Here is a 72,089-nt window from a genome sequence, read left to right as displayed (position 1 = left end):
AGGAGTAAACTTAGTCTTGAATGCGCTGGGTGTGTGTCGAAGTGCAGGGCAAAGCGTTGATGAGGAGCGCCTGGTCGTGATGTGCACGGGGAGATGAGGTGAGGCTCAGACGCACAGTGTGCGTGTCGTGGTGCAGCCCGGGTGTTGGTGGAGAACGCCTGGGCCTTGTGTGCACCAAATGAAGAAACGAGACTCGGACGCACTGGGTGCGTGTCGTGGTGCAGCCAGGGTGTTGGTGAGGAGCGCCTGGACATCGTGTCCACCGGGAGAAGAGGTGAGACTCTGAAGCGCAGAGTTCATGTCGTGGTGCAGCCAGGGCGTTGGTGAAGAGCGCCTGAACATTGTGTGCACCGGGAGGAAAGGAGAGACTCAAACACACAGGGTGCGTGTGGAGGTGCAAGCGGAGCGTTGGTGAAGAGCGCCGGATCGTCGTGAGCACCAGAGAAGAGGCAAGTCTCGGACGCGCAGTGTGCATATCGAAGTGCAACCTGAGGAGCTGGTGAGGAGTGTCTGAGTAAGGGGGTGCACCGATTTGGTGGTAAAGTCTCCACAGTGCTGAGGGTGGATCTCGGTGTGGACTGAGACTGCCGGAAGAAGGGCTAAGTCATTGGGCCCTCAAAGTCACCCGCAGTGGCCCGGACCAGTAGCCACTGAAGAGCTGAGCCACCGGCCCGAGTCCGCAGCACCCTGTGATGGAGTTTTGGATCAAGGCCCAAGTCACTGACGTTGGGCAGGAGAATGGGGTCACACCCCCCAGGTAACGTGGATCAACACCTGGGGTGGGGTGCGGGTCCGGATGGACACTCTTGCGGCCTCTCAGTTCAGTCAGCTGCGCAAGCCGTTGCTTCAGCTTGGATCCCGGCCCTTGTTGACCCAAGGAGGGGCAGTGCTGGGGCCGAAGTGGGAAGCAGTACTTTTGTGTCATCATTTGATCCATAACGGGGGCACTGTTAACGGAGCACCTAAAACTGTCATATTACACTTTGCATTATTGCTGCTAACGAACCGTCGTATAACACCTGAACTCATTTGTGCCTGACGAACTACATGCTTGGTGCACTACGTACTGCGTTATTTTTCCCTTGCATACTCCCTGATTGTAATGTGGCGCATTGCATTATTTCTTCAGTGCACAGTGTCTGATTATAACGTGGCGCACTGTATTATTTCTTCATTGCACCGTACAGGTTTGTAGCGTGACGCATTGCTTTGTTTCTTCCTTATACAGGGCCTGCTGGTTGGGATACTCATTGCATTATTCCTTCAATTACAAAGTACATGACTGTGGTGCTACGCATGGCATTATTTCTCTGTTGCACAGTATAAGAGAATATAGTTACGCATTGCAGTATTTGTTTCCTTTTGCAAAGTGTGTGATTCTAGCAATACGACTTGCCTACCCTTTTGGAAACAGTTAGAAGTGAGCTTAACTGTTGGTTAGAAGCGGTGGTTGGGATTAGAACCTACCAACCCACTGGAAAGAATACTACCCATTCTTGTATGTTGATTTTGGATCGTGTGGTAGTATCTTATAATTGCTTAAATAAAGATTATACTCATTTTATTAAAACTCGTGTGGAGTCTATTTGTGGTGACATCATGGGGTTACTGTGAACGTGGTTGCACATACAGAACACTTGTGCCTTGGCGATAAGCCTGGCTGCTCGTGCCAAGCTACTAAAGGGGTGTGCAGGGCTATCTCAGACGGTGTCCTTACTTACCCTAACATTGAAGCGAGGGGTCGGGGATGCCCGCCTCCAGCATTTGGTGGCAGCTGTAAGCGATAAGGACCCCACTTCTAACAACCGTCCTCTTTCCACCACAGAAGTGAGGTAGGTGGTCTCGCTGGTTCTGGGGAAGCATGAGAAGCTCACTTCACAGGTGTTTTTAACCCACAGCACAGGATAATGGAGGAGAACCCAAGGGATATGCCCATTGACTTAACTACAGCCACCCAACTCAGCCTGTCCATCACAGTTGCTGAGGTGGAGGAGGCATTAGTACAGGGGACTTGCTTGAAAGCCCTGGGCCCAGACAGGGTGCCCCTTGACCTATTTAAAAGAAACCCTAACCTATGGGCACCACCGTTGATGAATATTTTTAAAGCAGCTAATTGGCCCTTCACCTGCAACCTGAAAGGAGACAATTGTGGTCCTAGTTTTCGAAAAGGGCAGTGGGAATGACCCAACATGTTATAGGCCAATCTCACTGATTGATGCAACAGCCAAGGTACTGGGCAGGGTCCTCCTTGCTCATCTAGAGGACTGGGTATCCACCACAGGGACCATGTCCAACACACAATATGGCTTTAGGAGGGGTATGGGCACGTCCAAGCAATATCTCAATTTGTCCTTAATTGTTAATAAGTACACGAGGGCCAAGAAGTGTTCTATCCACCTGGCCTTCATGAATTTATCTAGTGCCTTTGACACCGTTAACTGGGATAAATTGTGGGCCATGATGGGAAGGATGGGTGTCAAAGAAGCACTATTAACCCTGTTCTGTAGGCTACCCTCCAATGCCACAGTCGCCAACTCGGGAAGCTTTTTCCTACCCCTTGCCGCAACATTATCTCTTTAGAGGAAGGACGATCCTGCTGCTCGGTCTGCCCATACAGGCTGACACTTCGAATCCTTCCGAAAACACGATGGATTAAGATGGCTCTACTCAATTGCAGGTCCCTCCCGAAACACCGAGCAGAAATCAATATGCTTCTGCTGGAATCCGAACTTGAGGTTCTCTTCCTCACTGAAACATGGATCAACCCCACTTCAGACCCTGACATAGTTCAAACACTTTCCCCCGGTTACCTAATCAAACATCAGGATAGACTCTCCAGGACAGGGGGCGGAATTGTAATTATCTACAGAAGCAACTTGTCCTGTCACTTCAAGGACAGCCCAATTCAGGACTGTGAAAACGTGCGGTTCTCCATCCATTTATCACCATCAAAAACCCTCTCGGGAATCCTCGTCTATCGCCCTCCAGGACAGCATAGCCTTTTTTGCAAATCCCTGATGGAAACCTTCTCCTCTCTCGCCTGTCTGTCACCCAATTTTACGGTCTTAGGAGATTTAAATCTCCACTTTGACGACTCTTCAAACAAAATAACGGAAGACCTTAAGGAAGACCTAGCTGCCATTAATATTAATTTAAAAGGCAGTCAGCCCACCCACTCTAAGGGCCACTTGCTGGACCCCATATTCACTACTCTCCCCAGCCTAGTAGTGAATGAACCCCTCCCTATTCCTTGGTCAGACCATCACTTGATCTCTTTTAAACTTCAATTTTCTAGCGAAGAGCCGGATAGATCCCCCCCAAGCACCAGCCCGCCCTTGGCAAAAACTGGACACGGCAGTAGGATCCACGAATTAGCCTCCACTACACCTGAGCTCGACCCAGATCCCTCCCTAGCAGATGTCCAACTCTGCTCCTGGATTGAACAATCCCTCGAAGTAGTCCTCCCCGTCAAACCTCTCCCCAGTAAAAAGGGAACCTTCAAATCTCCCTGGTTCACCCCGGAACTACATGAACTCAGAAAAAGGTGTAAAAAGCTCGAGCGCCTCTGGAGAAAGGACTGGGCCAACGAAAGCAAAATTGAATACAGGTCTGCCGTGAAGGATTACAAAACTTGCATAAAAAACACCCAGGCAACTTTTTTCGAGGGGAAAATATTAGCTGCAGCTAACTCCGCCAAAGAAACCTATCGCATCGTCCGTCTTCTGACAAAAACTCCGGAACAGCTGCCCATACCAGACCCATCTGGCACTAGATGCAACCAGCTCGCTGAGTTTTTTTCAACAAAAATCAACAACATTTTAAAAACCCTCCCCACCCACAACATCCCCATACACCCCCCGACTCCTCTCACCTGCCTGGAGGCCCCATGTTTCGAAGCATTCTCCCAGGTGTCCACAGAATCGTTCTTGACCATCCTTCATACAGTGAAGAGTGGAGCTCCCACAGACCCGGCCCCCATGAGCAAATTGAAATTGGATGCTTCCACGATTTCCTCCCCCTTCACCAATCTCATTAATGCATCTTTTGCACAAGGCACCGTCCCAACCAACTGGAAAAACGCCACAGTCCGCGCGCTTCTCAAAAAGCCCCACCTCGATCCCGCTGACCTGTCTAACTTTAGACCTATCTCACTCCTCCCGGCCATCAGCAAAGTGGCCGAGAAAATTGCCAATCAGCAATTATCCCTCTTCTTAGAATCCAACAACCTTCTTCGCCAATCCCAGACAGGGTTCAGACCAGGACAGGGTACTGACACCGCACTCCTAGCCGTGGTCGAAGAGGCAAGATCCATCCTAGATGCGGGAGGATCAGTGGCAGTGATCCTCCTGGACTTGAGTGCCGCCTTCGACACGGTGGATCATGCCATCCTTATCCACCGTCTTAGCATGGCAGGAATCTCCGGTACCGCCCTGTCTTGGATCAAATCCTTCCTAGAAGGCAGAACCTTCCAGGTGACCGACGGCTCAGTTAACTCCAGAGCTCTCCCCCTCCAGTGTGGGGTCCCCCAGGGCTCCTCCCTGAGCCGCACACTCTTTAACGTATACATGTCTCCCCTCGAAGACATCGTAACCTCATTCGGCATAAAAACTGTTATGTACGCTGACGATACCCAGCTGGTCGCCTCTCTAAACCAGTCGACCAAATGTCTGGACAAATTGTCATCTTGCCTCCAGAATATATCCCAATGGATGTGCGACTCTCGTTTGAAACTAAACAGAGAGAAATCTGAGATCCTTCTGCTGGGGGACCCACGCAGACTCCCCCCATCCCTCTCTTGGCCACCCTGCATGGGAGCACCCCCCTCCCCTAAGACCGAAGTCAAGAGCCTGGTTATCTGGTTGGACCAGGACCTCAACTTTAAAGTCCAGGCCAGAAAAACAGCCGGCACGTGCTTTGGCCTCATTCAGATAGCTCGAAAAATCCTCCACCTAATCCCCTTTCAGTCCAGGAAACTGTTAATACAGGGGCTAGTTAACTCTAGACTGGACTACGGAAATGCCCTATATTTAGGTGCTCCCTCATCAGTCATCATCAGACTGCAATGTGCCCATAACGCCGCGGCCAGACTCCTGACCGGGACCAAATCTAGATGCTCTGCCAAACTGGCCCTCAGATCACTACACTGGCTCCCGATCAAGGAAAGGATCACCTTTAAGACCCTCTGCATCTCACACAAAATACTTCAAGGCAGAGGCCCTCCCATTCTGAGATCTCTCGTCAAACCACATCACTCCAACAGACAGCTCAGATCAGACTCCCTTTCCTTGGCCAGTGTCCCCAGAATAAGAAAGGCTCGCTCAGGGGGGTGACTGTTCTCATATAATGCTCCAAAGCTGTGGAATTCCCTCCCACTTCCCATTTGAAGAGAACACAACCTACTGGCCTTCCGTAGGCAATTAAAGACCTGGCTCTTCGCATAAAACCCTCCATACAGCTCCCCCTCTCTGAATGCTACAGGTTGACCAACAGCGCTGGGACGCCCCAGGGTAGCTACGCGCTTTACAAATCTGAAATCAAATCAAATCATATGGTACTCAAGGGGAAAAAAACAACCGGATCATCTCAACAGAGGGAGTCCGGCAATGGTGTACCTAGCCCTAATCCTGTTTTAATTTAGACAAACAGACTGGAGGTGTTTTTACTATGTAAGGAGCTCAATTTTTTCAAAATCGGCAATAGATTTGACCCTTTACTATCATATGGAGATGTCACAGTATTAATGGCAAGGACAGCTAATAGCCTGCAGAAATCTCTCAATGCTTTTACCATTTTCATGTTTTCTCTTGAGTTAAAAGTCAATTTTATTAAATCTTATATAATGGTATGCAGCCCGAAGACCACAAAACCCAAAATCTTTGTTGTACAGGGCAAAAGAATAGAAAAGGTAGTTAATTTTTCATATTTGGACAATTTATTTAATGAGCAGTTGAATTGGGAACCACTTTTAACTGTAAGAGCCCAACAGACAAGTAGGGCTGTGGATGCACTATTTTGTTTTGCATGCAAATTAGGGCACAAGCCTGTGACGGAATTAATTACTCTCTATTGGAGACAAATGTCTCCCCATTGCAACCTATGGGGAGGTGTTTGGGGACATCAGAAATGCCAACAGCTTCAAGTATCAGAAAATAAATTCACCAAAAGATTATTGATGACCCCAAATGGTGCCCCTACCCTTTTCTGTCACAAGGAACTGGGATCAGATTTTATAGAGGACCGCATAGGTGATGCCCCGCTGGTTTTATGGGCAAAGATCTGGCTATCAGAAGACCTAATGTTTTCAAGAGAAGTAATCAAAGACTGTCACAATTTGGACAAAGCTTTAATGATTCCATGGCTTCACTATCTGAAGGAAAAATACCACGAGATAGGATTGGGACATTTTAACGAAAACCCTGAAAGTATCCAGCCAAACTCCAAGGTCATCATTAAAGAGGCATACCATACTAGAGGCAATACGCGCAATCTACAACATGCGGAGTTGGGCTTATTACAGAGGTTCCCTGTCCCACTGCAGTACTATTAACTTTCTCTACTAACCTGCAGATTATATTTTATCTAACTTGATTTTGTTTATGCTCTGTGCACTTTTTGTTGGCATTTCTACGCCAAAGAGGGTGGGCCGATAATCTCATGGCTTCCCTGTGTGATAACTTTTCAAGTCGAAGCACTATGCACTTTGTTCTAGTCTGCACTTTATATAAAACGGTGAGAAGCATATTTTTAATTCCATTATTAAGGAAGATTCGCCCCTGTACATATATTGAGGGTTTTAGTTTTCTGCACACATTGGCTACAGTGGATATTTGTACCGCGGTGACCAATTTTATAAAAGTATCTATGGCTATTAGAAAGCACTGCAAGTAAAAGATGCTCATAATGACAGGTGTAATATCATGCTGTTCAAACTGATTATTGTATGCAAAGAACTCTATATTGCTGAAATCTTATGAATTGTTCTTTTTTAAATCTTTCATTGTGATAGTTTTATAAATTGTAAAAACATTTATTGCTAAAGTTTTATGGTTCTTTTAAACCAAAATAAAGTTACACTTGACTTGACTTGACATAGATATTGCCCCTGGAGAAAAGGATACACTCACATAATGTGGACTTAATCTGGAAACACTGAAATCTGTTGCTCAGAAAAAAGGACAACAATTGCAGGATTATGTGGTGTGAGACCAGTCTTGACAAGAAATGGTTGAGCAGGGCCTGAAGGTCAACAAATTCTAAAATTTCCCTCGGTGCGTAACTGTAGATTGTCATCAGCCCCTTGAACCTTTTCTGTTTCTCTGCTGCATAGAGTTCTAAAACTAGATTAGTAATTCAAAGGTGGAAATGGTGTTGATGTTCTCATATAAATGGTTGTTAATGAGATTTTCAGGGATCTTTCTCAAGAATGTAAGAGGAATACCAGCATAAATGTTGACCTTTTTCAGCAAGGAGAGTATATTTCAGTTTTGAGCAAGTCAGGAAGATGCCGTAAGTGAGGGGATGATTAATAATGTTGCACAGAGGTTTGAGTGTTTTACCATAATGTTTTTTACTATAGATAATGGAACAAAATAATCATCACACAATATGGTCTATATTGGCAAGAATCGGTGTAAGATTGATGCCATTTCTGAAGACCTTAAAAGTAGGGAAGGGCATAACTGGTGTAATTCTCTCTTGCGTAATTACTCATAATTATGCATAATTGTGTGAGAAGCATAATCTAGCATTTAGCACTATTTTCTTCTAAAATAGGACAGAGATTTTATTTTGAGCTATTAAATTAGCACTAAATACTACAGGACCTGAACAGCAGTAGCCAACAGCCACTCACTCTCTCATAGTTTATGGTTCCTGTGCTCATGAGTAGGATTTCTGCCTCAAATTACTCTTAATTACTCATGCTGGTGTAATTGCATAATTTCAGTAATTTCGCAACACAAGAGTAATGTGTAATTACTGAAATTACTATGATTGCTCTAATGTATTTACATTTTTTCACCATACCTACTTGAAAGGAGCTCTATATTTATAGGAGGCTGCATTGATCATGACAGTACAATAAGTTGTCTTAATTTCTGTGATGTTTCCTTCTTGTATGGCAGAAATCCTGAGGGTCTTGAGGCCTACCAATAGCCAAGAAGTTATCATCACTTCCCTTTCCATGGGATTGTAAGCTTGGAACAAATTGATTGAGGGCAACAAATGGTATGGACTTGACATAGTTTACATTATTTTCAGATGTTCCCAGTGCATGCCATCGGGGAAATCTTTTTAGGACCAAAGTAGTTGTTTCACAGTCTTTGCTTGCCTCTGCTTGCAGGAGGTTATGAGAGATGGCAGCATGAAGGAGCAGTCCAAGATTAATGTAGGAAACTGAATTATTAATTGAGGTGGATGGTAGTCGACTTCAGGTAAGAATGTCACTAACCTGTTAGCTCTAGATAAAAGTTTCTATAATTTAATCCTGATCTCATCTCCTAGTAGCCAGGGCACAGAGCAACACAATCATTAGGTGGTCAGGCTTCGCACTGGCAGAGGATACCTGCATGACCAGGTCCAGGCAAAGGTCTTGAGCTCATCCACTCGTAGCTACAGTACAGAGCAGACAGGTTTAACTTGAAGAAAAAAATTGAAAAGCATTTAGAAGTGCCACAACAGTTACAAAGTGAACAACACAGCACAATTATTAGGGGCTCAGGTTTTACTTCAGCAGAGGCTACCAGTATGTCCTGTCCCATCCAGTTGCAATCGGTCAGTTGGGCATTTCATAAAAATGGCCTCTTGCAGCTTGTTATGTCCCTACAGCCACACAGGAGTGCAGCCTATTCCTGGAAGCAAGTTGGAGCAGGTCCAGCCCTCAGGTCTCCTCACACGTCTCTAGAAGCAGGTGCAGTCCTTCTTCTGTTTTTCCAAATATCCAGAAAAGTTTCTAACGAGCTAGTGGTGAGGTGCATTTTTTACAGTTCAGTAGTCAATGGTTGGTGGTGACTCCTGTGCACTCCCTAACCAATGTGGAAAACGTTCCTCGGGGTAATCCTACCCATGTTTTCAACAGTTCCTGCTTGTCCTTCTGCAAACAATCTCACAGTGCACCTTCCGCTTAAACTCCAAGATGGAAAACCTTTATTTCTTCTACAGAACCCTGGTGTCCACCCAGAGGTGTGACCAGCGAAATTAGCTGTCCCCTCACCTGTTCCCTCTCCAAACTGTTTTTAGTGGTGGCATCCCTCCCACTGGGCTTGGAGCTAGCCTGACAAGTGTGGGTCTGGGGAAAAAAGCTTTTCCATCCTCATGTCTCCCCCTACACTAAACCATGCATGGGCAGGCTTCCTCTGCCCCATTAAAGTTAGTGAAGATCCTGGAACCTCCATAGCTGCCCTTCCTGAGCTGGCATGTATCATACTCTACACACACAGTCCATCCTGTTACCTGGTCTAAGGTATTGTCTTTGAGTAGGAGCAGACCTCATTGAACAGATGTTGTCAAGGTAAGGCAAATTAGCCTCCAGGAGGCAGGGAAGAGGTAACTTTATAAAAGTTACTTTTCATAAATATTTATGAAAAAAATAACCACCAATGAAATCGATTTTTGTCCCAAACTCAATAGCAGAAATATTATTTCAGTCTAGTTTTAATCATAGGATAGACAGGGCCTTCCACGGTGAAAATAGGTTTTAGGGACTTGTTACTCTAGGGAATTGGTAAAGATACTTTCTTCTTGCCCCACTATTAATTACAATGAATACTGCCTATAGCGCTATACGTCGTAGAAAATAGTAATTTATTAATATTTAAAAGCGGGATTCCCATGTCATAAGAGGGTATTTTAACACAGCTGATTGAACATATAAACATCAGCAGCCAGACTAAAATGATATGCCTAAAGCCACGTTTTTCTTTCTGACACTTGTGTGTGTCGCACAATAAGTGTGGCAATTCACAGGTGATATTTAACTTTCCATGCAAAGAGTGTATATCTGGACTATGTACTGTAACCGTACAGGAAGGTTAAATATGGAATTAGCTAGTTTTATCAGATTTGATGGGTTAAGTCACATATGCTAGGCTGTTTAGTTTAGCAGCACCCCAAAAAACATCAACAAAAGTCTAAAAATTAAAATGAGGGTGACCACTCCAAAAAGTGCACTTTCTCACAGGTAGTTTACGGCAGAGAGTTTGCATTACTTAGATGATGAGTTATAGGATGTTGCCTTAGATGTGTGTTGAAAGATTAAGTGATTGACTGGCATTAACCATTTCAATTCTAGAAGATCCTAAACTTGGTGGCAGATTCTCCTGGGTGGTTGAAATCACCTGGGAAGTTACTGTTGAAGTAGCGGGTGGATGCTGTGGAATGAGATTGGAGAACTGGAGGTTGAAGGTGCATATTAGTTCACAGACTGATGCCGTTGAGAGAAAAGAAAACAATTGTGGTTACAGTATGTGATAAATGGCACAAATAGCAAGCCTTACATACAATTTTGCACTCCTCACAGTTCAAAGCAAATCCCAACTCAGCTATTAATTTTATTTCAGGACTAAGAACATTCAACCACTTCACCTACCTGTATGAACGTCCTCTGACTCTGCTATATTTAGAGATTCATTATCCACTAACAACAAAAGTGCTTCCACACCTTTATATCACACACTATAGTAAATTTAAAACATTTCAGCAAAGTTTTTCTTCGAACATTGTCAGAATATGAAACTAACTACCTACGGACCAGGGCCGGACTGGCCGTAGCGGACAGGCATTTCCTCTGTGGGCCGCCAGGGTGGGGTCGGTTTTGGGCCCCTGGGTGTCCGTTTTTGCTACCGGGGACCGGCAATATCAGCCCCCTGTAACAAAATTGGCAGAAACCGGCACTAACTAACAGCTAGGCAGCACCTCCCCCTTCCCCCTCCTGGGGGCCAGCCGAGCAGTTTGCCTAGGCCGGTTTTGCTTCCCAGTCCATCCCTGCTACGGACATCCACCTTACTCCTGTTCTTTTTTACTCTTTATTGCCAACTTGTTTGCTCTCCTCTGTCAGTCTTGATAAAGCTATCATGTGTGTCTGCTTCATTGTACTTGCCTCTCCACTACTCACCTTTCTTATCCCTCCCTTCATTCACTTCCCTTGCACTCTCCTCCTCTACTCAATAACATATCTGCTGCCATCACTCTCTTACATGGCCAGGACACTATATCTCAGACAAACCTGTTATGATCACTCATTTTCATTTAAATGTAAAACTCTCTGAAAAGCGCTATTGCTATTCATTTAGGGTATGTTCTCTTGAAGTGTAATATATAACCCAGATGTTTAATTAAAGACATTGCAACCCTGAATACATGAAATGCCTTGTTGAACAAAAAAGAGCAAAAAGAGAGCTGTCATAAGTGCATAGAATATTAAATAATAAAACAGCAGCAAGACCATGATTTCATAGGAAAATCAGTGGACAATTAAATAATGTGATGTGCTGTAAGCTGCAATATAGGTTTCAGGAAAGGCAATCTATTTAAAATAATTATTCACACTTAGAAATTAGACATATAATGAAGGGGACCCAAGCACCATAAGCAGTGTGGGCCTTATTTACAAGATTTTGCCATAGGCCTTCCTGCTGCGCAGCCCTATGGCAAAAGAAAAGAGCAGGAATGCGCCATATCTATCAGTTATGGTGCATTCGTCCTTTTCTCCTGCGCTGGTGTACAATGGGCTGCCATGCGCCAAAGCAGGCACCTTTGCGCCAGGGTGCCTGCATTGCAGGGATGAATGTTTTTGTGCAGTAAGGGAAACCTTCCTGCACAAAAACAATCACAAGAGGCTTTTTTTGGGAGCGGAATGCGTTTTTGGCGCTGCCTCAGAGTTAAGATTCATTGTAAATCTGGGGCAGTGTCAAAAAGCCCTGGGTGTTGCTGGGAATGCCGACAGCAACTCCGGTTGCATGCCACTTTAACACAGAAAACTGCATTAAAGGGACCGCTAGTGATAAGGCCGCATTAAGCCACTCAAAGTGGCTTAGTGCTGCCTGGTAAATATAGAGCAGACACCTGTGCCACCGGAGCATCCCAAAAAGGACGCTCTGGCGGTGCAGCCTCATTGTAAATTAGGCCCTATATATGCAGATCCAGAGGGTAATATGCTGTTATTACAATTCTTGAATGTGAGGGAGGCCATGACTCACAAGAGGCGAAGCCTCGAGGGAGTAATCATAATGCCCCTCAACAATTTTAAGGAATAAAAAATTAAACTTTGCTCATCCGAATATATGATTTTTGCGTGGAAAGCAAACCCAGAAAGGGGCTACATTTGTGCAGCAAGGCAAAATCCGAATGATCTAGAAGTGTTTCCCTTTGTAAAATAATTGTTATATGCAATACTTGGGGCAGTAGTGTTTTTCTGCACTTACTTTTTCTGTACTGTGTAAATAAAATCGAATATGAACTTTTACACTGTTACAATAAATGAGTAAATGTGTATTTATTAGTTCGGTTGCTCTAAATAACTGTGATATTTTGCCATATTGATTTTCACTGCCATGCCATAAGCATCTTTTCTATTGTACTTTAATACCCACCAAATGAGGTGTTTCCTTCATGCTCGCACGGGCTCCAGAGCAGTTGTTGAATGCAAATGGACTGTTGCCACACAAGCAGGCTATTCTAGGAAAATGGGAATATTGCACGCAATCTGCTTCTCATCTTGGGAACCGGAAGAGCTTGTCAGCGAGAAAAAACCCTGGTCTGTGTCAAAGAACGCTGCAACTCCGCGAAAAATGCTTAACACTTCAATACACAGGAGCAAAATGCCATCTGTTGCCTGAAACATCTCATACAACAGTGGTATTGGCAGGTAGGAGTTATATCGCATTATTAGTTCCTCGAAAGTATTGGTTTTCGTATTACGCGCAGAGAGTGTCACTCCCAAAGGCATTCTTCTCACTACATCTCACAGAGCATTTGACAAATCTTCACGCGTGGTTATGATTTTACGAGAAGAGAGAGAATTAGTTGTTTGATTTTTGTAGTCTTGATAACTTCTTAGTGTGAAACAATAAACGATATGGTCCTGCTGGCGCCTCTTTCTGCACCGTGTGAAATGCAGCAGGTGCAGTATTGTCGCTTTTGTCGTCAGCGCTTGCAGGAAATGAACCTGTCTTGTGCACTTTTACTTTCAAATTGATTCAGGCTGGTGTCCTTGTTAACATTATTAACCAACGATCAGGGTCAGAGCTTTTGAAAGGGCTAGCAAATCTGCCTGTTATATTAATGTTAATCCTCGGTGCAACAAGTCTGGGATGTGACCCACATGCATCCCAATTTAGTGGTTATAAACCACCGTTAACAAACTAGAAACTGAGCATGCACCAGAGAAATTTAATTCTATTATGTAACTGGCATAGTACAACTTATTACAATAGAAACGCAACAAAGTAACAAAGTAACCCATTCATTCGGTTTCCCACAGCACATGTATCTAACAATGACGCAAGTCTTGATTGTAGTTGTTTAGTTCGTCCTTTATTGTGAATCAATTAGCATCTTTTTATTAAAACCACCATACAATTGCTTTGCCAACACGTTTCATCCCTCTTGGGACTTCTTCAGGGCCTCTTAATGTGCTGTCTCTGTTGTTGATGATAAGTATGGCTCCAGGCCAATCTTAGCAGCAACGCGGGTAAAACACTGTATATCTTTTCATTCCATTGGCATCGTCCAACCAAAATGTCCAAGATAATCTTACATGCTCAAAATATTGGCGAAATAATGAAATGGAACGTGGTTCATTTTTAACTGTCTCCATGCAGCCGATGAGTGCTCTAAGTGTGGGCTTCGCTCTATGTCCAAAAGGATTCAGTTTTCTCTCGAATATCAATAATGCAATGTTGCCTTCTCCGTGCCGCACCATGATGCAAGATTGTGTGCATTCTGCTAAGCATAGATTATTTACTGGAAGGCATGGTTCCAGTTTAAAAACTATGCTTTAATACTTTCCCACTTTGCATGTGTGTTGTACAGTGAAGCACACATGCAACATTGATAAATGTGGAGACTTTTAAAAGGTCCTCCACTGTTATGCCTTCATAACAGTGGCATATATTTTTGGCACAGATCAGTGTCTACCAATGTTACTTGATGGGGTTTTTCATAAAAATCCATGGGTGGTTGAAAAGGAATCTGCCTCAACTGGTTCTGGCACCCATATACTTGGCAGGACAAACTATCAATTTAATTTTTTTACTACTGTCTGTTATTGATCTGTTCTCCCAAGCCTGCCCTGTGGTCTGACCATTATCTAATGTTCTTTAATTGAACCTCAGCTAAACCCTTTCAGCAAGGAAAGATGGCAGACCTTAATGCTTTCAGAGCGTGGAAGAAGGTTAAAACCTCAGACTGAGTAGACTTTCTTGTTACTACCTGTCCCCATCTGACTAATGATGTCAACCAAAATGTAGAGGCTGCTAACACCTGGCTTCGAAGGGCAGAGGATGTGCTATCTCCTTTGCAGGAGCAGAAGAAGAGAAATGGCACGTCTTCTGCTCAGTGGTTCTCTCCGCACCTTGTAAAGGAATGTGAAGCTTGCAAAAATCATGAACGCATCTGGTGCAAAGAATATTCTTTGGATAGTAAAGCCAGTAGTGTCTCCTCGGAGCGCTGCGCCACTGCTCTCCGAGCAGTTCAAAAAGGAAAAATAAAATGTTATTATACATTTTTTTTTTCGTACTGCAGTGGCTCAATTGGGTTGTTTCATGTGGGGCAGGATGCGGCTGGACTGGCCAGAGGGAGAAGGAGGAGTGTTGGCCACTCTCTAAGTGTGCAACATGGTTTGGCTGGCCGTCTTGAGCCAGCCAAACAGTCATGCGCACTTAGCATGCTCTCCACCAGGCTGGTTTGAAGGATCCCTCCTCTGGCCAAGGATGATCATACTAGTGGCCCTTCCTCTTGGTCCAGCATGCCAGTAGATGACAAAAAGGCAGTGTGAAGGCCTCACCCTCTTCTCTGGATATTATCTCTCTAGGGATCTTCCTCCCCGCCAGGAGGCTTGCTGCCCCGGGGTGGGGGTCCAGCAGCCTCTTCGACTAATGGATTGGCGTAACCGGGTGCAGCAACAACTGGGATGGCCAGCATTAGTGAGAGCAAATCCCTGCCGGTGTATGGTGGGGGAGGTGCAGATGCCTTACTCATGGGTTCAGGGATAATCTTGCAGGCTGGGACCACCTCAAAAAGGGCCCACAGTTCAAATACTGCTTCCTGCTTAGCTTTCTTATGTCCTGTATGCCTGGTCTGTATGCAAGTCTTTGTGTCTTCTATGGTGTTGGTGTTTATCGTGGCCTGCCAGGCCAAGGAAACGATTGGGCTTTAGTATGGGCATGCCACTTGTGGCAGTGTTTCTCTAGCTTCCAAGCCTGGGTGGGTAACCTTGCTTACATGTGGTCGAGTGGAGTCTCTATGATGGATTGGGAAGCTTGTTTGTCTTAAGGTCTTTGCAAAATTTTGATTGTCTCCAGATTTTTAAATAATCACAAATTCAACTCTAATGTTGGGGATCTTTATATACAGGAAGGTACCAAAAACAAACTACTTGGTCATAAGCTTGAAAAATATTGATGCATCAAAAGAATCAATTAACATTAAATTGAGACAAAAAAAGCAATTAAATAATAACAACCTATAACGAAAGTGCAGCTGTTTGTTTGGAGCAGTACGAGTTGATTTGTAGGAGTAAACTAGCAATTATGGAACTCTGATTTGAAAAAGGGTTATCATTATCTAATGCATAGACTTACTAACATGATATAACATTTAAATGTGATTTGCAAAATTTCAAAAGCACCACAACAACAATAAATGTATAAAACAGAACAAATATTCTAATAGAGACTAAAAAGGTTGCCAGAAAAAATTTGCTATTTTGTCCAAAAAACTGGGCCCTCTCCTAGTGCCTATATAATGGGGAGAAGGGATGCTCTGCATAGTACACAGAGCTAGGAGAGCCCAATAGTCTGTCATTATCTGCTCGGTAGACAAAAATTTAGCAACGATTTAATTAGAGAAAAATGGAATAACCTGAAAACTATTGCCCCCTTTGTGCTGACACAAGCTGCACCTGATTCATCAAGGTACAAATTTTCCCTAATTTCTAAATTACACCCTATATCACATCGAGGGGTTGTGCATATCATTGCCTAACGTTCAGTGATTCAAGCAGAGAGAAAAAGGGGAACACCTCTCACTTCTTTTAGATGCAATTAGTGTAGAATTGATAGCACTAAGAGAACTTTTGTGTCTTAAAAAATAAGGTTGAGACTTTAGCTCTATATCACATCTGGATCCTATGCATACCGACCTGCCTCCACACCCAGCATTCCAAGCTATGCCTTACTGTCACCTAGAGACGAGGTGTATCCTCTGTTCCATGCCCAGTGGTATAAGCAATCCCTTACTGACACCCAGGGACAAGGTGTAGGCTGTATCAGGCCCAATAGTGCAAGCAATTCCTTACTAACCCTCTGGGACGAGGTGTACCCTGCACCCCACGCCCCAGGTCAGGTATAAACAATGTAGGTACCTTCACATTCTTCTAGCGTGTTGACTAGGGGAAAAACAAACATTATCTACGCGCTTGTTCTAGTTTGGCAAATGCCACATGCTGGGACTAAGAATCAGATGTCGTCTCTTACCCTATGAGGGCTGTCACCGATCTTTTTTGCAGATGTTAATCCGTTCAGGCCAGGGGCCTTTACTTCCACAGCAGTCGGGCTGCGGCTGGGAGAGCCTCGACAGAGTGCATCTGCCCGGTCTCTCAGTGTACAAAGTTTTGGCCATTGTTATATACATGTAAAGAGGTACAATAAAACAATCTCTGTGTGTATGTGTCCAGATGTCCGGCATAAGGAGCGTGTGATCACTACATGTGGTGTGCTTGTTGTTTCTTGTTACTTAAGTGTTTCTATCTCCATGTAGTATTTAGCTTAGTGGTATTTTGGGTGAATGCGAGCCCCTGGCCAAATGCATTTTATTAGGGATAATTTCTGACCTGTTTGTGGTGCAACCATCTATCTGTGAAATTGATCAGGGTTTTCCCTGGAAATGCACTTGTCTTTAGGTTAAGAGAGACCCCACCTGTGACCTGGTACTTGAAAGGCATGGGTGTGGGCCGTGGGACTTATTTAATCACATATCTCTGACTCAGGGTTAATGGGGAGGTCACCTTCAGTGAATCTGACAGCAATGATGTGAGTTCATTAGAACTCCTGAAAATAATATCGCCATCACTGGTATCATTTTATCGACATCCTTAACATTGTGCATACAGTTGTCATAACATACATTGATATTGCTCTTACTGGTATTGACACAGTTATATTTTCTTAGGTCATAACATACATTGACATTGTTCTTACTAGCAACAGTATTGTAATTTGTGCATGGATTATGACATACATTAATATCGTTATTACCGATGTTGTAGGTGCTGTGCGAGAACAGGCTATGACATACATTGGCATTGGATTGACAGGTATTGGCATGGTCATGAGGGCAGAGGTTACGGCATACATTGATGTTGCCTTTATTGGTATTGCCATTGTGGGGCCTGCATGTTTCATGGTATTCAATGACAGTGCATTTGTGTATTCCAACAAGTGCATGTGTTTAGTGCATCGCACGCGCTATGCTGGGAGGGAGATAGTAGGTGAACTATGCTGCCCGTGGCAGGTGAGATCATGATTGGTGGGACAGTTTGGGTTCATGTAAGGCCCTCTTTTACATGAAAGTAACAGCAGCATCACTGGACCCTCCAAGGGCTGATGACAGCAAGTCGAAGCAAGGTTGCAGTGACATTGGGGGTTTGGGGCCATCATTGACACACAGCCCTAACCTCGCACCCACCTGTGCATGCACAGTCGTCGCAAGTAGCACAGGCCCTTGAGAGGGAAGGAAGATGGGTGCAGGGGGTGCCTGAGGGAGGTATCCTAGTGGGCAGTTGGGCCCCATGCACAGGCTCTCCCTGTATGGACGATCAGTGCGTGGGGTCCTACCAAAAAGAGGGTACCATCCATTTAATTTGGTATTGGACAAGGGGTTCAAAAAGGAAGGGTCTTGGAACCAGTCATGATCTCAATCGGGGAATATGTTTGTGATGGATGCACAGGAACAATATTAGTTATGCTTAGGTAACTTCCATGTTTTAGCATCTCTGTTAAGTCCAGGATGTAACTCGGTAGGAACATTTTCAAATTATGGGTTACTGTGCATAAACATGACGAGATGGATTTTCCTGGTTACATGTTTTAATAAACAAAGCTGGGGGTTTAAAACAACTAACCCTAAGAACTCGATTTTGTATCCATAGTCTCTGATATGTGGTGTGAAGGCGGGTGGGGCTTTGGAAAGGGGGGTTTCCCCAAGGGACAATGGCAACTATTTGACCATTTTGTGAAAAATGGTAGTCTTGCAGTAAGTACCATGGCAATTGCACACAACGAAGATGCCAGACCTGAAATTGCAACCACACCTCCGATCAGAAACGTCACTCTGAAACAGGGATAGTCCAGCTGAAAAGCTGCCAAACTATATGAAAGCTGATGGCACAATAGTGAGACGAAGGACCAAAAGTGATTTGAAGTAGCTGAAAGGCAACATGTTAAGGTTTAAAAAAAAATTGTAAAATAAATAGATTAAGAATGTAACAGGTTTGAAAACGGTGAGGATTAATCTAATCAAGTAAAATCTGACGTTTTTTACTTAGATTAGATTAGTTTGCTTTTGCAATATTTTAAGCTTGTATAAAATATTCTAGTCGGATGGGACTGCTGCAGTTGTATTCAGGACAAAATCTAATAAGCTGAAAAGTCATTCTATGATGAAAGTGTTGGCTTCTCCTAATGGTAGCAAAGATAATTGGTTAGGGGCATAATGAGAAAGGAGTTGTATATTAGCAGACATATTGATTAATGCAAAGTAAATGTGTATTATACATTTGTTTAAGCCCACACATTTTGTAATCATGAAATTATAATAGATCATTAAGACAATTTTATTAAAGTTAAGAACCAATATATCATCCATGGAGGGTACTGCACCCAAATCACTGACTATTATACAAAGAGGAAACCAGAGGACAATTAGTTTCTGGATGAAACTTAAAAAGACCATTTTTTTTAGGTGGAAGGTAATAATACTCATGAGAATTTGTAAGACAGGGAGCAAGATGGCGTCTGCTTGATTGCCGCTGCAGGATCTCCTCCAGTTCCAGCTTGTTTAGCAGAAACGACCTGGGCAAAGGGGTGAAGGAAAGATGCTGGAATTCAATTGGGGATGAAATCCATTCCAGGGCTGGCTCAGGAGTAGTTCTTTGACTCATGGATCATGAGTGATGGTGGCAGCGGGATTGCAGCTGGCCAGCAGCATTTTTGGAGTTTTATTGTCAGAAGCGCAGGCAGCGCTCCACAGTAAGAATGCCACCAAACATGATCAAACATGTAAAGGCTGGGGTGGAAACTGCAGGTCTGGCGCCGGTATCGCGCTCTTCAATCCAGTCTATGCCTCCTCAGGGAACTGCCTCAAGGAAGACAGAGGATGCAGCTGCCCTGGCAGTGGAAAAACTAGATCAAGAGGTCGACTTCCGGAAGCCCGCAGAAGGTTAGTCCTGGTCTGGCGGTGCATAAGCAGCAGTCAATTTCAGAGATCTTCTCCACGGCTGTACAGATTGGCATCATGGCGGCTTTCGCTGAAGAAGGCAATGGAATAGGGCCCTCATGCTTAGAATCAGTGGTAGCCTTGGGCTTACAGGGAGAAGGGGAAGCCCCGGAGATCTTGAAAGAGGGAAACGTAAATTATGAAACTCCTCTACCAGTTGTTGAGGTCAATATCGAGGGAGTAAAGACATCTCACCTCAGGTTTAGAACTGGGGTCCCCGGAGTATGTTGAAAAGTCCTTCTTCCTCATGGATGACTCTGAGCTCTCTTGGTTAATTGCCGGGCCATCGGACGTAGAGTCGGGATTGGGAGTCTCAGGGGACAGTTACAATAGTAGTCTGGGTAAACCAGCTACACAGAAATGAAGGCAGCCCAAAGGGGGAGGGAAAAAATGGAGATAGAAATCCAGGGCTAGCAGGGCTGGGCATAAATCAGACACAAACACTACTCTAACATCAATATGAGACTACTTCGCTACTCAACAGGTGTAAAATAAGGAGGACAACGAGGTTAACAGAGTATTTCGCGGCAGAGCAGGTGGCAGTTCAGGCCCTACAGAAACTCCTGCTATAGAGTTAATTTATTCCACCCTAAGGCAAATGCAAGGGGAAGCCTGCACTGAGAACCGAAGGACCCACCTGGCCACAAAGAAGATACACAGGGCAATCCGAAAAGTGAACAAGGTCTGCTCAGAGATGGCTGGGAGAATTGCTTAGGTGGAAGATCATACCACAGCAGTGGAGGCGGATGTTGGGATGCTGCGAGAGCACAAGGATATTGAGGAGTCTCGAATGAGCAACGTGATTTGGAATTAGGAAGAATTTGAGAATCGCCAATACAAGAATAACCTAGGGGCTCATTCTGATGGCGGGCGGACATCAGTCCGCCCGCCATCATAACAGTGATGGGACCGCCCACCGGACATGCGGTGACCCCTCCGGCCCAGTATGGCGGGCGCATCCTGGCCTTTTACCATTGCAGAGGGTGCTGCTGGCTGCAGCACCATCCGCCATGGTAAAAGAACATGCAGAGCATTTCCCTGCACCACGTGGCAGGCACCACAGGGTCCCTGCCACTTGGTGCAGGGAACTGCAGGGGGGTACCATGGGTACCCCCCCAGTGCACCCTCCCACTCCCCCCCCATAGAGGGGGCCTGCAACTGGCCCCTAAAGCCAATCCACACAAGCCTTTCCATGGCGGCATCGCCACTATGGAAAGGCCGGTCCAATGCCCTGATCCTAATATGGCGGACGGTGCCTGCTAGGCACCACCACCATATTAGTGGCCCAGCTCTGCCTGGCAGACAATCGTAATGATTGCCACTGGCGGAAAAGTGCCGTCCGGACTTTGCGTCCGCCGCTTTACCCACTGCCATCCTAATATGGCGGTGGGTAATTTTCACTACGATGGCGTACCGATCACCACCGCCGGCCTGGCGGTGGCAATCGTTACGCCATCATAATGAGCCCCTTAAGGTTTTTGGGTCTTGTAGAAAATATTGAAGGAAGTGAAATTAGATCATTCATGGTGAGTCTCCTCAAGGGAGTCTTCCCTGAACTCTCCCAATGGGAATGGGACTCTGAGGAGCAGCGGGCTCATTGGTTCCCACTGATGCTCAAGAAAAATTGAAATGCGGAGAAACCCGAGAGGCCTAGAGTGATCCTGGTTTTCTTTGGTAATTTCCTTCTTCACCAAGTAGTTTTTGATACTGCCAGGCCTGAGGCTAAGCGGTCATTCGATGGTCACACTTTCTTTGTTGAAAGATGGTGTTTGCGGCAATTGTTCATACCCCTTCAGAGTTTGGGGTGTTAGGTATTCTTGCTGAATCCAGCAAGGTTTCAAGATCATCTTCTAAGTGAAAGTTCAGACATTTATCTCAGAGATTAAAGTGCAAGAACAATTGAGGGAGTTCACTGAGGGAATCTGGCCAGGTATTGGGACAAAAAGTGGATTGGGCTTGAAAACCGTGTGGCTTTGTTGAACGTATCCTTTGGCTGGAGTAAATGATGTATGTGGCAGGTTACTAGTTCAGGCAAGGGTCACTGATTTCTTCACTATGTATTTTTTTGTTGTTTTAAGGTTGGGGGAGCAGGGGGGCAAGGGGTGGTGCACTCATGAATGGCATCTTCAGGGTCATAATTCACCTGTTTTCTTAATGGTTTGATGAGGGGTCTTGGAGGGTTGGGGTCCAATGGGGGGACGGGGGAGATATGGGGAGTGTTTGAGGTGGGAATTGGATGAGGGATGGTTAGGGACTCCCAGTCTGATAGAAGGCAGAATGGGGCTTGGTAGATGTGGTTTTGATACAGGAGACATGGGTAGAAGCATTTTTTCATCTGTAAATAATGAGCAATATGTGAATTGCGACAATCAATATCTGTGGTTTAAATAACCAGATGAAGAGAATAAGGGTTACAATGGATATGAAATATTTAAAAGCAGATATAATTTGTTTGTAGGAGACACGGATTGAAGGGTCAAGACATCATATTTTAGACTCGCTGGGGAATCACCTAGTGTGTATCACTTGGTCATGCACGGTGAGGAAATTCCTCATTTAGACGTTTAAAACATTGAGCAGTGTTCCGTTTCGCTTTTAAGGGGGGAATAATATCAAGGTGAATTTTAAGTCTGCGATTTTGCACATCTTGGGAGCAATTTTGCACATTTTGAGAATTGGATTGTTGCCTCTATTTTAAACAAAAATATATCCTTCTTTTAATGTTTTAGCACATTTGAAATGACGAATCTGTAATCTTACTGTCTTTGTTTCTACACGGTCTCTGCTTCCCCGGTACAACGCCGGCTTTGCTGCCGTTCGATTGGAGGGAAGCGGACACACCTTCCACATTTTAGCCAATCAGTATCCTTGTTGGTCAGCCCTCCAGGAAGGGCAGGGAACGGGGCTTTACGCGCCGGCCAGCTATTTAAATCCATGCTGGGCCGGACGCGCAGCGTCATGCACGGTGAGGAAATTCCTCATTTAGACTTTTAAAACATTGTGCAGTGTTCCGTTTCGCTTTTAAGGGGGGAATAATATCAAGGCGAATTTTAAGTCTGCGATTTTGCACATCTTGGGAGCGATTTTGCACATTTTGAGAATTGGATTGTTGCCTCTATTTTAAACAAAAGTATATCCTTCTTTTAATGTTTTAGCACATTTGAAATGACGAATCTGTAATCTTACTGTCTTTGTTTGTACCCGGTCTCCGCTTCCTCGGTCCAACGGCGGTTTTGATGCCGTTCGAATGGAGGGAAGCGGACACACCTTCCACATTTTAGCCAATCAGTATCCTTGTTGGTCGGCCCTCCAGGAAGGGCGGGGAACGGGGCTTTACGTGCCGGCCAGCTATTTAAATCCATGCTGGGCCGGACGCGCAGCGGATGCGTGCAGCGGGCGCGCCGGATGCGTGCCGGCGGCGCGCCAAAGGCAAGCCCGTCTGCGCCCATCCGCGCCAAGGACGGGACAAGGAAATGCTCTGCTGTTCATCCTACTAGAAAAAGGTATCATGCTGAGGTCCTTAAAAATTTAAATATAAAAGTTACCTGCCAACATTATATTTCCCCACATCTTATCTTCGGAGCATGCTCCTGCTATAAATGCAGGCTTGATCTTCCCTTCGAGCCATCGACTGGGATTCTTAACCAGAAACTCAACTCTAGGCTTTTCAAAGCCAGGAGTGGGGGCCTGCTTATAGGAGGTCTTATTAATGTGCATTCTATGGGTAAACATAGCCAAGACATTAGAGATCTGATACTAGAATCTCAATTGGACCTATTATTTGTTACAGAGACCTGGCTCAAGGACTGGAGTGGTCCTGCTGTTGTGGACTCCGTCTCACCTGGCTATCTGATATATAGGAAGGATCGATTGGTAGGCAGGGGTGGAGGGTTGGCTATCATCTTGCGTGACTCTTTTGCCTGTACTTTTTTCGAACTTGACACAATTGCAGAAGCTGAATGTTTAGGTTTTTGCCTTTCCCTGAATGCTAATTTTTGCTTCTCAGGTGCCCTCATCTATCGGCCTCCTGGTCAAATCACTAAGTTTATTGACTCACTTAGTGATTCTCTGAGCAATCTTATGCTTAAATATGCAAACTTCACGCTATTGGGTGATTTCAATCTTCACCTAGAGAGTAACTCTGAGCCTGGGACAGGTAATTTCCTTCAAGTCTTAGACTTATTCTCATTACAACAAATATTGAAGGAACCTACCCACCAGGCAGGTCATACTCTTGATGGGGTTTGCTCTAACCTGCCTTGGCTCACTGTAGATACCCCCTCTCCTTTAATCTGGTCCGATCACTCCTTTATTCCCCTTAGAATCGTGATTCCCCTGAAGGCCCAGGTGGTGACATTTTTTAATAAACCTCAGCAGGGGCCATCATGGGCACAGATTGAAAAAAGCCCTAATTTATCGACCGTAGCTAAAGCTCTTACACCAACTTTGACAGGCAATACAGAGATAGATTCTCGTCTATTTCAGTCCTGGTTATCCAATGTTTGCAAGATTCTTGCGCCTTTGGAGAAGGGGAGCAAGCCAAAAAAAAAACTAAGAACTTAAACACGCCCCAACTGGCCCAAGTACATCTGCACTGCAAGCAATTGGAGCGACAGTGGACGAAGGGATACAGGGAGGAACAGAAAACAATGTTTAGGGAAGGTAGGAAAGCTTACTTTCTCCAGATTAAACTGGCTAAAAAGGAATTTTTTACCAAGAAAATAAATACAGCAAAGGACAATCAGAAAGCGATTTTTCGGATTGTGAAGTCATTCACAAAACCTATGGCGGAACAAAGGGAGCTTCCAGCCTCACAGTTACTATCCATAAAATTCAAAGAGATTTTCCAGGGTGTATTCTTATCCCCGATCCTTTCCTGGTGGAACGCTCGGCCTCTATTTCCACTTTTGAGCCTGTTCCATTAGATATGACTCTTATGGCTATTGAAAGGTGCAAATCAGGATCACCGCTGGATGCCTGCCCTCCGTCAGTTCTTCATAAAATGCTGGAGGTAGTGAATCCCATCATTAATCAGATTGTCAATTCTTCGCTCAGGACGGGCTCTGTTCCAGCGGAGTGGAATTGGCGTTGGTTAAACCACTGAAAAAAAAACAAAATATTGATTCGGCCATTCTCTCAAACCTTCGCCCAATTTCACTTCTTCCACTTTTTGGACAAATAACAGAAACTTTTGTCCTAAAGGAGCTAACAAAATTTCTAGAAGATCAACAAATCCTTCACCCGTCTCAATCCGGATTTCGGCCTAAACATTCTATGGAGTCGGCCCTCCTTGAAGTTTCTGACTCCCTGAAAATGATTGCCGATAGGGGCAAGAAGGCGGTTTTGATTCTTTTAGATCTGTCGGCTGCATTCGATACAATTTCCCATGACATCCTTGTAAGGCGTCTAGAGTGCAGCAGCATTTCTGGTATGGTGCTGAAGTGAATCAAATCTTTTCTTGCCTCTCTGAGACAGGCAGTCACTTTAGGTGCGTTCTTGTCCCCAGAACGCTCCATTACGGCAGGAGTTCCCCAGGGGTCCTCTTTAAGTCTGTTATTGTTTAATGTGTATATGGCCCCTCTTATCACTCTGATGAGTTCATTTGGGATAGAGGTTATGTCCTATGCAGATGACACTCAAATGATTCTCTCTATAGAGAACGACTCCATGAATGCTGAAATTAACTTCAAACATTGTCTGACTGCGGTTCTTCAATGGATGCTGAATAACCAGTTGAAATGCAACACAGACAAAACTGAGATTCTCCGGATAGGGGCTGATGTCCTTTTTCAGCCATCTAAATGGTAGCCTGAGGGAGCTATTCCACCGCCGGAGGTTGTGAAGATTGCTAGGAATCTGGGAGTACAATTTGACAATTCCCTCTCCTTCCTACCACACACTAAAGCGGTCGGAGGCATGTGTTTTAGTTTAATTAAAACCTTTAAAAAAATGTTCAAGTTTCTCCCTTTGTCTGCGAGAAAATATGTAGCGGTGGCTTTAATACTCTCTCGTACTGATTATTGCAATGGCCTCCTGGCTGGAGTCAATAGGACAGTTCTAAAGAAGCTTCAGGTGGTACAACATGCAGAGCACGTTTGGTGCTCAAACTCCCCAGAAGATCTTCAGCCTCTGCGGCTTTGAACAGCCTTCATTCGCTTCCGGTTCATAAAAGAATTCTTTTTAAGATTCTACTGATCACTTTTAGAGCGAAAATGAATATCGGCCCTAAATTCTTGTCGGCACGCTTTGTCCCATACGCAACTACTAGACTGCTTAGGTCCTCTTCAGCAAATCTCCGTAAACTGCCCAACTTTAGATATAAACTAAAAGGTGCCAAAACTCTGGCCTTTCTGGGTGCCAGAGCCTGGAATAAGCTTCCTGCCCAGATTAAATCATGTAACACTGAACTCCTACTCAGTAAATCCCTAAAAACTTGGATTTACGGCATTACAGATGATTGCTGTCTGATCTAATGTCTCGATCAGGTTAATTTTTCCTTTTTTCCTCACCTCATGACGGTAGCGCCAAGATACTTCTCGCGGAGTGATAGTTGTGCTTTATAATTAAAGTTTCAAATTCAAATTCACTTGACAGGGGACACGTACACGAGGGTGTGGCAATTCTGGCCCAGAAAGGAGGCAGCATTTTTTGGTGCTGCAGGGCTGATAAGTACAGCCGCTGGGCTATTACTGAATGTTGCGTTCCAAGTGAGGTCTTCACACTTTGTTCAATTTAGGAATCTCTGATGGATGATCCAGACATATTTGATTGGTTGAACAGTGAGCTGGCCTTATGGCCAAAGCTGCTTATCATCTTTGGAGATTTTGATATTAATATAAAGAGAGATTACTTGGGTGGAGGCATCAACCAGTATCAAGGCCATAAGAAAAGGTTTTCAGATCACTGGTAGATTTAAAATTGGCCCACAGAGTAGTGGATGTTTGGGTGGAAAATGTGTCTCTGATCCAGGTTCTACATATTATTCAGCAGCACATCAGGTACACACAAGCATAGATTATTTCTTCATATTGCAAAGCCTTTTACAGATTGAGAAGTAACCACGGGCTATGTCAGATACCAACCTACTGATTCTGTAGGTGTCACTGACTGATACACCATGCCAATATCAGAGTTGGTCCTTCGATTGGGCTTTATTACTGAATAATAAATATATCAGTTATATGCTGGAATTGATTCCTGTACAGGGTGGAAAATTTGGGGAGTGCCCCAGCAGGGAGTTTATGGAATACCTTTAAGGCAAGTTTGGGAGAATTGTATAAAGGAATGATGCTAGCAGAGAGTATCCTGGTAAAAGCAGTAATTTGGGGATCCATGGTCCAGATGGCACAACAAAGAGCCACGGTCACTAAAGAGGCAATAATATAAGTCTCAATGAAAAAAGTGGCAGATAAATATACGGCACAGAAGCATACATGTTATGAATATAGCAAAAGGGTGGGGCACCTTTTAGCTAAACGTACTAGGCAACAGCCCAAGGCCAAGTGAAAGAAATTCAGGTCCCAGATATAGGACTGGTGTCTGAGGTGGAAGTTATGAAGGCTGCCTTTCAAAGATTTTAGCAGCAGCTGTATACTGAGGATGTAGAAGTATGAGCTGGGGAAGTCAGGGTATTTGGAGTTGCCTTTACATGTGCAATTAGATGTAGAAGATGTAGAGCTTCTAGACCAGCCTTTCTCGGTAGAAGAAACTACAGCCGCTATTTCTGGCCTCCCATCTGGAAAAGCAGTAGGAATGGATTTTATCCCCAGGGAATTTTGCAAGATATTATGTCCTAGCCTTAATATTATATGGTAGACATCTTTCAGTAAATACAAGGAGGGTCTCTGCAAACATAGTAGTCTTCCCCAAGAAAGGGAAACCCCTGCAAAATTTAGGCTTGTATCGATCAATCACGCTAATGAATAGTGACTCAAAGATTATCTAAAAAATACTTGTGATGAGGCTGTCAGGCATAATCAGCAAGATTGTGTCACCTAAGCAGCATGGGTTTATTCCTGCCCCAGGGACAACGGATCATATCAGAAGAGTCATTACCCTGTTTGATGTGTCGGCAGTATCCTGGGACTCTATGACTTTAATACTTCTGGATGCGGAAAAGGCATTCAATAGGGTCTCCTGGTTGTATCTTTGGACAATTATGGGTAAAATGGACATAGGGTTAGGGTACATACAGGCTGTTAAAACATTATACCGAGAGTTAGGATCTAGTTGATGGGAGGGTATTCTAATTCGGTAAAAATACAATGGGGCACAAGATTGGTATACCCGTGCTCCACATTACTGTTTGCACTATATAGTGAGCCACTGATAATGAGGATAGTGAATAATACACACATTTTACCATTAAAGTTCCATGGATGGGAAACTAAAATCTTGGCATATGCCGTTGACTTAGCAGTTGTTACTCCAGACCCTGGGAGGGCACAGATAGAAATTGAGAAAGAGGCCTATAGGTTTGGTAGGTTCTCTGGATATCTACTAAATCAAGATAAAACTCAAATTATTATCAATAGCAATGTGCAAAATGAGGATAGACGAGTGGTCGAGGGTGGGACCTATCTGGGAGTCAACATTGTAGCAAATGTAGAGAGAATAGTGGAGACCAATCTAGTCCCTCTAATTAGGAAAACAAGAAGGGATCTTGGAAGAATGAACAATTTCCATCTGTCTCTGAGGAGGAGTAACGTAGTCAAAATGTTTTTTTTACCCAAAATCCCTTACTTTTTTATAGCTATCCTTCTTGAGGGGGGGAATCAATGGTTTAAAGCAAAAGAGGGGATGATTGAAAGATTTTTATGGGACTATGCTTAGCCCAGAAGAGCGCTGAAATAGCTGACCCTCCCTAGAGAAAGAGGGGAGTGGGCATTTCCCAATTTCAGACTTTATTAATGGGCCACAGCCCTGCAACAGATGGCTATCTTTTTCTGGATCAAAGAAGAAGTGGTGGTTAACAAAATGACTCCCCTAAACCTTATGAGTTGTCGAATGGGGTAGAGTCATGGGGGGGTATCCTACGGCAGCTAAAATTTGGCTATTTTAAAAGAGCAAGATTCAAGACTCTCCGATGAGTATATAAAATCTGGTCTGTGGTTTGCAAGAAAGTGGGCATTGTTTGGATTAATTTTTATACCCCTATACAAAATAATCCTATTTTCTAGATATCTTTTGGGACTCTCAAGTGAGTCTTTGGAAAAACACAAGGTCCTTTTAGGTTGAGGGAGTTTTATTCACGAGAATGAATTGATTACATTCGAGACTCTCAGGCTGAATTTTAACTTGGAACATGGCGGGCCCGATTCACAGAATAAACTTAAGACAAAATCCTAAACTTAGTACCATTTTGGTATTCACAGAATGCACTTACTACTTCTGGTATTCACAGAATGAACTTACTACTTTTGTGATTCACAGAATAAACTTACTACTTTTGCTATTCACAGAATGGATTTACGACTACTAACTTTACGTCCGCACTCGGGCCGGAAATTCCGGCCCGGAGGCAGAGCTTCTGGCCCGGAGGCGGAGCTTCCGGCCCGGAGGCGGAGCTTCCAGCCCGGAGGCGGAGCTTCCGGCCCGGATGCTGGGCTTCCGGGCCGGAGGCGGAGCTTCCGGCCCAGAGGTGGAGATTTTGGCCATGGTTATATCTCCGCCACTGGCCGGAATCCCCACCTCCGGGCCGGAAGCTCCGCCTCTGGCCCGGAAGCCCCGCCTCCGGGCCGGAAGCTCCGCCTCCGGGCCGGAATTTCCAGCCCGAGTGCCGACGTAAAGTTAGTAGTCGTAAATCCATTCTGTGAATAGCAAAAGTAGTACGTTTATTCTGTGAATCGCAAAAGTAGTAAGTTCATTCTGTGAATACCAGAAGTAGTAAGTGCATTCTGTGAATACCAAAATGGTACTAAGTTTAGGATTTTGTCTTAAGTTAATTTTGTGAATCGAGCCCAACAATTTTTTCAGTATCTGCAGATTTGTGATTTCCTTAGGAAGAAAGGGGGAGGAGCTCGGGGTTCTCTAGGGCAGAGCTTGTGGAGATGATAATAGGATTGTAGATCTCTATAGGGTCACTCTATGGGGCTCTCAACAGTTTAATACCAGACAACATGGACAAACATTATAGATGATGGCAAGAGAAGGTGCAGGCAGGAAAGGGAGTATTCTATAAATCTCTGGATCTTGCTCAGTCCATACTAGTCTCAGCAAATATGCAAGCACAGCATTTAAAACAATCTTTAAACTGTATTATACCTCAGAAAGAGTTGCAAAAAGGGGCGGGTCTTCTGGGTAACACTGCCCACGATACAATCATCCATGATGACGATCTGGTACATATGTCTGCAGAATTTCTGGCTTGGGGGGGGGGCTTAAAGGGGAAATGACTGACTTTCTGGAGAAAAAGCTGGGCCTAAATATTTTATGACTCCCAACTTATATTATTGGGGGTTCATAAGAAAATACTTCCAAGCCATGCACAGGCATTTTTGTTTATTGCAATGGAAGTTTATAGATTGTGACTAGCGACGGCTTGGTTGGATCAATTACCCCCCTAGGTTCCAGCAATTGCTGGCCCAGCTCTTAGCCATGTATCACATTGACATAGCATTGTTTGCATGGAAAGGTAAAGCAGCCAAAAAATGGGCTAAGGGTGTGGCCACCTATTGATGATTGGATCTCAGCAATGCTAGAGTCAACTGAAATGGTGAATTGTCTACTGTGTATTTTCTCTTTGGTGTGATCTATTGTATTTTTGTAACCATAAGAATTTTCACTCCTGCTATGCCCAATTGGATTTAAATTTATTATAATATGAAATGTCCATTTGGGACGGGGGGGGTTATTTTTATCAAAATGTAATAAAGAAATTAAAAATAAAAAAGGAAAATTTGTAATTGCAGGTGAAAATATTTTATATTTCGATAATTCATTCCAAATGGATGATACGTTTTATAGCAAGAATCTGCTGGATTCTTTTGAACCTTCCAGAATCAACCCTGTTGTGTTCTCTTTTTTTATACTTCAGTCATAATCCAGTTTGATGGTCAATGTAGAAAGAAATAGGTAATAGTTAGAGATGTAATACTATCTGTATTAAGGATGACTTATTTAGTGCAAGATTTGATTCATTATCCTATGAGATGAGTAATCCCGTTCTGGTCTAAGACTAGAATAATTCTGTGGATGGTTATCAGAGCTACCTCTACGGCATTTATGTTGCTAATGCTTCATAATGAAAAAATGGAAAGCTGCAATATTTTCTATAAATATAAAGGTAAAAATAAGGAATTTTTTTTTTTTTTTTCCAGGCATCCAAACAGCCATTTTTCTCCCATCTAATACAATCTTGTGAAATTCAAACGTAGCCCTAATAACCCTGTAATTTATTCTGTGATATCATCCTCAAAATGATACCAAAAAATCACAAATAACTGGTTACAACTTATGATTTCCCGACACATTCTCATTTGAAAACATCTACTTGGGAAATTTTAATATTTGGGGGCAGGGTACTCTCTCAGATAACATTAGGAAGATTACAGCCAAATGGAAACTTGAGCTCCGGCGCTCCAGGCAAAGTCACACACCTGCTCAATCAACTGATGAATTGCATAAACACTACCAGCCTTTAATCCCCACAGTACCACCCCTATAGTCTCCTGGCTCAAATAACCTGGAGGAGCTTAATGCCAGGTTGTGAATGCTGTCTCCAGCCCCCACTGATACCAAAGATGGAAGTATAGTGGTTAGGGTCATAGTTGACAGGGGCCACGTATTCTCTGAATCGATTGTCAGTGGATTCTGGATAGATCCAGAACTGATAATTAGGCATCTTTGTGCATTGTGACAGACTTTCTCTTTTGGCGGCATGTAGCAGACAACAGCACCTCGGCTGGTGGCGGACTGGAACGGTTACAGAGGCATGGCAAGTGAATTATCAAATTGCCACAAGAAGAGCAGTGATAGGTTTAGCCTGTCGAAAGAGAGGTATGCAGAACCAGTGGCACGTAGCCTTTGATCCTGTGATGACAGATGGCCCTGCAAAGGGAGACCAAGCCTCCACCCAGGCCAGCCTTGGGCATGAGCTAGCTGGTCCCAAGCCAGGGAGTCAATATTATGAGGGGCCAAACAGGCAGCTCCGAGGGGCACAGCATGAAGCTGTCTGACTTAATGTCATGCAAACAGCAGCTTACCCCTCCCACTTGAACTCAATCCGGGGGGGCATGACTGAACCGCCCACAAGATTGCCCGGGGCTCTTGAATCTCTGCTTTGCCTGGAGACGTCTCGCTCTCTGCCAGTGGCTGGCTGTTGCCAGGAGCATAGATGAACGGCATCAAGAGGCGAATGTGAGGGGTACAGGTATTTTTGTTTTTTCACTCTTTCTGAGAATTTTCTCCCATGTTTTACCCCGCTTCATTCTCCTCATGTTAAGTTGTTATGGCCGCCATTTTGAGTTTCTCAGAGTGGCAGCGCTTTGTTGTGCTCCACGTTTTTTGCTACTCACTGGCTGTTGATTCGTATGAGGTTTCCCATATGCTGGACAGCATTATGCCCTGGGAAAACCTGCTTTAGGAGTCTGTTGGTGCCTGAATGCGGTGAAATGTTCAATACCTGACCATTGCTCTATATTCAGGCATGCTTTGGTCACCTTTGGCCTGATCTATTGCGGCCCATTTAGAAACGATTGCTTAGGAGTTTCTTTCCTCCCCTTTGCAGACCCTTAAGTGTTTGCTATCTACCTTCTCTTCTGATTGGTCTCCTTTCACATGGAACATACTGCCTCAGCTTGTCAGAAGGTCTCAGTGTCTCCTGGGACGATGTCTTCCTCTCACAAGAAGTCTGGAGTGCCTATTAAATGGCAGAAGAAAGATCCTGGCTCTCCCACTATGTCTCCTTTACCTCTTACCCTCGAAGATCTCATGGAGACTAATGCTACCCTCCAACGGATTGAACAAAAAGGGGTTAATTTGGACTCTAGGGTGACTTAGGTGGAGCAAAGATTGAGCGATGTTCAGAATGCTATCCTTAAGATAGAGTCTATGTCTAAAGCAATCTCTCTTTTGAAACAACAAACTGAAGATTCGGAAAATAGGAATAGACGCAACAACCTTAGAATTTATGGAATTCCTGAAAAGGCGGAAGGGTCAGATATGATTGCTTTTCTTAAGATGCATATTTCAAAAATAGTTGGACTGAAGAAGATATGAGCCTTAATTTGCAAAGTGCCCACCGCATTGGGCCTCAGTCATCTGGGTCTTCATCACAGGGTCGTCCCAGAGGAATTATTGTTCTCTTTCTGGAATATACTTAGTTACTAATGGTTCTGTCTACAGCAGCTAAACAAAGGACACAAATGTAATGGATTGGTCAGAAAATCTTTTTCTCTCAGGATGTGTCTCATGTTACTGAGCTCTTCATAAGGAATTTCTGTCTTTCCGTCCTGCCCTGCAGTCCATGAACGCTCGATATGGCCTTGTGCACCCATGTTTCTTAAAAGTGATCTACAAGGAGAGGATAAACAGGTCTCGGAGCGGGGGAGGACTGTTTTCATACAACAAGTCGAAACGTTGGAGCCAGCTACCTAATCCTATCCGCCTTGAGGATGATTATTTGTCCTTAAAAGGCTGTTTAAACCCTTTTTGTTTCCTTGATGTTTAGTGGCTGTTTTGTGATGGCTCTGTTTCTAGCGCTGGGAGGCCTTCTGGTAGCCATGTGCTTTACAAATGCAAATTCATTCATTCATTCATTCTTTGACTCCCTGGAAGATCTATGGAAATGTATTCTTCAGCGTCAATGAGATGCTATGAAGCTGCTGAAATCCTGAGCTTTTCTCCTGCATGCAAACAAGTTCTTTCAGTTCTTATTGTATTTAATGTTACTGTCTGCACTTATTTGCATTATTGTGTAGCTGCAATATTATACTGTCACTAATAGGTGTCATTTCCATCCCTGGATCCTTCTCCCAGATGTGTTGCTCTTAGGTGTTCCTCACCCCTGACCTCTTCTATAGAGTCTGTTGTCATATGTTGGTAAGTGCCTGCCTGGCATTTTCTGATGACATAGTTTATTTTTTCTCTTCTGTAGTTTTCATTGTTATACTTGTTAGCCTTCTCCAGCTGCTTTCTTCCCTTAATTAATTTTATTTTATGACGGTCTCTGTGGTTTTGTCTTTTGCCTTTGGTCATCTTTTGTCTGCCGTTCATCTTTCTCTTCTATGCGTTTTCTGCAGCCCAATTTGCTATTGCTGAACCCCTCGGGGTTTATAAGTATATCAATGGCTGAAGCTTCTTATCATCCTCTCTTTATCTATTCATTATTTTCTGTTTCTTCTTTTCCCTATGTTACTCCCTATTTCTTTCCATCTTGTTTGTTTCTGTTTTGCTGGTTCTTGCTTCCTACTTTCTTTCTTTTCTCCTTCCCTCTTACCTTCGACGTTCATTTCTAAAAAAAAATATCTCTACCTTGCACTTATTTTTTTTGCAAATTTCTCTTTATGGTGGTTCTTTATTCCCCGCATAATGTATACAGACTGTTATCAATTTTAGAATGTTCATGGATGTTCCTAATGCATGTTCGTATTGTGTCCTGGAATGTGAAGGGTCTATGTAACCCTATAAAGAAAAATAGAGTGTTTATGCATTTATCTAGATTACAATGTACGATTGCAATGCTACAAGAGACTCATCTTACTGACAAGGATATAAACTCTCTGAAGAAACATTGGGTGGGTCATGTTTATTGTTCTCCAGCTAAAGAGTCTCTTTCCCTAACTATTGAAAGGGAGGAGAAGGATGCTGATGTCAGATGGCTTCTTCTTCACCTCATAATCAATGGCACTCCAGTTGCCCACCTAAACATTTATGGTCTCACAGGTTAAGATGCACAGTTTTGGCAATACATGTCACATATCCTACACTCCTGTTCAAACCTCAATCTTCTCATAGGTGGAGACTGTAATCAAATTATAGATCCTTTTATTTATAGGAAGTCTCTCTCTAGATATGTCCCTAACAAAATGCCAAAAATGTTTACAAACACTATTCAATCTAGAGGTTTGGTAAATGCTTGCAAGATATAGAACCCGGATAATTTGGAATTCACTTTTTAATCCCCACACATAATTTAAAATTTAGAATTGATTACTAACTTAATTCATGCTGAAATTGAATCCATATTAACATCCGATCACGCACTGGTTTTTATTGATATAGATCTCCCATCCGAAACCTCTAAACCTTGTAGGTGAAGTTCTAACAATTATCTACTCAAAGATCCTGTTTTTTTGAAGCACTTTGAAAGTTTTCTAGTGGATTATTTTCAAGCAACTCGAACATGCTTATTACACTTCTAACAATGATGATACTCTTAAGCAACTTTTTCAGGATAATTGAATTTTAATAGGAAGTTGACTGAGGAGGCATCTAGTGTGCTATTAACGATCAACTCTAAATTTGATGGTGGGTGATCCAGAGCAGGTAAATTGCTAGTGAATTATTTGAGGGTTAAATCCCAAAAATATTTAATACCATTGATAATAAAGGTATTAATCATCTTGAAGATGAAGAAATATTACAGTGTTTTACAGATTTTTATAATTATTTTTATATACCTTAGTCCTCTCCTTCAGACACTGCCTTGAATTAGTTTTTTGATTCTCTTTCTTTTCTTGATCAGGACTTATCTTTACCTGAGATTGAGGCCACTTTAGCTCAACTACCTAAGGACAAAGCACCCGGTCTGGACGGTTTTACAGCTGAATTTTATTCTTGCTTTTACCAGATTCTTCTCTCACATCTCCTCTCTCTATATCAGTACTTCATTTCCCATAATGAGGCTCTCAGCACTTTCTTGGAAGCAATGATCTGTTTGATTCCAAAGCAGGAGAAAGGTCCTTCACTTTGTGCTAATTATCATCAAATTTCTCCTATAAATTTAGATTGCAAAATGTTTGCTAAAGTATTTGCTTTCCGCCTTAATCAGGTGATTCCTGACCTGACTGGTATTGAACAAATTGGGTTTGTAAGGGGTAGAACTTTGGCTGACAATTCTAGATCTTTTTTTAACATTACACATCTTGAATCTAAGAGTTCCTCCCCTTTAGCTGCTCTTTTCCTAGATGCCGAAAAAGTCTTTGATCGCCTACATTGGCTTTTTATGATGGGGGCCCTTAAATGGCATGGTTTTGGCCCTGTTATTCTGTCCCTCCCCAACTACTCCAGTTTTTGTTAACGGATCTCAATTCCCCTATTTTACCCTTCAGAGGGGCACAAGTCAAGGCTGTCCTCTCTCTCCTTTACTTTTTATAATATCTCTTGAACCTTTTCTTCCTTCTTTATGACACTCACCCTTATTTTGAGGTTTGCTTCACAATAACGCTGAAATCAAATTCACAGCATATGCTGATAACATTTTGTTATATGTTTTGGATCCCCTAGTTTCCATACCTACTTTTACTGATCTTTTATCCTCGTACGCTACCTTATTTGGCTATAGATTAAATTTCACAAAAGCTGAGGTTCTTCCATTAAATAAATATTGCTTAAAAGAAATGTTTGCGGATAAGGTTTTAAATGGAACTCTAACCATATTACTTTTCCCGGGGTTTAATATTCCTCCTCAATTGCAAAAATGGTTCATTTCAATTTGGATGATGTCCTACAAAAGGTGCTTCATATGTCAGAGAAATGGTTGTCCTTATACTTATCCTGGTGGGGTAGATTGGACACAATTAAAATGATGATGCTCTCTGTTATTATTTTTTATGGAATAAATAGAAAGCACATATCTCTTTGTCTTCTTTATCTGCACTTAAGGATAGGAGGGAGTAGAGTCAATTTTACGAACTTCTGACAGTATCATTCTTCTTTTTTAAGACAACAAATTTTACCTCATCTCTCTTTTTTTGCGGATACCCCTTTAACTGCCTGGCGTAAATTGGAGCAGTCTTTGCAATATAACTTGAAGTGAAAATGAAGATGAACAGAAGTATCTTTGCTTGCGCCAATGTCATGCACATGCCAGGAGAACATATTCACTATTTGCAGCTCCCCCTACAAACAGCGGAGGCGGAAAAGGGCGGCAGTTGAAATGGTCCTTTGTCGGTAAGGCTGCTGTGGCTCAAGTGATCCTCAGTCAAGGCAATACCCCAGTGACCTACAAAGCTCACTCATAGGATTAGTTGATACCAGAGCCGGCCTTAGCTAAGAAAACGCCCTGGGCATTGATTGGAGAAAAAACTGTCTCCCTTGCTGTTATTAGTGAATTAAATGAGGCAGCAGGGGGTCCTTTTGTGTTCACTGGTCAGTACCTGGATGAGTAGGGATTGGCCCCTGAACACAAACATCCCAGACCTCCCCCAGCTCACCTAAATCACTGATAGCTTAGCTGCATCATGCAGATGATGGTTTTGTTGATGTGTGTCAGCAGGGGTCAGAGGGTGAAGAAAGGGCAAGGAAGGGGTATTAACTAGGCCTAGGCTAAAATTCCGTTCCGCTCGCGGAAATTGCGATAATTTGACATTTTCGCGTTCCGCGGAGAGCGCGAAAATGTAAAAATTTCCGCAATCCTTATTTTACCAGAAGTTTTTTGCTTGCTCGCGCTGTAAAATAATACACTCTCGCGTGTGCGCAATCGCCTTACCTGAATCCCCGCGTTCGCCGACAAGTTTTCCCGATCCGGTCGCGTTCTCCACGAGATGTTGGATTGTTGGTAGCCATTTGCGCTGTCTCGCGACAGTTCGCGCCCACAGTAACGTCATTCGTCACACGATCACGTCTTTCTTCTCGCAATCATGCACCGCGAGACAAGTGAAAACAAGATGGCCGCGCCCGTGAGCAACCGCATGGGTAAGTTGGCAAGCCGCCACCACGCAGAAAATACCGCAAACGGGCGGGAAAAAAACTTCCGCATCTTCGCGATATTTCCGCGTGTTTGTGGAGATTTTTAACATTTTTGCGAACGTGAATTTCGCAAATTCCGCCCACCCCTAGTATTAACAACAATGACCACCAAATAACACCACTTCAAACTGGCACATCAGACAGAAACAAACAGACAGGGACAAGGAGAAGGCTGGAACAAGATGAAAAGGGCGCTGTTGTTGTCATAACCTTAATGCACACAATTCCATGTGCCCCTCAGAATATTGGCACCCTTGGCCTGGGCCAGGGCCCAGGTCGCCCATGGTAAAAGCTGGTCCTGATTGATGAACCACAGTAGTGGTTCAAATTGGGTACTGAAAACTTCATGGAGTTAAATAAGATAACACACCAATATTTAACAACAGGTTTATAGTCTGCCTGCAAGTCATACACCAGCTATAAAAAACAGCACACAAAGTAAGATATTGAGAAAAAAAAATGTGAACAAAAAAAGATCCAACAAAGATGCCCAGAATTGTTTTTAAAAGACCATTTTGAAGAGAACATACGTATTGCACACAAAACCACCCGGGCAACTTAGGCACCACACAACCCTACTCATTCTTAAAAAAGATAGCTAGTTCTGGCTGAACAAATAAGAAAGCTATTCACAGTCCCAGGATAACTAGTAAGCTCAAGGGCAAATACTTACAGGCCAAAGTAAAAGTACTGTGAAAAGGAGCTTCACCAATAACAGCTGGATATAATAACGACTATGGCAGCATAAAGGACACCAATGAGCTTCCATCACCTAAAGATTTGCTGACAAGGCAGGACTCAAACTCACTCTCTCTAGGTGAATTGAGCAGCAGCAAACATGCTCCCAGGTTGAAAGACATGCAAGAGCTTTAATACCTTAATAATTTTAATGGTCATAACTGATGAGAAATCTCTGAGGCCAGAAGAGGTGAAAGAGCTAACTCTTACTTGAGATGCCTGGCAAGATGCAGTTTCTTGTCTGTGCAAAAGAGGTAAAATCATCTAACGAACTGTTGACCTTCAATGAAACGAGACAAGAAACTATAAAACAAAATTAAGAAGCAAAGATGTCAACCAGAATGTTAGGTTCCAAGAGCAAGCATATGATCATGCAAACTGTATTAATAAGTACCCCATTTGCGTACGCTGAAAGATGGTATGAAGAAGGTGCCTTTATAGGAAAATTACTAGCTTGGTAGGCAAACGGTGAAATAGCAAAAATGTGATAATATACTGAAAAGAGCAGGACCCAGATTAGAATGAATTAAATACATTTCTTTCTCAGATTTTTATTCCCAGCTGTCGCTAGAGACTAAGCGGTAGATTTGAAAACATTTTGCGCTGGTTTAGCGTGAAAAAATGTGATGCTAACCAGCACACATTTTTTTTCCCTAATTGACTTTCCAATGCAAAGTTTGTTTTGTGCTGGAAAGTACCCTAAAAGTAACGCAAAGCAGCGCAAACCACTGCTTTACATTTCTTAGCACCAAGGGGTGTTACATGAGTCAGATATGGGCATTCCCATGCAACCACCCATGCCTTTTGACACTAAACCCTATAAACAATAGTAGACCGGGTTTAGCGCCAAGAGATAACGCCATTTGAAAGGAGGTATTAAAAGAAGAACTGTTTTTATTTCTCCTTTCTTTTCAGAGTTTGCAGGGGTGCTGCACTGTGCAGTACACATGCATAGTAGGAAAAGTTTTAAAACATGTCTAACTATAGTATTTTGTACTGGAAGGATACCTATGGTAGACTCAAGCACACACCCTAGCACTTTGGCGCTAAGGTGTGTGCCTGGTGCACAGCAGCTAAAATATGCACCTGTGCCAGAGAGAGGGAAGGAGAGAGCCACATCTCTGTGCCTACGAAGCTCTCCTGCTCCCTCCCTGTCATTGTTGTCTGAAAGCAATACTCCACTCTTATTCCATGAAGCCACTTTTGTCTGCTTTCTTAAACCCGCGAAGCAGCCGAACGACTGTAATTGTTATTACCCAAAAACTTTACTTAAGTCTCATTCTAAACTGCTTGTTTAAATCCTCACATCCAGGATTAGCAGTGTAGATAATAGTTTGATAAAACATGACCAGAAGGGCTTTCTTTCAAGATATCAACTCTATACAAATACAAATACAGTGCACAAATGACCCCCTTGAATCAAATTATCCCGGTACCAACCATACGTGATGCCAAAAATGCTTTTGATCTCATGAGCTGTGGATGTCTCGTTTTCATTTTAGAGATATACAGCTTTCCCTCCAAAATTAAGAGATTGACCAAGTTTTATGTTCAGCTTTAAGCAGAAATCATCATTAATTCTGCAAGCTCCATGTATTGAGCCTTTAAACACTGCTATTTGAATCGAGCTAGAGTAATGTGCCCCGTTGAACACACATTCTAAAATCAAATGAAATACAAAAAACATTGTTTTATATTTAAAAGTCAATAACATGAAAATTAAAAGAGCATTAGGTAACATTCATTGATTTGCAATTCTTAGTACCTCTATAATAAATCATAGACAAACTGAAATCCTACTTTTTCACACCAATAAACAAATATTACCTGTCAGTATAAGAAGCTCTTATATTTATATTTTCAAACAGACATGAGAATAAATGTTAGTGCAAATATTACATTAGATTATCAGAAGCTTGTATTCCCTTGAGCCTAGAAGTATTTGAGAATGACTGTTAGTGAGAATTATGAAGCTGTCTATGAGCTGTGGAAAGTTAAATCTTTGCAGGAGAGGTGGAAATCACTTCCTCTAATAATAATGGACCAAGTAGCACTGAAGAAAATTTCTGTACTTCCCTCTATATTGTTTTTCCAACTTAAAGAACCAGAATGTATTGCAGTAAGAAACTGGATTATATTTGGGGTGGACAACTTCCCACCTCAAGGAGTAATCACAACTCTTGTCAGAGTGAGCCCTCAAAGTCAATAAATTAACCTGAGCTCAACCATCATTAGCTATGGCACAGAGCAAACAGGTTTAGCTTAGAGCAACATGTAAAGCATTTATGTTGTAACTAAACAGTAATACAGTGAAAACTGCAAACACTAAAAATCTGAAATCAAATTAGAAAAACAGAGTAAAATGTAATAAACAAAATGACACCAAGATGCCAAATACCCAGTAAGTGGAGACAGAGATATGGACTTTTAAAGTTTTAAGCAGAGATAGTGCTACAAATCACAAAGCACCAATGATAGGCTATGTGAGTGGTAGAACTGGACCTGGACTTAATTTCAGGCCAACTAGATGAAGCCCTGGTTGGATACAGCAAGTGGATTGGTCCTGGTAAAAAGTCTCAAAGTGAAAAATGTGTCCAACCTTTCCTCTGGTTCCCCAACAATCACAGAAGTAACTTCTAAGGCCTGTAGGACCTAATGCAAAGGCATGTTGAGACTCTCAGGGTGTGAGGTAGAATCTAGTTGCCACAGGTCATCTGGGTACTTTAGAGAAATGGCATCTTGAAATTTATTTTGCCCTGTTAGATGTACAGGAGGTCATCCAACTGACTCTTGAAGTCCACATGTTTGTCTTGGGCTCAAGGGGAAAGAGGTGTCCCCGACTGGTGCCAAGCGACTGTATTTGCCCTGAAGAAATTGCTACAAATATTTTGGCGTTGAAACATGTTGGCATAGTACAATGGTATGCATATTAAGCAACCTTTTTAAGGTTTGAATTGGGTGCACATATAAGGAGGAATAAAGTTGGTCCTATAGAAAGTGCATCCCTTTCATTTTTTATTCTCACATTTCAGTCGCATCTTGGTATGTGATTATTTCACTATTTACCTTCACATTTTGGGTTTAATTTTGTGGACACTTTATTTACCTATTTTTTTGGGGCAAGATGACAACCGATGATGATAAAAGTGGGCAGAGCTGGTGAGTACTAATCAGCAAGCTCAATTGGTGTTGCGCACGTGAGGTGTCATCTTGTCTTCTCACATTTTTTCAAAGGATTGTAAAAACACCCGGTGTAATTGACGTGGGAGTTTTCACACTGAGAGGATCATTAGTGGGGATTGCCATAAGTAAAACTTTTTATTAGGTTTTTTTATAAAAAATTAAAAAATTGAAGGTGAATGGCTGTTGGTGACTACCTCAGATTAAGAAAGGAGGTGAGTACAAAATACAAAAAGACATAGGGATTTGAACCACAGTTTATTGTGACTATACCTTCTTAGACCCAGTCTTGTGTATATGATTATTGATTGAGAGGAGGGCGACTTGGGTTTATTTCCCTCTGTAGCTCCTTATTGTTTGCATATTTAGAACGGCGGATCAGCCATGAGAGCTTTTTAAAAAAAATAATTGTAACCATAGTGGTTTTTTGAGTCACACACACGCGTTTTAGTTCTCACTTTAGATACCCGTTGGGGTGTGGATTTATATTAGAGCTTTGCCCATAGTCAAATGGATAGAAACTGTCTAGCCTTTTCAGATGAGCAGATAGCAGCGATTTTATCAGGTCCTTTGCTGTTTCCTGACGCCCCTCTATTGAATGTGACATCAGCAAGGGAAGAGTGGGAAAGACTCAGTATAACTAAGAAGAAACAAGTGAGGATAGCTCTCCATGGGGCGTTAAAGACTGAATACTTGAGAGCCGGGGCAGCCCCGGCAAGTCTTCTGGTGCGGATAGAACCTAAAATCTTCCTGGAAGACAAAACCTTTAGATTGGATTGGAGCTATATAGCCAACAAATGTACACGTGGTTGGCTAATCCTTATGATTAATACTGCTAAACGATTAAGTGAAGAATTACTCAAAGAAATTTTGGACCTAGAAGAAAGCATTAGGCGAGATACTACTCTTGATGACACCAAGGAGCAGCTTTTAAGAATCCAGGAAGATTTGAGTGATTATAAAAACTATATGATCAACCAAAAAATTAAAGGTTTGAAACGGAACCTTGATCGTTTTTCCCATGAGTGGGCGTTCCCTTATGTAGATGATAAACATTACGACTCAGCATTAGAACAACCATTTAAGGGGGGTAGAGGAAGAGGTGGCAGACAACAAAATAAGCGTACACCTAACAACTGGACCTTCGATAACACTTCCAGCGAAGAGGAAGAGTTAGGCCCCCAGACTAACCCTGCTAGAGTGAGATTTAACCAACAGGAGAAGAGTAACGAAGATTTAGGTGCTCTCCTACGCTCTTTTTTAGGACAGAGCCACAGGGGCAACAGAGGGGGAGGTCTGGGTGGCAGAGGCCGCGGGAGGGGCAATCAAAACCAGCAATGGCAAACCCACTCCCCGAGGATAACACGAAGTCGTGGACGGAATCAGGTATGAATGAAAACAATATCGTGGTGAACTTATCAGATCATGTACTCACCACGAATGAAGAAAGGGTTTTAAACAAAGGATTAGGGTTCGTTCCCACTCCCACACATGACCCCTTTAAGTGTAGGGTCGAATTCCATGAAACCTTGCGGAGAGTGAAATTGAAAAAATTCTTTGCTAATAATCCACAAGACCCAGCACTCACGTTTAACACAACTTTAAGAAAACCTTCTAATTTTTGTCTGCCCAATACAATGGTTGGTCCTGAAGTGATGGTATTTGAAAATAAGGTACTACAAGATATTTTGTTGTTTGAACAAGAAGGCACAGTGCCTAAATGTAACAACATGAGCCGGGATGATTGGGAGGCAGTACGAAGCCTACAGAACAATCAGCAATTGACGATTAAAAATGCTGATAAGGGTGGAGCAGTTGTCGTTATGAATACCATCGATTACGACACTGAAGTGATGAGACTGTTGGGCGTCCGTAATAACTACCGCCCACTGAAACAGGACCCCCTTAATGAACTCCTAGAGAACATCAAGAAGATGGTAGGCGTTGTGAAAGAAAAAAAGTGGATCACGACTAAGGAGGCGGAGTTCTTGGTTAATGAAAAGCCAAGAACTCCGGCCTTCTACATTTTACCTAATATCCATAAGCCACAACGTCCCCGCCGGGTCGACCGATCGTGTCAGGGATCCAATCGGTGTTGGAGCCCCTCTCACAGTTCGCCGACTTTTTTCTTAGGGAGTCTGTCATTAACCAACAATCCTATGTCAAAGATACAACTGAAATTCTTAACATCTTAGAGGATTTCCATTTTGACTCAGGTTGTGAACTGTTGGTCACTATTGATATAGAGTCACTCTATACGTGTATACCACAGGATGCTGCGCTGGTGGCAGCAGAGCATGCTCTTAATGGACAACAGTGGTTCTATGATGTTCCACAGTCTTTCGTGTTACAGTGCATAGAACTTGCCCTTACACAAAACTATTTTTGTTACAAAGACAATATGTACCTACAAACTACAGGTACTTCAATAGGCGCGACAATGGCGCCCAGCCTGGCCTGTATTTATGTGGGCCAGTTTGAAGAACACGTCATATAGCATCAGTCTAATCCCTTCCAGAGCAAGATCCGTCTCTGGAAGAGGTATATAGACGACGTGTTCTGCATCTGGTCGGGACAAGAAGACGGGTTACTGGAGTTTCTTAGCTGGCTCAACCATCAGGATGCTAGCCTTAGGTTCACATGGAATTACAACAGCCAGACGGCGGTATACCTCGATTTGGATATTTATGCAGAAGGGGACACACTATGCTCCAGAGTACATCAAAAACCCACGGATAAGAACTCACTTTTGTCCTACAACTCTTACCATCCCAGAGCCCTTAAAGATAATCTACCCATGGGGCAGTTCCTTCGGTATCGAAGGAACTGTTCCTCCACCGCAGAATTCCTTAAACAATCAGAAGGATTATGTGCGAAACTTGAGATGAGGCAGTATCCTCGTAAAATTATCAGACAAGCAAGAAAAAGAGCGATTAATACACCACGGAGTGTATTGCTCCAGAAAAATGAAAAAACAAAAGACGAGTGTCTGCCCGTGGTCATGACGTTTGATCCTCTAGCAACACGGATACGTCAGTCTATACGCAAGCATTGGGCATTATTGTCAACCAAAGATTTCACCATGCCTCCCCCTAGGTTTGCCTTTAAAAGATCTAGCAACTTAAGGGATAAAATTGTACACACAGGGGTGGAAGTGTTACAGAAGCCGACAGAGTCTACAATCCCTCCAGGGCACTATCCGTGTGGATCATGCCCTGTATGTGGACTTACCAAGAAGACACTGAGTATTGTTTTGAATTCAGGAAAGATCTGGTACCTGAGACGTTTCAGTAATTGTAACACTGTGAATGTGGTCTATAGATTGAATTGCCAATGTGGCCTTCAATGTATAGGTCTCACGACGAGAAAGGTGAAGGTTAGAATGCAGGAACACCTGAGTACGATCAGAGCAGGCAAGTTAACCACTAAACTGGTGCAACATTGCCATGAAACTAAACATACTTTTATGTGGGTGGTACTTGAGAAAATAATAGGTAACCCCCAAAATGTCGAGGATCTGCTGGCCTCGAAAGAAGCACGATGGATTTTTCAGGAGGAGTGCGACCAAATTGGGTTAAACGACCAAATCAAATGGAACAAGGCAAAACACTGAGCTGAAGAGTATCTCCCCTCCCTGTTAGGGTGCTGCGGGTGTAAGCAAGAGACAATATAAGCTATTTTGCTTGTAAGATGACAGCTCCTTTATAAAAGGAAGAGGGCATTAACACGACATCAGAGAATATCGGGGAGTTATTGATGGGCCCAAAGGTATCATTTAAGTTAGGGCTAGACATCAACATGTAATGTTAAACAAAATATAGAATTATAAAACATATATAACAAAAAACAAAAAGTAAAGCAAGGTAGTTGGCAGAACATCCAGCATAGATAGATGGGCATGATAACTACATCAGTTGTGTGCTTGAAAATTAACATCCTTCCAGTATATAGGGACACCTTTGAGAAAAGAAAAAGATAAGTAAATAGAGCCCAACTATACAATAGGGCGTTCTGGGTTTGAAATCAGAAACAACTATCTATCTATAGAAAGGAAGTTGGTTTAACATCCCATTCTAAGATGGCGCCTACAGTTATGACACGGTGACACTGACTATAAAGGAGGGTGTTACGTGTCAACATCTTTAGAAGTGTTTACAAGCTCGTTTTTGAGGAGGAGTATGATGTGAACACAGTGCACCTTGGGCGTTTTGTTAATGCACCATATGAATAAGATCTTGACAAATAGTAGTATGACGAGTAAAAGAGTAGACACTGTCCACTTGTACAAAGAAAGTTGGTTAAATCACCCCAATCTAAGATGGCGCCCACAGTTATGAAGCGGGGACGTTGCCGTCTTCCCGCGAAAGATTAAAAACAGAGGCGGAGGGTGAATACGGCTAACCGGTGGAGACAAGGAGCTCCGTGAGGCCTGGGGTGGTAAGGCGGAATGACTGAAAAGGAGGGTGTTGCGTGTTAACATCTTTAAAATCTTTAACACCTTTACAATTTCAAGTTCGTTTTGTTAAGAGTACTATGAGTAGGTGAGCATAGTCCATCCTGGGCAGTTTGTTAACGTATCAGACGATTAAGACTCTGATAGATAGCAGTGTGACGAGCAAAAAAGTGTGTTCCACTTCCTAGTATCCAATTCTGTGGGATATCCGTGAGGACACTGAGTGATGTATGAAAAATGATTTGTTCTCCTTTTTTTAAAAAAATACACCGGATCATCTGGTATGCCGGGTATGAGTTTCTATATATATATAAAAAAGAAGGGGAATTTAAATAAGCATGCGTTTAAATGGCAGAGAGTATCTGCTCATAATTACGCAAATAATCAAGATGAAGTGGTGAGCTCCAATGTAGCTCAGTCAGAACTCGGTGCAGCGAGCGCTAGATAGAGGATATAACGAGTGCTACAGGGACTAATGAGAAACTTCATTACCTCCAGATTTGCCTTACAGCTGAATGCGGATCCACTGAGAGGACTCACATATGGAGCTCGTGTTGTGACCTGTAAAAAAAAGAGCTGGTACGCGGATCTATGGCTCAATAAGGGTAAAGAATAGATCTAAGCGAGAGATGTAAATATATCCATTGGTGTAGAATTGATTATCTAGTGAGAATTATGTGTGCTGTGTGTTTTTACTTTTGGCAGTCCCCGAATGAAAGGCGAAGAGGTGTCCCCGACTGGTGCCAAGCGAATGTATTTGCCCTGAAGAAATCGCTACAAATATTTTGACGATGAAACATGTTGGCATAGTACAATGGAATGCATATTAAGCAACCTTTTTAAGGTTTGAATTGGATGCACATATAAGAAGGAATAAAGTTGGTCCTATAGAAAGTGCATCCCTTTCATTTTTTATTCTCACATTTCAGTCGCATCTTGGTATGTGATTATTTCACTATTTACCTTCACATTTTGGGTTTAATTTTGTGGACACTTTATTTACCTATTTTTTTGGGGCAAAATGACAACCGATGATGATAAAAGTGGGCAGAGCTGGTGAGTACCAATCAGCAAGCTCAATTGGTGTTGCGCACGTGAGGTGTCATCTTGTCTTCTCACATTTTTTCAAAGGATTGTAAAAACACCCGGTGTAATTGACGTGGGAGTTTTCACACTGAGAGGATCATTAGTGGGGATTGCCATAAGTAAAACTTTTTATTATGTTTTTTTATAAAAAATTAAAAAATTCAAGGTGAATGGCTGTTGGTGACTACCTCAGATTAAGAAAGGAGGGGAGTACAAAATACCAAAAGACATAGGGATTTGAACCACAGTTTATTGTGACTATCCAAGATTCTATGTACCAGGACATTTGCAAGATAATGAAAGTCTTCTGCAACACTAAGCTTGGGCTCTGAGGGCTAGGGGTGTGTGTGGGAGTATCACAGGGAAATCTCTAGCGTCCTCCTACATCAAACACTAAAATCCTGTTTGAAGGAGGCGCTGTACCCACAACAAACTAGGAAATAGTCTAGTGAAACAAAGCTGGGCTGCTCAGTGCACAAACAGGAGATGCCTAATAATTGTCCTCTTGTCCTCTTTGATCCCTTTTGCAGTCCAAATGTTTTACATGTGCTTCAAACAGTCTTGTCAGGCAGCATGTGACACTGCTTTGCCAAAAGGATGCCTACAGCCCCCACCCTGTACATTCTCTGACATCAGGGGAATTACCCCCGCCCATTTAGGTTAACCTTTTAGTCAAACTGACCTGTTCTGTTTCTCCTGGGAGGAATTTCACATTTTGTTCACATCTCATTAAGGCCAAATACTGGTTGGGAGTTGGCAGAGGCTACTTCGCTTTCTGAAAGCTTGGGCAGATAAAGGGTAACTTTTTAAAATTTACATTTTTAATATGTTTAATACCAATCTGGCTTTAGCATTAGAGTAGATTTTTTATAGAAAAATAAGTATTTGAACGGTGCCTGTAGCTGGGACAGGTGAAATGTTGTTAGTTAAAGTGTATAATCTATACTTTGTCTTTTTCTATGTGCCACTACAGCCCAGCCAGTGACAATGTCATTTTGGTCCAAGTCACTAGAGGAGCATGGCATTTTAATCCCACACTCTTAAATATTATGCACTCTACCTAGTGGACAGCAAGGTGTACTTAGGGGTGACTTGTTTGATATTTTAAAATGTTTTTTCATACCCATTAATAGGGTGAATTTTACAGGTCTCTGCAACAGGGTTCAAGTTGCTGTATCAGGCTTCACAGAGAAGGCCTGAAGCCATGTTTTTACTGTCAGTGTAGTGGATGGCACAATAGGTGCTGCGGTCCACAAGTGGTACTTATCTCTCCAGTATATGGGTTTATTTCTGGAAAAATACTATGGCCTTACAGGAAAGTTAAGTTTGGCAATCAGGTTTAAGCCAATTCAAGCATCTTAAAAGGGGGAGCACAGGCACTTCACACCTATTTAGCAAGGGTAACAGTGGACAGATTTTCTAAGACCAGCACAATTAGGGTCCAGAAAAATGCAAAGAGACAGAGGTAAGTACTCAGAAAAGGCAGATTCCTACAATAGTTATGCTAGTTTACTTCATTTAGTTAATAGTTTACTACATTGGCTTGTTTTCATTGTGTTGATTATTTCTTAATATAGTGCAAGTAAATGACAGCTTCAAAGCATCCAGGAAAATCCTATGTCTGTTAAAGATGCTTGCAATCCCAAGAAAATCAAATATGAGAGAATTATAGCAGTTTTTTAAAAGGAACGTACAGACTTTTATAGTATGATGTTCCTTTCATTTTTACGGAGACTAAATTTGAAGAGTTTATTCATTATTATGCTCAAATAACTGAAAGAGTAGTGACAGGGTGGAACAGTTTTGACAAAGTATATTGTAAAGTTGGGATCTTTTGTGGGGTTGAAATATGGTCTTAGAGACTGTGGTGTTCAGGTATATTGATTTTTATTTATGATAAATCAGGGCCTGGGATTGGAACAGGATGCTTTTATGTGTTATTTGGTCTTTGGTCTTCTTTTGGGATCCAACGTCAACCGGTTTTCCCTCGGCATAACAGAAATGTAGGGCACGTAAGGAAATGGTTGATCGGTACAATAACCTGGCACCATACACCACAGTTTCTTGTGGAAATTAGCTAGAAGAAACCTTAACCCCAAAATCACCTCCATTAGTGCTCAGATACTTAGTGCAATTTTCATTGGTTTGTGCTCTCGTGATAGCTCCCCTACACATTAGGAGTATTTCAAGTTCAATATGAGCTTCACAGCCAGGCTACGCAATACGTGATTGCATGCGAGGTCCCACTAAGGCTGCTTCTCTCCCCCTTTTATGCACTCTCACCACGCTCACAAACATGCATGAACCAGCAAAAACCACACTCCCCCAGGAGTGTGGCTGGCCTGAGCATGCAACTGGCTGGGTCTCTCTTCTCTCATGGTAAACCACAAGCATGGTAGGACAGTAGGTTGAGGGCCCTACTCAGCTATCAAGCCCATTACAAGGACACACACAAGCTCTCCATGTGATATGCACCATTCGTTCTATTGAGGTTGACCTGATTTGGCTGCAATCTTTTTATTTCAATTTTCATCATGAAAAGCAAAGGGAAACGTTTAGATGAGGGCAACCGGTAAGTAGATGCAGGAACCTATAGTCAGTGCTTCAACTGTGAATAATGCTGCCCAGTGCATGGTTTCCCAGCTGTCAGGGCACTCAGAAGATTCCAGAACTGATGCAGTTTTAAAAGTGTGAAGCAAATCAACGAATGAGACATCAATCTGGAGTGTGTTACTAGCAGAGCATCTAGCCAAGTTAATTGTGAAATCAAGATAGTGGCTGGTCCCATGCATTCGCTATTTTAGTTGCCCCAGCAATAGCGAGTATTCAACGGGGCACCTGTCAAAGAAAACATCTGCTTGTTTTCACCATTTGTGTCCTGTACCTGTGCAAATGGGTGCAATGATCCAAACCAACTGCAGCAGTGCCTGGTTGAGGGATTTTGTTGGTATGAGATGTCTTCATCAGTCCCATGTTTTCAAGGACATCCAAGATGCTACCCACTGGACCTCCAACACCACAGTGACCTGGCAATTGAGTAGAAAACAGGGGGTCCCCGCATACCCCATCCCCGACAATCATAGTGAAGACAGAGAAGGATCTCATTCTTCAGGTAAGACTGAGATCTCAAGGACAGAGCAACCTTAACATTTGTGGCCAATTAGCTTTGGCAAGAGTCTCAGACTGCATATGAAGCTCATCAGGGGTAAGAAAAGCTGTTGGTAACACTTTGGATCTCATAAAAGGGAGAAAATAACATCTTCCCTTACCAACCTCCACAAGAAGGAGGGTGGCATAGAGGTAAAGATATTGGCAATGGAGAGCAGAATGGGGCTCTCACAGAAATGGTTTTCGGGGTAGAAAAGACTGCATCATCAAAGAAGAGGACAGTAGCCTAGTTGGAGGTGGCTAGTTTAGCTCAGCAACAAGCTGTTAATTCGTTCACCTTTTCCATACTTGTCCTGTGACCTCTATTATGTAGGTAGAGGATGGGCTTGAGAGCTTGGATATTTTAGGAGAGCTGTTAACATTGGTTTTCTAGATTAATATGGTGCAGAGTATTATGTGTGATCCTCCATAAATACTTTTTTGAAGGCCACAGTGGTCGTCCCCAAAACCCCCCAAACTATATCAATCAATTGATTGCTTTCCTCAACAATAATAGTCATAAAAACGTGCAATAAATAACAGCTATTCATAAAATGCAAGGTATATAAAACATAATAATACAATTCAACAAAGATAAAAATGGCATATCACTACAAAAATACCATATCATTAAGATCCGAATAAAAATAATTTTTAGAAAATTGGTAGGAACACTACACCAGCAATTTACTAGAAATGTCAAAGTAAAGCACAAAAACTAAAAGGGCAAAATACAATTTTAGACTTAATACCAATGACCCATCCTTAAAAAATACAAATGATATTTATACAAGAGTGACAATAATCACCACACATGGATTCATAGTGAGTAAGCATTGACAATAGGTGTAATAATTGCTTATACAGTCGGGTAGGAGTTAACAGGGTTCAGTGATAGCTGTCAATGCCTTTGCACGTATGACCCACATGTTGCCCAGGAATTTCGCACCTGCACATACATATGCCTGGTTTAGATCGGATCTAAGTATTCAGAGGGCTACTTGACTACTACATGTCCCCATCAGCCTGCATATAGCTTTAATCCATCTATGGTGAAGACCGTCATACCCATGGCAAGTGAATAAAATGTGTCTAACTAATTTGGATGCAGCATTACATGTTGGGCACACTTCATCATTATCAGGGGCCCATCTAGCAGTAAAAGGCTTGCGGGGCAATGTACCTGTCCTAAACTGAAAATTTAATTTTCTGTCTAAGGGTGCAGAGATTATATCCCAGTATGGTTCTAACAAAAGTGTAGATTTAAAATCATAAAAAGTTCTGATCAAAGTATGACTAATTCTCGCTCTAACTATGTTTTCATCAACCCACTGCCAACCTAACCTTCATTGGAGGACTTGAGAGCGGGTTGACCCAATAATCACTGAGGCCAAAAGCTAAGAGCAGCTTAGTTATAAACCTGTCTTAGCCATGGTAGTTTATGAAAGTTATCACCAGCCATCATGTTCCTTAGTACATCACCATATCGTGCCAGTTTGGGCTGAAACCACAATCTGCTCCAGAACAGCAAGGGGCACAATTTAGCTCTAATTGCCAGAGTGCCTCGACCCAAATCCATCATCAAGGATTTCAGGGGGTACTTTTTGGTAAATTGAACAAATTCCTCAAGAACCTAGGGGCATATTATCAAGAAACGGCGTTACAATTATCACCGCTTTAGCGGCAGAAAACTGCCGCCCAAGCGGCGATAATGGGCTTTATAATATGCCCTTGAGAATTCCCATAGAAGCCCATGTTCTGGTGTCAACATGGGCTTCTATGGGAATTCTCTGCGGCATATTATCAAGCCCATTATCGCCGCTTTAGCGGAAGTTTTGTGCCGCTAAAGCGGCGATAATTGTAGCGCAGTGCTTGATAATATGCCCCCTATTTTCTGATCTGGTCAGAGGTGAAATTTTGAAAAAAAATATAACTCCCAACCATAAAGACATGGCTTCATAGATTTGTAAAGTAGGATGCAATGGGTTTCATAAGAGAGTTTTTATGTTTTCTTGCTATAGACCCTGTTAATTGCTTACCTCCTAGCTCAAGCTTTCCTTTGAAAGATCTATCTTTATTAAAGGACATTAACGCTGTTTTTGCGCTATTGATTTCCGAACCACTGGAGTTGCAAAATTCGTGGATTCGATCTAATGCATATTGCTAACCACTTGGGGTTTTGGAAATCTGCAAAATGAACAATCAGTGTTTTAATATCTGCTAGAGATGGAGCATCAGTTGAAAGGGAAGATAGATAGGAGACAACATTCATTGAGGTAGAGAGAAAACAGGGTGGGCGCCAGTACACACCCTGACGGACGCCCTTAGTGATGGGTAAGTGATCCTGTCCTTGGGATCCCCAATGGATTTGCACAAAGTTACGCTTAAGGAGATGGATCAAAAGCAGCAAAAGTTTATTAAGGAGACCCAGGTCACCCGGAACCTGCCATAGCAAGTCAATCAGAACCAGGTCGAAAGCAGAATTGAGATCAACGAAAGCAACATATGAGGTACCCCCACCGACCACTACGGTCTTCCAGTAAAGTAGAAGGAAGCAAATATTGTGGTCAATCGTAGATATCTCTGTCTGGAATCCAGCCTGAAAGGGAAAAATTATTTCTTTTCCTCAATCCATGCCTCAATTTTGCTTAAAACTAGTCAGGGAAAACCTTTTGTATACAGTTGATCAAACTGATCAATCTGCAATCTGTATAATCTCTGCTCCCTTCCATGAATCGGGTACTGGATTACCACATGCAATTGCATTGGCCAACATAAAGATATATGGAGCCCATTTATTTCTTTCATACAAAGAAATAACATCCGGTATACCATCCGAACCTGAACCGCTACCTCTGATTGTGGCTCTTAAGGCAGACAAAGCATCAGTCAATGTAAAAAAAAGGATCCATTGTGTCTAGAAAGCTTTCAGTAGTCTCTATACCCCTTACAAAATCCAATTCGATATATAGAACAATACCAGAAATGAAACTAGAAATGTGCTCTCTCCATAATTGTGAAGATATATTAATATTCATGGGGTCAACAGAAACATCCCTCCCTAGTTTAACAAGAGTCCAGAACTTTACCTCTTCCTGGCGAGGTGAATTTCATTATTATTTAAAGGCTCAAATGGTGGTATTGAAATCCCTCCCTACAATCAAACGCAGATTGGAATGAGGTGCTGACAAAAATTCCTCTAGTGCTATGATGGTATAGGACCTTAGGCCACCCCTAGCACCTCTAGCATATATGTTAAGTATGTCAATATCAATTAGCCTCTCTCCTTTGGCCAGAAGGCGATCAGCCAGCTTGTTGTGGGAATCAATGTAAAGCAACTAGATTTTGTAATCCATGTCCGTTCTCAACCAAATGGTAAGGCCCCCAGGGGGCCAACCAACCGGTCCACAGTTGGCATGGATGAAGTAATTCAAATAACCAAGTTTAAAAACTGGTTCTGCACTCCAGGTTTCGTGAAACAAGCAAATGTCTTATAATTCAACAAATGAATTCCAATCAGGAAGAAGAATTCTAGATCTAAGGGAAGCAACATTTCAGGATAAAAAGAGATCCTGTTATTAACCCCAGCCAATTTCCCAGATGATACTAGGTCATCTACTATTGGTTTAATTATGCCAGAATCAACAATAATGTCAGATAAAATACCTAACATCTGGTCACCCGTCTCTAGCGAAATCATGTCATGGTCATCAATACTTGAAAATAAAAGATGAGACATTGTGAGTGGAATATCAGGCACTAAAGAAGATATTTTTCAAACAAATGCATGTAACAACAGCTGTGGAAGCTGAGAAATCTTCTTTCTGTCTAACTAATTCTGAAGTGACCAGGTGGACATCATCCTTGTCATGTCATTCAAAATCCTAAACTATAGAAATGAAATGTGCTGTGAGGCCGTATGTAGGGAAGAGACTTGGAGACTCTTAGACTTGGCCCTCTCTGCAGGGTAACCCCCAAACCTTTTGTTTTCACCACTCCTGTTTTTGTTGACTTCACTTCTGTTGGTTCTTGGACTGGTCCAAAAGGTGGCATAGTGGGAAAAAAATTATGGATTGGGATGTGGGCACAAGTGATTGCAAGTGGCTGAGATTAATAAAAGCATTCCTTCCATTACTTTGTTGTTTATGTATTTGTCAACCGAAGTGTGCTGGGAATGCCCAGACATGGGTCCCGGGCTCACTGTGCCACTGGAACCAAGCTACACCTGGTTAAAGAGCCCTAACTAGGGTGAAACCAATCCTAGGTTGCTTGTGTTCTAGTTCAGGGAGGACCTGGCTTGGCAAGTTTGGGCTGGACTGTTCCCATGAGGAGCATGGTCAAGATTGATTTGCATATGGCTGGGTCCAAACTGAGGTGGAATTATTGGCAGAAAGAGATCTATTGGGACATTGCCTCGAGCGAGTGCCAGTGGCTGAGAATAATTCAAGCATTCTCACTATCACTTTGTTGTTTCTGCATTTTCCGCTCTAAGCACATCAGGTATGCGCAGACATGGGTCCCGGGCTGGACTGTACCAATAGAATAAAGCTATACCTGACTGAAGAGCCCTAAGTAGGGTGAAACCAGTACTAGGTTGCTTGTGCTCCAGTTCAGAGAAGACCTGACCCGACCATTTGAGCTGGACTATTCCTATGAGGAGCAGGGTCAAGACTGATTTCCACATGGCTGGATCCAAACTTAGGTGGCATGGGGGGCAAAAAAAGATAAACTAGGATGTGGCCCAAGTGATTGTCAGTGGCTAAGATCAATTCAAGCATTCCATCCATCCACTTGTTTTTTGCATTTGCCTTGCTAAGTGTGCTGGGTATGCCCAGATGTTGGTCCCGGGCTCACTGTGCCACTGAAGCCAAGCTATTCCTGGCTGAAGAGCCCTAACTAGGGTGAAACCACTCCTAGATTACTGATGTTCCAGTTCAGGGAGGACCTGGCCTGGCAGATCGGGCTGGACTGTATCCATGAGGAGCAGGGTCAAGACTGATTCGCATATGACAGGGTCCAAACTAGGGTGCTTGGAGGGCAAATCAAGGATGGATTGGGATGTCGTCCAAGCGATTGCCAGTGGCTGTGATTAATTCATCCATTCCATCCATCACCTTGTTTTTTTATGCATTTGCTACCCTATGTGTTAGGTATGCCCAGACATGGGCCCTGGGATGAGTGTGACACTGGAAACCAGGTATACCTGGCTGAAGTGCCCTAACTAGGGCAAAATTGGTCCTGAGCTGTTGGTGTTCCGGTTAAGGGAGGATCTGGCCTGGGAGTTCACGCTGCACTGTTCTCATGGGGCACAGGGTCAAGACTGATTTGCATATGGCTAGGTCCTAACTGAGGTGGCATGGTAGGCATACAAAGATAGATTGGCATGTGGCCCAAGCGATTGCCAATGACTGAGATTAATTCAAACATTACACCATCACCGTTTAGTTTTTTGCACTGATGGCTCTGCACCACTCTTTATGCCATGCACTCCAGTAGCCCCATAAAGCACGTCCCAAGTATGCCGTTGTAGCCCGAATGCAATTTTAAATTGCCAATTTGACTTGGCAATCTAAGCTCCTTACCAAGCCTTAACATCTCCTTTCATTGCATTTAAGTCATCCCTAAGGTAGGTCCTCAGTAGCCCATCAAACAGGGGCATGTAATTGAAAGTTTGGACATGTACTGTTAAGTTTTACATGTCCTGGGAGTGAAAAACTAGTAAAACAAATGTTAACTGCTTTGAGGCCTAACTGTCTCAAAGAATAACACTAGGTTGCCACATTACATTTAATAGGTTTCAACATTTGATTGGAAACAGGTGAGCATTCCGTGCTTGGTGTTGAGAAATTGTAATTAAAAATCTTCTTTAATGGTAAAGTCAGAATTTAAGTTACAATTTTACAAATGCTACTTTTAGAAAGTTAGCATTTACTTGCCCTGTTTGGTGCCTGCAGACTGTTGATGGGTCACATGACTGGGTGTAGCTGATAATTGAACCTTGATACATGATATGGGGGGGGGTGCAACTGATAGCCTGTGCTCTACCTCCACACAAAGGACTTATCAATGCTGCATTATTCATGCTACCAACTTGGAACACGGGCAGGAGAAGCAAGAAACGTCAAGCAGTTCAAAGAGAATTCTCTAGAAACTTCTACTTCAAATGAGGCACCAGGGATAATAAAGGGGACCCTCAGACCCATTCTTCAGTTCACTTTTTGGAATTGCGTAAGGACTTTCATTGGACTGCCTGCTGCTGTGATTGTCTGTGTACTTCAGAAGACTGCCTGGTTGCACCTGGAAGGACTTCATTGGTGCCTGAAGTCTGCCTTCAATTCTCCATACCTGTCCTGCTATTTGGACATGTTCTTCTGTTGAACCCAGGACCACCAGAGCAACTCCAAGGGCTAGTTGACTGGGCTCCTACTCAAAGCCTCCAGCACACAAACGGCTCCAACCATCTTGAATCCTTAACTGGAGTAAGTCTGAGTAAGCCCTAATTCCCCAAGAGGTGCCCCTCGAATCCTGGACCCCCGGTGGTGATTCTAAAGGTGCCCAGATAGCCAAAAACCAAAACTTGGTACTTGGCTAAAAACTGCTCTGAGAATGAAGAGAAGACCGGGACCAACCTGCTCATCTATCCTCCCAAGTTGCATCGCTAGTCAGCCTGACTTTGTAGCAACTCTTGCTACATTCTTCTATACAGCAGTAAATCCTGTTCAGCTGTCCTTCGGCAAAAGGTTATCTGGCCTCAGGGAACTCTCATTGGCTACACCCTGGAGAGTTTTGACTAACAAAAAAGTGAATACGTCCAAAAATAGAAATCTTCACTGCAACTTCACCCAGCGGTTCCCCAACAATGACGCTGCTTCCTCGGACAACGCCTGCAGTGTTGCACCGCTGAACTTTACTGTCACAGAACACTTTTCTTCAAAATATCTTCTACGTCTGAAGGTAATTAACAAAAGGGCTCAGTCCACTTTTTGTATCCTACCCGGGCTCTATTGAGATCGGTAATATTTTTCGACTTTGACCCAGTCTCACATGACTAGATATCCGTGATTGGTGGTTTTATTTTTTTAGTCACAAGTTTTTAACTTAAACTTTAAACTTCATAACTCCACTTGTACTAATTTGATTTTTATCTTTTTTGTGTCATATCATTTATAAATATTTACACTATTTTTCAAAATTGGCGTGAGATCGTTTTTGCATTGTGTTTTCACATTATTACTGTTTGAGTGTTGCATAAATACTTTTCCCATTGCCTCTGCTTTAAGCCTGACTGCTTTTGTGCCAAACTGCCAGAGGATTAAGCACAGGTTAATTTAATGACTTTTGTGGTTCATCCTGACCAAGTTTGTGGCTGTTGCTTGAACAGGGTCACCCCTTCTCCTTTCAACAAATATCTCAATTTAGACATTGATGCCAGTGGGACAATCGAGCTGGTCTTACAAGACAAAACCCCTTGTGACGTCATCCTCCAATGGGCACCTAAAAATTAGAAAGTATTGCACCAGAATCAGTATTAACATTTTCCCCCATGCATGTCCATCTATAGGTATCAGGAAAATAATTATGCAGAAAACCATAACTGAATTTGTGGATAATGACGCTGAGACTATCATGTTGTACGTTGTGCAATAAGGGATAACCTTTTGGGGGAAACCTTAATATTTAGAGAAGTCGGGACTGCTGCTGCCTACTTGACATCCATTAAGTCAACTAGGGTTTTGGTAATCATTAATACTTGGTGGCTCACTTTGCTTCTGCCCTGTGATTGCTTCCTTGATACTGAGTGATGGTCAATTGTTTATTACCTGTGTGTTGCACTATGTTTTGGATCGATAACCAAGGTGTTTGTTTCTGGGGCCCTCACATTTTGAGAAAAGAAATGTACCGCCTTAGTATTTGGGACCTGTGACTTCCAGTTTTACAAAACCATTACCCCTTTTAATGTATTCCATCCCAAGAAGAATAGCATAAAACAATTATGCAGTGCTGAAATTATGTTGCCATGTTGTGTTTGCATTTATAACTGGCTTTGTTTTTCAGATACTTTAAAAACAAAGTTTTGAAGGCACATTTTATCTGCAGAAAACTGCTTACTTTGAAGATTATATTCCAAGGGCATGATTGCAAGTAGGGCTGTGTGAAGCTGCATAGTTTTTCTAAGCAGGGTGACAGTCATTCACATGAGAACTTTGAACAATATGTGAGGTATGCATAAAAAATGTCTCTGAATAAAGAACAATGGTTTTTGACTGTCCTTGTTAAATTTTAATATTGCATAACATGTGTATTCATTGTGTAGATCTGGTCAAATACTTCACAAGGTTATATACTCTAAATGTATCTAACCATGTAAAAAATAGTCAGAGATGATGACGAACGTGATGCACAAGGCAAAGATTTTGTTGTTGCTGGTTTTGCAACTTATGCTTTGCTAAACTGATGTATATTTGCCATGTCTAGCAGTGCTTTTGTGCAGTGGCAGAGGTATTAAAGGAGTTGTGTAGTGATGTGGGTGGGCTTTAGGCAGGGGCAGCTTCTTCACTAGGGTGGAGGAGCCCCGCCCTACTGCTTTTCACAAACTGAGGACAGAGACCAGATCTTTTTTTATCCTACTGTTAGGCTGGTGCAGTGCAATATCTTTCCGAGGGAGGAAGTGGTTGCACTCCTTTATTTTGAAAGGACACAACCCCCTGGGATGTTGGTGGCTGGTGAATGACCCGGAAAGGTGTACCCTATCAGGATGTCATGACAGCTGGGAGCATGTGTGTGGGGTCATGCATCAATTGACCAGCTATGATCCCAGCTTTGAACAGCCTTGGGCTGACACGACCCTTTGCAGCATATCAGCATAGAAGTAGAGGCGCTGAGTGGCACCTTTTTTTTAATTAGATACAATGCATGAATTGAGCTATAAATAGTATTGAAAATGATTCCTTTTTGGCATGCCATTGTGAGTATGAGATTGTGATTATATAGAACTATTGTTGGGTACCTTTCAATAGCGCAATTGATTTCCACTGAGGGGTTCCAATTGACGTCAACCATAACTAGGGCAAGAGGTTGAGATGCCCATGATCTTACTTTTAACCTCTAAGTGGTAAACAATATGTTCTGGACAGTGGTGAACTTGGCCTTTTCTTCAGGGTCATCACCAAACTGACTTCACGCTTCCATTTTGCTGAACCCATTTTTGTTGGCTTGTAGGAATCAGTGCACTTTAACGCTGGTTTCCAGTGCTGAAGTGCTTACACTCTTTTCTTAAAACATGGTAGAATTGGCTTATACCTAATTGGCACATTTAAAGTACCTAAGTCCCTAGTAAAGTGGTACTGCCTGTACCCAGGGCCTGTAAATTAAATGCTACTAGTGGGCCTGTACCATTGATTGTGCCACCCACTTAAGTAGCCTTGTCTCGGGCCTGCAACTGCAACATGTGTGTGCAGTTTTAAACTGCCATTTAGACCTGACAAAATTACCAGTGCCGAACCATATAGGTCACCCCTAGGGTAGGCCCTGGACAGCCCAGAGATCAGGTTAAAGTGTATTTAAAAAGTTGGACATTTACCCTTAAGTGTTAAATGTCCTGGTGGTGAAAACAAAATACTTTTTCACTTTTGCAAGACCTGCCTCTCCCACAAAATAACATTGGAGTTTTCTTGTTACATTCAATAAGCTGTAACTTCTAAATGAAAACAGGTTAGCAGTACATGTTTGTACATGTTTGTTGTCTTTGGAATCCTAATGAAAAATCCTCTCTTATGGTAAAAAACGATTTTAAATTACAATTTTTAATATGCCACTTTTAAAAAGTTGACCTTTTCCTGCCTTCACCATTTAGTGCCTCCAACCTGTCTGTGTGCCACATGACTGGTTGTAGCTGATAATTATGCTTTGTGTATTCCTCCTAGGCAGGTACACAAAATAGAGAGCTGGGGTGTGCCTGGATGGGCCATCACTGGCAGGATGGGAGGGAGGTGTCAGGGATCGGGTATCGCGCGCCTGCCTTGCCTACAATCCTCAGAATGCCCGAGGACCGGGAGGGGGAGGAGCCGGGCACACAAAATAAACGTAACGCGCACAGGACGTCGTGCGTAATTCCCGAGTGCGATTCAGTCCCAGACCCCGTTCGGAGAAGGAAGTGCCGTGAAGCGTTTCTCAACCGCTGATGGAGACCTCGAGATGACGAGCTCATAGCGGAATCTGCCTCCCTTGCTGGGCACCTTCGAAGCAGCCGGTCTGCTGCTGGAGACGTATCGCCGACGCTGCACCAGGACACAGCGTCTGTAAATGCCAGTTAAGTGTTCTGTGTTTCCGTATTAGACGGGAGGTCCGTCAAGTTACTTTCCTTACCTGAGACGCCCTCTCGCACGGCGTTGCCCAGCGGACTCCGACGCTGAAAGCGCGGTGATTCGTTAGTGTTCCTTTGTTGGTGAACCGGATCTTACCTACCTCCCTTCTGAGACAACATTAAGGGGAGCTGGGGGGGTCCCAGTTGGTTCCTTTCATTTGATGCGCATTCCACTGGCGGTGAAGCAACCGTGGTGGGAAGACTCTTAGGGTTACAGCACGGCAAAGAAAAGGGGATTCTCTGAACCCTTCAGAACACTGCGTGAGCCCAGTGAACGCAGCGATAATTAAATCCCCTAGTGCCTAGTTACCTGTCCACTCATGCCTTGTCGAGACTATTCAGTCATTACCTTTGAGGGACTGGTACAGAAGGGTTCCTGCTGACCCTAACACACTCACAGTTCCCTTCCAGGATTACAAAGAAGGGGAGGGGGTGTTATTTTGTTCTCAGCTGTTATCGTGCCACGTATGAATGTTCGGAGCGGGGGCTTGGCTTTGGGTTATTTGTCGGTATGAATATGAGGTAATATTGGTGCTAACAAAGATAGTATAAGGAGTACCAGTTTTGTAACCAACAGAATGTGTATTCATTTCTAGTGAGAATTTATGAGAGTAGCCTTACATGCCTATGTGTTTGTTTGTGTTCATATGTTTTTTCTTTTACAGGTTCTACTCCCTGCTGTACCCTTCCTTCCCTTACCTTGCTTGATCGCTCTAACCTTCCGTGCCATTAGTGCAGGAGTTGGGGATGTCAAGAGGTGGAACCCCTATTGCATCACCAGAATCCTGAGGAGAGTTGGACTGGGGGACGGAATCGTAACTGGAGGAGCTGGGCACAGTATTATCTATACTTGAATAGGCTGTGTCCGGCCTCCACACAAAGGACTGCATACCCCCTATTCACGTCAAAGCGAACATCAAGAAGCTTCTACCACTGCAAAGCAAGAACCAGGATTACATATTGTACCTCGGACACCAACTCTTCAGTGCACTTCTGGACCTGTGGAAACTCTGTCAGGAAGAAGGACTGCTGTACCTGTGGAAACTCTGACAGGAAGAAGGGCTACAGTGCTGCTGAAAGGACTGCTGCACTGCTGGACTGCTGCCTTGCTGAACTGCTGTCTTGTTGGACTGCTGCCCTGCTGCCCCTGAACCCAGGACTCCCAAACTTGAAGGGCTTGTCTGCCTGCCTCCTTTTCAGAGCCACAGGGACATACCGAGCCACAGGGACATAACAGACTTACAACCACATGCACCAGCACCCATATCCAGCTGTAGCAAGCCCCTGACCCCCAAGTGGTGTCCCTCGGGTCCTGTACCCTTGGTGTGGCCACAAAGAGGCTGAATTGAAGTTTTGGGGCTTTTTGTGACCACAAACAGGCCCAAAACTTCAATTCAGCCTCTTTGTGCCCACTCTACACAATATTAGTTGGAAAACAGCATCTGGTGTTCTAACACTTTTCTTCACCACCCTCCAAAACTCTCTCCTTCACCTTATACCAAAGTATTTTTTTAAGTATATGATCTCCTGCCACCCTTTCCAAACCAGCCTTTACCATTATCCTTCATTCTTTCCAAAGGTGTGCTTTCTGCCCTATACAAAGAGCTACACCATTTTAACAGTCTCTGCGGGAGAGCAGCTATATGTAAGGGCTGCAATCCTATGTGAATAAAGAGGCAAAAGAAACAGGAGTATGCTGCAAATATGGAAGCTGGTCACTCAACATTCTTCCACCTCCACTAGGAGGTTGAAGATTCAAATCAAGGAACACAGGTAATGCAAGTGCTATCCATTTTGACAAAATATCAATGGTAAACAACTTTTCTTCTCCAATATTGATTTGTGAAAGCAGTGGTTAATCTGTTTCAGAATCTAGTGCTAAAGCGCCTAACTCCTTATTACCATTGTACATAACACAGTAATTACTACTTACAAATGTAATACACATTTAATTGTGGTGTGGACATGGGTAGTGTTTTGTGACTTTTAAACTTTTAGTTAGGGAAACAGTGCACTAGAATAAATAGTAAAATGCTGTAAGGAATATGATTGTTGTTGTGGTTATTAATTATTTTCTAGTTATGTGTGGCACTTCAAACCATTGATGTTTGATTAACAGCTTGTAGGAAAACACTGGTGTTGCATTGCTTATGAAATTGAAGATGCTGCAGACAAACCCGAAGGTTCTGTATTGGTAAGGATAAGCCGTGGTCCATGCAGGTAACAGCGGTGGGGCAGTGGGGCCGCATGGGGGGGGGGATTTTGAGGGACAAAGCAGAGAGAAAATTAAATAAATGATTAATTTTCTCTCTGCATCATCCCTCGAAATCCCACCGCACACGGTCCCACCGCCCCACCGCTGTTACCTGCACAGACTGGGGCTGGTAAAGATTATTAATTTTTTTGGTTTAAATGTAATATTTTGTATAAGCCTATGTGATATATATATAGGTCATACAAGTAGCATACCACTTGTCTTTTAGCAGGGAAGTAAACAGTGACACGTGTGTTTACAGAAGCTGTTCCAGCCAAATGCCATCTAGTTTCTGTCTTTCAACATAATTTCTAGCTAGTGATTTCCATGCTACAAGAAGAAAACACACATTAAACCCAGGTGCAGAAATTGGTAGTGGTAGCACTGTACAAACCAGACACTGCCGGGGAGATGCATGAACTTGTGCTGTTCATAATCTTATGAAAGTCAGTATGTGTGGGGCGTAGATAAAACAAAAGGTGAGTTACGGTACAGTGAATCTAAAAAGAATATTTAAAGTAAAAAGTTTACTATTACATTTTCTTCAGTTCCAGGTGTAGATCTGCTGGGAAGTCTTGGGGCATGGTCAAATTTTGAGGGCGAATGCTTTGCCTCATCATTGTCGCAAGAAAAGGATTGGTCACCTTGATAAGTGCCGTTCGATGTTTCACAGATCGGTTTCATAGTGTGATTCGAAATTTGGGGTCTTATTGAATAGGAGATAATCACATATTTGAAATTCCATGCTTATTATACATACACCTTGCAGGATAATACTCAAGCCCTGAACAAGAAAAATAAAGAACACTTTGAACAACACAAGACAGAATTGGACTAATATATGTAAATAATAACTGGGCGGTATGTTTCACATACATTGGTTGAACTTCTCTGACCCTTTAAGGGGCACACCTCTTGAAACAGCGGGTGCAGTGGTTGTGCACACAATACTTCTTTTCCATATTGGATTCCAAATGAATTGGTAATGAGCAGGGATGTGTGATCTTGGTTCTGGCTCACTGTTCCTTTGTTTTGCATGTTTACCTTTCAATAATCTGTTAGCATGGTCCCATCATTCACTTTCAAAGGTGTCATCTGGCCTTCTCATGTTGGACCCCACTTTTTGCATTCATGTAACTTGTGTACGTATCCCATTTGTAGAGTCAACTTAACCTCCCCAACTAACTGCCTTCACTCCCCACCTCAATCCTGTCCCCCACCCTCTCCTGCCTCCAACACATTTCCCCCAACTCTCCAACCTGGCAACCATGCTAAGAGACAAACAAGAGAGGTCTTTGGCCCACCCCTTCTCAAATAAACCCACTCCCTCTTACATTCTCAAAACCTTTACATTATTAGAAAAATAGTAACAATCACAATAGTTTTTCACAGGGAGCGAAGTAGAGGCTCCAGTAATCCCTAGGAATTAAAATAGTGATTCTGTGCCACCCTTCAGCTGCTCAGGTCATCTTCGCCCATGGCGGCATTTTTAATTGGGGACTCGTTCCCCCATTGTCTCTGTTCCAACAGTGCAATTTCTTTGGCTAGTGGATGTGTTTTATCCATATCTGAACATTGGTCCCCGTCTGAGGCACGGGGAGTCCGGCCACCTGGGTCACCAGCCATTTTTTAGTTTTTACATAGTGAGGGTATGTCACCTTCAGTGTCGGAAGACAGTCTGGGCCTCTGCTCCTGTTGGTTCGCCACAGTGAGGTCCCTCTGTGCCAAGGCCCATTAGTTCAGCTTTGTCTCCTTCTCCCATATCTACATGTCTTGGGCCTCGCCCCTTCCTGGTACGGCGCGCTTCCATTGTCCTGGCCATCTTCGGTGTGTCACAGAGGTGGTCGCTACTTCAGCCAGGTCCATGCCTCCTCTGAGGAGTGAAAGAAAATAATCTTACCCTCAAGCAGAATGTTAAGCTTTGAGGGAAACAGTAGCATATATTTCAGTGAGAGGTCTCTCAGCTTGACCGTTGACGGAATCAAAAGTATGCCGCTGTTGCGGCAACTCTCTAGAATAGTCTGGGAACACCATGATTTTACTTTTCTCATATTGGACCTCTCACAGGCAACTGACCTCCCTTAGTATCATGTATCTATCCAGGAAGTTCAGGAACCAGGCTATCACTGAATGAGGAGAAGTGCCCCGGGGTGGCTTGGGAGTTAGAGCCATGTGGTCACGTTCTATAAAAGAACATGAGGAGAACTGCTCTATCACAAGTAAATCTCACAGCCAATCAGTCAGAAAGGTCCCCATGCTGGGGCCCAAAACCCATTTTGGAAAGCCCACAAAGTATATATTATTGCTTCTTGCACAGTTTTCCACATCATCCACCCTCCAATTAAGGTCTATCACCACAGCCCCAATTTTGGAGACTTCCTTTCATAGACTATTGGTCGTATCTTCAACCTCTGATATCCATGCCTCTGCCGTTGTGATCCTCTCTGATAAAATCCGCAGGTCCACAAGAGAGACACCTTAGATCTGACCTTACTGATGCGTCTCTCAATAGCTTCCCACGAGGATTCAACAGTTAATAGCAAGACTGCATTGTATGGTATGTCTATACTGTTCCATTCTGCCTCCACCAAGGGGGCACCGCTTTTGTATTGCGGACTAGTTTGCCTCGTCTTTGAGGTTTAAAATCTTTACCTTTAGCCATGATAGCTTGCACTAGAAGTGCCACTCATAAGTAATCAGGAGGCACTTTCAAGTCCAATAGTATTAACTTCTCGTGCCACCCAGTGGAACTTAACTGTCTCTCCACCAATCCCGCAGTTCTCTACCATTACCACTGAGTGTAGCCAGGAGATTTCAGGGGTCTACTTGCGCACTCTAGGTTACACAGTATGAGTGACCCCCAATGGGTCGGGAGGACCAAAAGGTGGACACATTCCCCCACCAACAAGACATGAGGGGTTATTGCAATTAATAGAAGTGCAGTGCCAACTGACAAAGAGAGAGGATCCGACAGAGCCACTACAGTGTCCTCAGTATATCAGGGGTCAAAGGATATCTGTTATGTACCAGGAGCACCAGACAGTTGCGGGGATCTTGTATTCAGGTGAGCACACGGATTTGAGGTATGCAGTACATGAGTAAAAGGGCTTGCTTGCACTCTCAGGTAGCCCCCAATGGGTAATGCAGCACGGCAATCCTCGGCAGCAAATCTGGATAGTGTTCTGACTCCTGGTCAATATGGTGTGATGAGGGGTGGATTGCATATGCTCGGGTGATAAGCGCTGTCTATATGGAAGCCCCTGTTTTTCATCAATATTCAGGCCTACATCGATGTGCATCCACAGCGCCGCGGGGGCAGAAATCTGTAATGCACAGGGAGGCTTGTCTTCCACTGTCCTCACTGCCGAAAACGAAGGGGGTAGAGGAAACAGGCATATGGGGTCCCCAGCAGTTGCCTCAATTAGCAGAGTATTCCCAAAAAAAGGGTCTCTTGCCTCAGTGAGTCTCAGAGGTCAGGATTGGGGCTGACAGGAATGGTCACACTCTTTTCAGGCTTCTCCGAAGTCCCACTGGATGCAAGTGGCGTCAAGCAGATGGTGTTTCCTTCACTGCCTAAGCAACGTACTTAGTCCACAATCCTAATGTTGGAAGCTGGATGCATCAGAAGCCACAACGTGGGGGCAACTCCCCCATCTCCAGCAGTTCAAACACATGCAATTGTCAGCCTTAGGCCGGTGGCATACAGGATAAATAACGTATGCTAGGGATTTTCAGTGCAGAGCTCTTCTACCATGCTGGCCTCTCTAGCCATGCCCCCCAAAAATTCATTTTTAACAATCTTGTCATGCTTTAATATATATTCTGAATAGGTCTCTTAATGGTTTGCTAAAACATAGTAGTGTGTCCTATTAATGAAAGTGTCTCATTATACTTTCTGCAACTTACAAAAGAACAAATAATATATATATTTTTTAAAGGGAAAAAAATAGGCTAATTTTATTAACGTGATTGATTGATTAATTTAGGGGGCTATCAGAGCTTAACGGCCATTTAATGCCAGAAGCTGCGTGGACGTGTCTGTAATTGAGAAATGCTCGAAGCCGCATTCTTTATCTGCACTTTAGAACTTTCAAAAGAGCACCTAAAGTCTTTTAAAATGTTAATTGTAATTATACTATTTGCCCAAAGGGGAATCTTGAATTAAGTTGAATCTTGAATTTGGGAGGAAAACAATCAGCGCCAAGGAGAATCAGAGCTCCCTGACACTTTAGTGCCAGTAGCTGTGAGGACGCGCAGCGGACGCGCGCAGTGGGCTCACCAAAGACAAGTCCATCTGTGTCCGTGGCCAGGGGTCAGTCAATATGCCCAAATATTCACCTATTCGTCAGATGACCTCAAATGCCTTCAATCAGTAAGTCATCAATTAGACCCCCCACTCCTATTGAAATTACACAAATTAGGGTTTTAAATAACACTACTCCCACTATGATCTCAGCCAGAACAATTGCGACACCTGTCGCTGCTACAGTTAGGAACTCCAATCAAATAGCCATGGCTCTATTACTAACCAGCTAACGATTACCTACCTCAATACTCACTTCATGGTCAAACACCAAACAAAGATCTTTCATTTACTAGGCTCAGAATCACCTGACATCCTACTCCTGACCAAAATCACTGATGAATCTTCTCTTGATATCATAGCTGCCCTACCTGATAGCTACTACCTTCTCCAAACCACCAGACCAGCGGTTAAAGTAAGTTGTGGCATAGCTACAGCAATCAAGAAACCCCTTAGATTCCCCAAATTAAATTAAATTAAATTAACTGTCAACAGCCTCATGATTAAACTTGAATCCCTGACTTCCCCTCCTCATATGTACTCTTATGTATAGACCACCAGACTATATGAAGCACTTCCCATAACTATTTTTTTAGTTAATTTCCCCTTTTATTATCCACCATGCTAAAACCTTGGTCAGTGACTCTAACTACTGGGCAAACGAGGATAAAGGAAGGCAGTCATCCACACACTTATTTGATCTCCTCAGTAACCTCATTCTTGAACAACACGTGTTCTCACCAACCCACATCAAAGGACACACCTTAGATCAAATCCGGTCCATGAAATTATCCTTCTCCAACTTAATGGTATAACCTTATTCATGGTCTGACTACTGTTTTATTAAATTCCAACTAACTGGCCTGGTCTCCCAAAAGATAGTCAACCTGCCCTGGAATGCTTTTCAGAAGCTAGATCCGAGGTACATCTGAACTCCCTCTGTGAATCCTTAGCACCCACTCTACCTGACCCAAATGATAACATCGATCTTTATAGGAAAGCAATCATTGACTGGCTAGTGATAGCTAGTAATATGCATGTCCCTCTTCGTAAAGTCAAACAAGTCAGATGACACGACAAATCCAAATGGTTCACAGATGATCTAAAACTGGCTAAACTTAAACTATGCCATTGCAAACGCAAATGGCAGAACAATTATGCACCCAACAAGAAGGAAGTCTTCGAAAAACATCCCAAAGAATACAAACTGCATATTTTGCAAGTCAAATATGTATTTTTCTACAAATAAAATCTTGAATTCTATGAACATATCAAAGGAGGTTGGCATTGTTTCCAAACGTTCAAACCATGACAGAGTCATACTACCCATTTCATTGACTCAGAACTTAAAGATCATTAAAGACAGCATTCCCCCTAGCTAATTCTCTAATGAAACCACCCCAGAAGACAGAAATCTAGTTACCCTCTCCGCCTTTCCCATTATCAGCAAGGATTGCCTTGTGGACCTGCTGATCAAAGGCAAATTGGGTTCTCCAAATTACACTTGTCCCCCGAAAGTCTTAAAAACAGCATTCTCTAATTTCACTTATCCAGCTATTTTCCTCAAGTTACCTCTTACCCAAGGCCAAGTACCTAGCTCATTTACGAAGGCCATAGGGGTACCCCTTGTAAAGAAAGCTAGCGAAGATCCATCCATACTGAAATATTTTCAGCCCATCACCCTACTACCCTTGTTAGCAAAGGTAGTGGAGACACATGTAGCTCAAAACACCTGTTCTTTCTTGGCGAAGTCCAAATGCTTCGATTCCTGCCAAGCTGGCTTCTGCCTGGCTCACTCCACTGAAGCTATCCTTCTCTCTGTGATCGAAGACATGTGAGAAGAATACAACAGGGGTTATACCCAGACGCTGGTTCTTCTCGACCCATCTGTGGCCTTCGTCATGGTTGACCATAATCTCCTTGTGAACGGTGTCCAGGCCGCAAGGTTACTAGACACTGTGCTCAACTGGATCATTTATTTTTTACAGGGTGGATCACAATCCATCCATTTGACCCCTTTCAAAACACCAAAGTCCATCTAGACTGCGGTGTACCACAGGGATCCTCCATTTCTCCACATCTCTTCAATCTGTATATTTGCCCCTCTAGTTCACACCCTCAAAAAAATGAATGTCAAAATCTATAATTATGCAGATGACATGCAGCTAGTTTTTAACACTGACAACACTTCTGAATCAAGGGAGGTTTTCCAAAATACAATGCTGTTTATCCGTGACTAGTTGAACAGCAACCATCTATAATAAAACTCAGATAAAACTGAGATTGTCATCATCAGGAGCATGTTCAACTTCTGGTATGCATCATTTTGGCCTTCTGCGATGGGTGCTCCTCCAAGAAATCAGTAAAATGTCTTGGGGTCCTCATTGACAAGGAACTCTCTATGAAACCCCAACTTGGAGTGGTAATCTCTTCCTGGTTTCTACTACTCAATAGAATAAGGAAATCCTGTGTTGGAAGAATGAAGATTCCACAAGGTAAGTTACGTTCTTTATTCTCTGGATCTCTAGCACCAACTGACAAGCTGTGTGCCCAACATTCTAAGATGAGCTTCACAGCGAACGTTCTAAAGAGGCGATACCAAGGGAACAGGAGGGGGAGAAAGGGTAGGAGAGAAAGGCAAGGTAGGGATCAACCTAATTAGAACTATATTACAACACATCTCCCTTACAAGGGAAAGCAAAGGACCAAGAAGAACACAATAGTAAATTTGCAGTGCAAGAAAATACATTTCATAGTCATTTTGCCAACAAGGAGGATGGCAACTCCTGACATCTTTGGGTGGTCTGACAGTAGGCAAAGTGTCCCCAGATTCTTCGGGACTGTTGCTATCAGGAATTAATACTTTGGGGCATTCCGCTACATTGTCCATGCTCCAAGTACTTCCATCTTCCAGTAGCACAGAGTTTTTGTTAACTTTTATTCTCAAAGTTTTGGAGAAAGACGAGGTCTTAGAACGAGTCACATAAGGTCTTTTGATTACCACCCATTGGCCAGTGCGCCACTCTCTGTTCTTTGTTCCCCATTTTTGGTCATATTTAGATTTGTACTCAGATTGGTGGTCAGCAACTTTGTCCGAATCAGCTGATCTGTCAGCCCAAACTGGACACCCCCCATTAAGCCAGTTAGGAGATAACTTGGAACCAGGATTCCTTCCTTTGAGAGAAGCAAAAGATGAGATTCCAGAAACGCTATTGGGGGTGGTATGGTTAGATAATAGCATCTTCTTATGGCTTCCCATACTGGCTTTTTGGAGAAACAAGCTAATTGGATGGTGTATTTTATCATTCTATTGGTCCTTTCAACTAATCCATTGACCTTGGGACAGTAGAGGGGAGATTTTATATGAGTGATGGACAACGTATTCATAAAATGTTTCATATCTTCAGAATTAAGTTGAACATCATTTTCACTGACAATGGCGTTAGGAATCCCTTCAATGAACAACGTGTCCTTAAGGAATTCAATAAAAGTGGCACTGGTGATAGAAGTGACAAATTTAGTACAAATCCAGTGTGAATGATAGTCGATAAATACAATCATGAATCTTTGCTGTGGATTTAGAGTATTGAGGGGACCTATAATATCACGTCCTAACTTGTCCCATGGTTTTGAAGGAACAGGAATGGGGAGGAGAAGAGCTTTGTGTATGATTTTGGTTTTATCACTCGATCCACAAGCAAAGCAATTCTTTACCACTTTTTCTGCTAACGAGTCCATGTTGGGAAACCAGTAGTCGTTTCTAATCTTGCTTTTGGTTAAACTTCTGCCTGGATGACCTTCGTAAGCAATATGAATACAACGTGCATACATGCCCTTAGGTGGTAGGATTATTTTACATCTATGTATGTTTTCACCAATTATGGAGAGTTTGTCTCTTACAATCCAAAAAGGCTTTAGGTGGTCTGGAACATCTTTGATGCCTTTAGAACACCCTTTACAGATGAATTCTTTGAGGGGGACAAAAGTGTCATCATCTCGGCTACAATGTGTCCATTCATCTTTACTGATTGCAGGAATGTCAATGGCAAGAATGGCACAGTCTGAGAGTTCAGTATGGACATCCTCAACTTCTATGGGAAGTCTGGATAGACAGTCTGCAACCAGATTCTTCTCACCTGGTACAAAAATCATATTATATTTGAACCCCTGTAAACCCAATACTCACTTGGAGATGTAGGGTGTGGTCTTCTCGATAGACTTTGTGAGAATAGAGGTATCAAGGATTTATGATCAGTCCTTATAGAGAATGGAATGCCCCACAGAAAAAAATGTAAATGATTTATTGCCCAAAAACAGGCAAGAACCTCCTTTCTATGGTAGAGTAGTTGCGTTCAGGGACACTGAGAGATCTTGAGGCAAAGGCTATGACTTTCTCTTCACCATCCACACTTTGAGTGAGTGATGCTCCTAATCCTTTCATGCTGGCATCGGTGCTTGAAAAGGTTTTAGCATTGGAATTGAACATGCTTAACAAAGGAGCATCAGAGATAGCTTGTTTGATACAAGTGAATTCTTTTTGGCAATCAACATTCCATTCAAATGTGGTACCTTTCTTTAACAACGATTTAAGAGAATGTACACACTCAGCGAAATTCTTCACAAATTTAGACATATATTCAATTAAACCTAAGAACGACTTAAGTTCCTCTTTGTTGGATGGTTCAGGGGCCAATCTAACTGCATCAACAAGACTAGGCTTGGGACTTATCCCTTGCCTGGTAATAGTATGGCCATGGTAAACCACAGATTGTACACCGATTTTATATTTATTGATTTGTGTGTCCTTCTCTGCTCAGTTTCATAAGGACTTCTTTAAGAACATTGTTGTGTTCTTCCTTCGATTCGCCATCCATAAGAATATCGTCCTGGAAGCACAGAACTTTATTAATGCCCTGTAAAATGTGCTGCATGACGCGTGGAAATA

This window comes from Triturus cristatus, chromosome 4_2, assembly GCF_964204655.1.
Source record: "Triturus cristatus chromosome 4_2, aTriCri1.1, whole genome shotgun sequence".
In the NCBI taxonomy this organism is placed as follows: Eukaryota; Metazoa; Chordata; class Amphibia; order Caudata; family Salamandridae; genus Triturus; species Triturus cristatus.
This window is presented reverse-complemented; position numbering follows the sequence as displayed.